At 44.3% G+C, this 72089-nt stretch overlaps 2 protein-coding genes across 2 annotated transcripts; one reads left to right on the top strand and one right to left on the bottom strand.

Annotated features, from left to right (window-relative positions):
- Positions 1-23814: 23814 nt before the first annotated feature.
- fdxacb1 (ferredoxin-fold anticodon binding domain containing 1) lies at positions 23815-55895 on the bottom strand. Its single transcript, XM_084309968.1, has 8 exons — positions 55836-55895; positions 55243-55420; positions 51974-52130; positions 38799-39008; positions 37786-37944; positions 31599-31780; positions 24969-26193; positions 23815-24616 (listed from the first exon to the last, which is right to left on the bottom strand). The coding sequence occupies exons 2-8, from the start codon at positions 55418-55420 to the stop codon at positions 24382-24384; spliced, it is 2346 nt and encodes a 781-aa protein (XP_084166094.1). The 5' UTR covers positions 55836-55895; the 3' UTR covers positions 23815-24381.
- Positions 55896-56753: 858 nt separating this feature from the next.
- On the top strand, positions 56754-69863 carry ufc1 (ubiquitin-fold modifier conjugating enzyme 1). The gene is made up of 6 exons (XM_084309973.1): positions 56754-56878; positions 58004-58071; positions 59253-59316; positions 59676-59752; positions 60257-60347; positions 68866-69863. The coding sequence occupies exons 1-6, from the start codon at positions 56756-56758 to the stop codon at positions 68944-68946; spliced, it is 504 nt and encodes a 167-aa protein (XP_084166099.1). The 5' UTR covers positions 56754-56755; the 3' UTR covers positions 68947-69863.
- The last annotated feature ends 2226 nt before the right edge of the window (positions 69864-72089 follow it).

The following is a 72089-nucleotide window of genomic DNA, read 5'->3' as shown; positions in this document are numbered from 1 at the left end:
GTGTGTGCTATTGCACAGATGTGTGTCCCGTTTGCACAAGTGTTGTATATTCTTGATCAATATCTAAGGTGGTTTTACAGTACAATGAGGTTGCTATCTGGAAGGAGGAAAGGAGAGCGAGGGCAACATGGTCTTCTCCCCTGACTTAGTCAGATAGAGAAATAAACGTGCAGTCCAGGCAAAAGGAACTATATTTCAACTCAACTGATTTATTTGCCAAAGGGTCAAGGGTGGATAAGGCATCAGTTGCACACAGGAATTAATTCAGCATAATACATGATTGTACAGAAGGTTTGATGAGGTTAATCAAAATAGCCCATTCACAGTGGCTACATCAAGACAGTCTTGCACATTAATAGTATTCATGTTATGTATGAAATAGACCAATAGTACTCGTTGCCACCACATGATAAACCTGGTCTAAGATAGACATCTTACTATAAGTTATCACAAACAGTGATTATTCCATATACAGTTTACTCACGTAGCGGCAAAGTAGAACCATGGTCGGTGGGAGAGGACTGTTGAAGGCTGAGATGCATTGGGACAGGTGGTCGACGACAGCTAAGTAGTTCCACCACATTTGCATATGGAATTAATGGCTTCCCTTAAAAGTATGTTGACATATTGTGTAATGGGGTTTGCTTTGTGCTTTTGTTTCTTCAACAGCTCAGTCGAGGGGGGATTGCAGATCAACTCGGGAGGACACATGAATACATTACATTAGCACTGTAACGTAGGATTTCATCTTCCCTGTTTCTCTGCAGTCCAGCGGTGATCAGTTACCAAATTGTGGTGGGAGAATTCTTGTATGCATTCGCCCCCGTCTCTACAGAACCCCATGCGGGTGGGGCCAGGTTGTAATAACTGGACAGATGGGGTTTTGGGACAAATTTCCAGGCTAAAAGACTCATCTGACGACCAGGTTGTCATGGCAGGATGGATGACTGGACCTGGGGGCATGCCTGGCCTGGGGGGCGGAGCCGGCCTGAGGGCTGAGCTGAAAAATGTGGGGAAGAGTCTCTGAGGAATTATGATGTATGGATTGGACTGTGGGGGACAGGGAGATGACTGGTCGGATACTGATGGGCTTTGTTTTGTGCACATGTGATTTGGTAGGACGCACAAACAAAGGGCGGATAGATTATGACACAATGCAGGGATGAGTAGAAGCATACACATAGATAGGTTACGGTCAGAGTGAGGATAGGAAGTGGAAGACATTTTTCATTGAAAATCTGCTTTCCTCTGCCGGACTGGGCTGTGGAAATCAAGGTGGTAAGGTTTTATGACCGTTATGTGTGTCATAATAAGGGGGGAGGATGGATGGGAGAGCCAGTCGATGAATTATGCAGAAATGTGGTTGAACTAATTGGTGAAGAAAGAATTAACAGGAGAAGAAAATATGAATGAAAAATGAATATGGTGATACTAATGTATGTTTCCTCCCAAACCAGATCATGTAAAGGAGTGTGGGAACAGACTTTCATATAGATTAAGGAAATTGGGTTTTAAATGTGATTTATTATATTTTAATGTGTAATTTGTAGATTAAAAAAAAATTGTTTTATTGTTTTCAACAAACCCAAAAGTTGTTGTTTAAAAGGTGGGCCTCTGGCTAATGAGCCTTGAGGAGCAAAAACTCATTGATGATATGTACCAAAGAATAACGAAAAGAAAATTTGAAAAAAAGAAAAAAAAAATGAGAAATTTGAAAGAATTATGATTTTTGTTATTATGTTGTATGGTTAGTATGTATAGAAAATCAAGTCAAATGTACTGTTTATGACAATAGTAATTGCCAAAGTGAGGAATGTGGTGATATTTGACATTGAATTTCATAACTAATATGTGTGAATAATTAGAGAATCCATAATGTAAAAACAGGGCTTAGCCAAAAGTGATTATTGGTGTTAGATAAGACATTCCAAACAAACCCCCGCTCAGGGTAAACTGGATTAGAGAACAACAGTTGCCGGTCATAAAAGGCCGCAGGGGAAGTCACACCCCACAGGAAACAGTGGCTCACTCTAACTAGCAGAGGAACAGCCGGTCTAGCAGATAACTAGCAGACACATTCAAGGAACTATTAAGTCAGTATACTTTATATAGGAAATCTGGTATTACTTATTACATTAACCATATCAATGTAGAAGGTAACTTACAAAGAAGAATACCATTTAGAATGTCACCCGAGTATGAAAGTAATAGTGTTATTACACTCTTGTTATAAATCCTGGTATATTTATCACAGTTATATTATCTGGTGAATAAAGGTTGGTGTGGTCTCCTATATGATGTCTGGTATCAGCCTAGAGGCAATGACTGTACTGGGATGATATGAGAGGTCTATAGGTCATTACACAAACCATATAGATTGGAAAATCAAAATGGTACATGAAGAAATGTTGATGCATTCAGAGGAGACACAGGCAGACCCCCTCTCTGTCCAAACATGAGAAGCCACAGCCCAAAGGAGGGGGCCATTGACACCAACCCCCACACGAGGACAAGGACCTGTTGGGGCCAGCCCCAACAAGAAGACACCGACGGGGGCCACCGGCGACCCCCCCCCCCTGTTCACTGAAGGAAGACACCGACGGGGGCCATCGACACCAACCAGCCCACACGACAAGGACATATTGGGGCAGGCAGCCTAACAAGGAGACCGCGTGTGTTTAGAAACTTGTGATTGGTTGAACTAGTTAAAAATAGGGAAGTCATTTAACCTATAAGTATTGGAACAATAATGATGGTGGGTATGACGACCAACCACCTCAAACTGAACCTAAGCAAAACAGAATTGCTCCACCTGCCGGCCAAATCCTCCCCCCTGACCGACCTCTCCATCACAGTCGAGAATGCAGCTGTGACCGCGTCCCCGACCGCCAAGAACCTTGGTGTTGTCCTCGACGACCAGTTGAACTTCTCTGCTCACATCGCAGCGACAACCAGAACCTGCAGATTCCTCCTGAGCAACGTCAGAAGGATACGCCCATTCCTGACAAAAGAAGCCACCCAACTCCTCGTCCAATCAACAGTCATCTCCCGCCTCGACTACTGCAACGCACTGCTAGCTGGCCTCCCGGCCACTGCCACCAAGCCTCTTCAACTCATTCAAAACGCAGCGGCCCGCCTGATCTCAAACCTACCGAAATCGGCCCATGTCACCCCACTTCTTAGGGACCTGCACTGGCTCCCCATTGCTGCATGTATCCGCTTCAAGGCCCTCGACCTAGCATACCGTGCGGCAAAGGGAACCGCTCCCGCCTACCTCCGGTCAATGGTCTCTAACTACACACCCTCAAGACCCCTACGCTCTGCATCTTCTGGCCGCCTCAGATCTACTCCTATCCAAGCTCCTGGAGGGTCATCAAAGAGAAGCCGCCTATTCTCAGTCCTTGCCCCACAATGGTGGAATGAACTACCCATCCCAGTTAGGACAGCCGAATCCCGTCCAATCTTTCGCCGTCGACTAAAGACTCACTTCTTCAACCATTATCTGAAATGATAAAAAAAAAAAAAAAAAAAAAAATCTAACCCTGACTAACCTGTCATGCACTTGTCCTAATAAACTAACCTACACTGTAACACGCAACACTTTGATGAACATTGTTACTCAGCTGATAGAGTTATACCCTTCTTGCTGTCTTGTCGCACAGAACTTGTAAGTCGCTTTGGATAAAAGCGTCAGCTAAATGACTAAATGTAAAATGTAAATGTAGGCCAGCTCATGACCCGCCACGACCGTTCCCCAGGGGGTCTGAGTCTGCGCCTCCATCGCCCACCGACCATGGTTCTACTTTGCCGCTACGTGAGTAAACTGTATATGGAATAATCACTGTTTGTGATAACTTATAGTAAGATGTCTATCTTAGACCAGGTTTATCATGTGGTGGCAACGAGTACTATTGGTCTATTTCATACATAACATGAATACTATTAATGTACAAGACTGTCTTGATGTAGCCACTGTGAATGGGCTATTTTGATTAACCTCATCAAACCTTCTGTACAATCATGTATTATGCTGAATTAATTCCTGTGTGCAACTGATGCCTTATCCACCCTTGACCCTTTGGCAAATAAATCAGTTGAGTTGAAATATAGTTCCTTTTGCCTGGACTGCACGTTTATTTCTCTATCTGACTAAGTCAGGGGAGAAGACCATGTTGCCCTCGCTCTCCTTTCCTCCTTCCAGATAGCAACCTCATTGTACTGTAAAACCACCTTAGATATTGATCAAGAATATACGACACACGCACATACACACACGCACATAGTAAGCCATCACTGGGAACGCTCAGAGGAAAGGGGGGCTGAGAATATCTGTCTATCTGTGTGTGTCTCGCTCTCCAGAACCTATTTCATTCAAAAGGAAGACATTGATGGACAGTAGCTATACGTATAAATTATAGCCCAGTTGACATTACACACACTTCTGCAGTCCCTCCCACCGTCCCTCTCTCTCTCTCTCTCTCTCTCTCTCTCTCTCTCTCTCTCTCTCTCTCTCTAGTTCTCTGCCTGTCAAACCCTGTTTGAGGAAGTGTCGGGTTACACTATGCCTACGTCCCCGACACACACGCAGTCAAGTTTGTGTATGTGTGTGTCCCCTGACGAGGGAGAGAGATGGCGCACACACATTACACACACTTCTGCAGTCCCTCCCGCCGTCCCTCTCTCTCTCTCCCTCTCGCTCGTTCTCTGCCTGTGAAAACCCGTTTGAGGAAGTGTCGTGTTACACTGTACTACAATCATAGAGGGGGCGTTACTGCAGAACAATGCTATGTCGACGTCACAGAAACCGTCAAATCAGAACAGTTTAGTTGAGTGAGGGAAGATCTCGTGAACTCGAGACTAGACTGATGAATCAATATGGTAATTAGAGACACAGACCCATTGATACTAACGATAGGTTATGTATATAACCTAGTTATATGAGTACTGGCTGAGCGTCCTGCTCTTCGCCATCGAGATATACCTCATCTCCAGTACCTAGTGTACTCCATCAACGAATAAAAAAACAATACACCCAGCACCTGCCAGGCCCCGCCCTAGTGCTACGTACTATATAGCACTAGGCGTGGTCACCACTCGCTCTTCCTCGGAAAAAAACGTTTCCCAAGAAAAGTTTCCCCAAGGGACCTCAGGGCAAGCTAAGAGCAGGACGCTCAGCCAGTACTCATATAACTAGGTTATATACATAACCTATCGTTATATTAGTCGTACTGGCGAATCGCGTCCTGCTCTTCACCATCGAGATATGGGGACAGAGCAGACGCGAGGACCGACAAATGCACCCCCTGAGGACCCGAAAGCCCACATCAGGGGGGAGGGGAGTCCCGTCACCCCATCCTTCCTAATGAAGAGGGGGCGGCAGTCAACTCCACCCGAGTGCGAACAAGAGGGAACTAGAACCTCTTGAACGCACAGCACAGGCGTAACCACATGTGACACAACACATTGTGGCCCACACCCACACACTCCTGCTACCCCACCAAAGGACGGGAAGCAGGAGAGGTCCCAGACCTCAGAACCGCCTGGGAGACAGAACCCCCGGTCATGTCCATGAGGTAAAACCTTACGAAGGGACCCGGCGAGGACCATGAAGCCGCAGCACAGATGTCCTCCACCGAGGCCCCACCTAGTAGAGTGGCAGAGGCCGCCACCCCACGAGTGGAGTGCGCCCTGATGCCCCCAGGGGGAGCCAGCCCGGCCAACGTGTAGCAAAGGGCAATGCCCTCGCACAACCAATGGGACAGGCGCTGTTTCGACAGTGCCTTACCAGCACGAGAGCCACCGTAACAGACAAAGAGCTGATCGGTAGCCCTGAAGCCCTGAGTACGGCTGAGGTAAATCCCCAAAGCCCGGACCGGACATGACAGGTGAAGGCCCGCCTCCAACTCACTAGCGTGAGGAGGCGGATGAAACGCCTGAACCATAATATCCCTGGAGCGGAAAGAACTCATGATATTTTTTGGCACGAAGGCTGGATTAGGCCGCAGAGTGGCACCGCTATCGGAACGAATAGACAGACACTCGGGCCGCACCGAGAGAGCACAAAGCTCACCCACGCGTTTAGCGGAGGTGATGGCCAGCAAGAACGCAGTCTTGAACGACAGCTGTTCCAACGGCGCTTGCTCAAGAGGCTCAAACGGGGCCAAGGACAACCGACCGAGGACCAATTGAAGATCCCAGCTCGGAGCCAAAGAGCGTTTCACCGGCTTAAGGCGTCGAACGCCAAGCAGGAAACGCTTCACAAGAGGGTGGCCTTACACCACTCTTGGAAAATACGCCACCTACCCGCGTATCCCGCGATAGTGGAGGGAGCATGCGCGTTCCGGATGGTACCAACCACAGAAGGATCCATCCTCTCCAGACTCACCCTCTCACCAGCCAAACCATCAGCAGCTGGCCCAGCACAGGGAACTAACACAGAGACCCGTGCACTTGAGAGAGGGCCCGCGATGACCAAGGAACAGGCCATGACGGGATACCAAGAGCTGGATCAGGACCGGGAACCACACAGCTGCGCCTCGGTCCGGCGCAATCAGGATCAAGGACCTGCGCTCCTCAACGTACCCGCCCCAACAACTGACCTAACAGATGTATGGGGGAAAGAATCCCAGGCGGCGCGGCATCGGTCCCAGACCTGCCTGACTATGTCCGGACGTAATCCCCACCCGTCAGGGTGAGGACCGCCCCGCGACATTACACCTGTACCCACATTCACCCTGCCGGGGATGTGGAGAGCCCTCAGGCCGCGCAGATGGAGAACGCCCATAGCCAGCCGCCCGGTGCAGACGGGGGGAGCGTACTCCTCCCTGTCTGTCGATATACGACGCTGACGTCGTATTGTCCGTCCTGATCAAACACCGTTTGAGGACCAGAAGGACCGCTTTCAATACCAACACATTGAACGTAGCGCAGACCAGGCAGCATGGCTTCCAGCTGCCCCCTACTGCGTTGGCCCGACGCGTCTCCAGCGAGGGAGGCGTCGGTGAAAAACGTGACGTGTGACAGCCTACTGCCCATGGGGGGGCGAGGTCCCCCAGTACTGACACGGGAACCTTAGCCGCTTCCACTTGCCTCTCACGGGTCTATTTCCATACTGGAAAAGAACCACCTCCGTAACCTCTTCCTGGGGTGAAGAGGAGGCCAAGAGGGACCACGGAATGAGCAGATACCGAGCAGGCGTATCATACCGAGCAGGCGTATCACAGACAGCGCCGTAACCGTCCTAGGACGGAACCTACCGAGCGTGTCGCAACACGCTCTGAGAAGGATGCCCATAGCACTCCACCCGTTGACTGGGAAGAGGAGTACTCTACTTCCAGTCTACAGCAACCCCAGGCTGGTAGGAAACCTGCCTGGTATGAGACCTGACGATCCACCTTGACCGCCAAGGACCAGAACGTCGTCAGGGCAGAATACACTTCGTAACCCCTGACGACGCAGAGGCCCCAGTGCGGAGCCAGAGAAAAGCCGAACGGCAGCCCCTGGTACTCATACGCTAACCCTGCAAAGGAAGCGTAGGTAAGCCCTAGGATGGAAGATCGGGGATGCGAACACGCATCCTACAGGTCTATGGAGGAGAACCAGACCCCCACCTGACAGTGTTCAACAGGTAGGAGACGATCCAAAAAATGCTGAACCCTCCCATGGGACAGGTCCAGCATGGGTCTGACACCCCCCCTCCCGATTTCTCAGGCACCAGAGAACACCGGGAGGAAAACGCCATGACGATGGCTTGCTTCGTCCACAGAGATTGGATCTCGTTGACCAGAGCTGTCACTGCTGGTGACCCTGACAATAGGGTCTGTACCAAACCCGAAAACGGGTGGGGTTGTGTAAATACAAGTCCCCGCCTCAGCATTCTCTCCATCCACCTCGACATATGGTACTGCTGTAGCCATATGTGATGACACTCCCAACGCACCCACCGCCATGTGGCGCAGGTCCGCTAGGAACTGTAGATAGGCGGCCCGGTCCCACCCGCTGTGCGTAGCCAACCCTGGACCCGTGCGAGCAGAGCGTTCCGTGTCGGGACATCTGACCCTGACACTACCCACGAGGCAATCGCACCCAAGGGGGGACCCCGACAGAAAGGGCCGGTTTGATACGGGGGAAGCTGACATCAGTCTAGGTGACAAAAGCTCCCCCACTGAACACCCCTCCAGAACATGCTGAGGAGTTGTTCTGCAGCCGGACATGCAAGGTGTGAGGCCCCCATGGGTTCCTACACACCGTAGCCCTGCAGTGATATTACTACCACCCAAATCACGCGCGCCTGCGAGACCACTGCCAATCTTTCAGGAGTGGGAGGCACCAACATGATACCCGGCCTGGCAAAGGCGAGGTCGGGGAAGCCCGCACTGTGTGCCTCAAAAAGGTTTCGAGCCCCCCTGCTGACAACACTTGTAGTTGACAGACGTAACACCAGGCTCAACCAAACACAGCTTATGGTGTGGGAGCCGCTTGACAGCACAACATTCTCACGGACAGACCCAGGCTCAGCCATCAACTGGGTGTCAGCCCCTGTCCCCATGAGAAGCGAAACGTGGGGCCGCATGCGCTTCAACGAAGGCTCGCGGCTTGCAGCCAAAGGAAACAAATCAGAGCCCCTTTTCCGCTGATGTTGGGGGAGGGAGTGATCGGAGAGCGGGCTGCTCGCGGCAGGACGGCGACGGCTTGTATATTCCAAGCCGAGCTCATCCAACATGGCCGATCCCTCGGCCGCCAAGGCTGTCGGCCTTGTGGACACCTGTCGATTCAACGCCCAGGATACCTCTGGCGGGGGAAAACATGGCCGCCTGTCGAGGGCCTCGCCATAGCCGCTGACGAGGCCGTGCTCTCCTCTGGCTGCGAGGCGTGAGGCGGTGTGGGGCCTAGGACAAATACCGCCCGCGCTCCAGCGGAAGACCAAGATCCTCTGCGGAGAGGGGAGCCCTGAGCGGTTATAGCTTGCGGCTAGGTCAAAGCTAATAACATCAACAACCTTGCGCGATGTGTCGACGTCGGCTGGCCCTCAAGGCCCCGCCACCAGACACCATTTTTTATAGAAAAAACAGCAATTCGAACACAGTTACTAATCGCTGCCAATTTCATACCGTGGCGGTACAGGCTTTAGCAGGCCACCAGCCACTCGCCGGGCCGACCCACCTCATGGCGTCGGCCGGGCGGGGCACTGTTTCAACATGTCAAAAGCAAAGGACTGATGCTAACACGGAGCACCAGTGGTGGTTGAAACCAGCAACCTCCACTGTGGTGTGCACCATGAAGGGGTTAATGAATAAATGAACTAACACCACGAATATACTGTAGAATGGGCTAGCCCATGCACACAACGTTAAGGGGATGCAGACCAGAGAGAACCAGTCCCGCATTCATTCATAATATTCACAAACAGCACACCAGCCCTAGACCTCAGCCCATTTACCCATGAAAAGGTAAACAAAGCCCCCCCGCAATACTCCCCCAGTAGACACCGATTGACCGTCAGCATGAATGGTTGAGAGGAGGGAAGACTGTAGTGTAGACAGACATTCCCGCAGCAGGGAGACAAAACAGAAACAGTAGCCCAACATAGCATAGCGTTAGCCGCGCGCTCCAGGATAACGGGGAAAACAACGTTTACCCAGATATCCCGCCGCTTGCGCCAATACACAACTCGGTTGTCTCCCGGGGCAACTCGAGTACATCACAAACGCCAGCATTGTCATGCCTAGTGACATCCCACAGCGGGGAACAGTAGAACAGTGACCCAGCATTATAGCATTTAGTATTAGCAGCGCGCTCCAGGACAGCCTGGGAAACGTCCACCTCAGAGGGACGTTTACCCAAACATCCTGCCCCTGGCGCCGATATACAACTCGTTGTCTACAAAACAACAAGCAGCATTTACTAACACAAGCGATAATGCCTAGTGGCGCAAGTCCTACCTTCTGTGAGGTAGCTCGATAGCTACACCTCACACGCCGTCCCTCTGTCTGCTGTCAATAAGACGAGGAGACTACAGACTCGACGCTGAGATGCATCGAAATGCATCCCGCTGCAGAGTCGCAGAACCCATACGAGCGCCGTCAGAACATGCCGCGAAGATTCCAGGGGTAGGCAAATCTTCGGTAAGCACTCAACCTAATTTCTCTAAACTTTTCATGACAACTAGTTGCATAGGGTGCACGCATCCGCTATGATGGAAACGAAAATAGAGGAAGGGCGAGTGGTGACCACGCCTAGTGCTATATAGTACGTAGCACTAGGGCGGGGCCTGGCAGGTGCTGGGTGTATTGTTTTTTATTCGTTGATGGAGTACACTAGGTACTGGAGATGAGGTATATCTCGATGGTGAAGAGCAGGATGCGATTCGCCAGTACGACTAATATAACCTGTATTACTACAAAACCATGCTAAACACAGAAAAAAGGCATTTATAATGCATGTCCCCTTTAAATCAACTTTCCAGCCCCCTGTCAAATGATGTCAACTGTCAAACCTGAATTAACATTCAGTATTCAATATGGTCTGATATTAACCCTTTATTCGCCAATGACGTGTTCCCACGTCATTCTCCGCCATGCGTAATCTGCCAATGACGCCGTAAGGCGTCTTTGAGATCAATATTTCAAAAATCTGTGATGGCAATCATATTTTACCCACGGAGTCTTGAGATCCCCTGTTGATCTCCTCTCAACTCTCCAACAGTTCAAGAGCGCCATCTGGTGGCCGATCGGCGCATCGCCCAAACAGGAAGTGACGCGCCGGAAGTGGTGCTCGCCCATATTTCGTCCGGGCACTCGCTATCGTTAGCGGGACTCCATCTTGATACACTGGACATCGATCGGTTGCAAATAACTCGATAAACAACATGATTTGGACGTATATATTATTATACAACCTGGAAATGGATCGCATATATCAACATCCCATAATAGAGAACTTTCTGCTCGACGCTGATCGCCCAACGCTACGAGGAAGCTGAGGTGAGTTTCAGCGTGTTTGATTATTATTAAACGTATAATCTGCTCTGATATATATATTGCCCATACTACATAAATGATTTAACGTCGGCCACGGACTTATAACCCCCCCCCCCCCCCCCCTCGGTCACCAGCAGATGATGAGGCATGACGCTTAGGACCTTGCACAATTGAAAGTTTTAATGACGTCAATCGGTATCAAACTACATTTGATGATGTAATATATGTATTTAGGGCTATAAATCACGTTCTGCAGAATGCTGCAGAAAACAATAAAAACATATTTATACTTTAGACCGTATTTTAGTATGAATATGTGAATGAAAAAGTAGAACGTTGCTACATCCTAAACGATAGATACTTGATGTTGAATGGGCCATAGTAATGTCAATTTAGCAATAAAAATTTAAAAGTTATAGCCCTGCAAAGAAGGGGAACATCCCCATAGATTTACAGCGCTGGCAGATAGGGGATTAAGATCAGAATAATCCCTGGCAGATAAAGGGTTAACATTCAGTATTCAATATTGTCTGATTCAATATTAACATTCAGTATTCAAGTAGAACAGCTAGCTAGCTGTTGTGGACACTCACCTTTCCACAGCAAGGTAGGCAAGGCACCTTGGTTGAGAAATGGAGGTTTCAGTCTATGTTGTTTAGTCTATCTGTTTGTTCAGTACTGTTAATAGAATGTTCTATTATGACATCATACTGTGACATCACAAATGTTCTAGAATGTTATATTATGATGACATCATACTGTGACATCACAACGGAACATGTTTGAGTTCCATTTTTTAAATTATTATATATCCTCAAACTAAATCCTCAATTTGAATAAAGTGATTCAAACTTCGTCAGGGTTTTTCGAACGAACGTTCGAACCTTCGTTTTTAATAAAAAAAAATTAAATAAAAAAAATAATTCTCTTTTTTTATTTTTTTATATCCTCAAACTAAATCCTCAATTTGAATAAAGTGATTAATCTGATTAAATTAGTATTTTTTCTTTTATTATTTTGTTAGTGATGTAATCAAAAATAACACTTGGAACAAAAAAAAAACGATAATATACGATTGGTAAACACTCTGATTAACCCTTTGATCGCCATGCTTAAATTCATAATTTACCATCCTCCGCCAGCCCTATTTAATATGGAGAAGTTCCCCTTCTTTGCAGGGCTATAACTTTTTAAATTGTATTGCTAAATTGACATTACTATGGCCCATTCAACGTCCTATATCTATTGTTCAGGGTGTAGCAACGTTATACTTTTCCATTCACATATTCATACTAAAATACGGTCTAAAGTATAAGTATGTTTTTATCGTTTTCTGCAGCTTTCTCCAGAACGTGATTTATAGCCCCAAATGCATTATATTGATGATCAAATACAGTTTGATAGCAATCTGCGCAAGATAAAAAATTTCAAATGGACGTGCTTCTAGAAGTGACTACTGATCATCTGATGTTGACCGGATGGGGGGGGGGGGGTCGTTTATAATTCTGTGGCCAACGTTATATGATTCATCTAGTGTGGGTGATATGATCATTAGAGCAGTTAGTATCGAACACGTTGAATCTTACCGTAGCTTCCTCGTAGCGTTGGGCGATGAGCGTGGAACAGAAATGTTCCTATTATGGGATGTAGAAATATGCGATCCATTTCCAGGTTGTATAATAGTATATACGTCCAAATCATGTTGTTTATCGAGTTATTTGCAACCGATCGATGTCCAGTGTATCAAGATGGAGTCCCGCTAACGATAGCGAGTGCCCGGACGAAATATGGGAGAGCACCACTTCCGGCGCATCACTTCCTGTTTGGGCGATCCGCCACCAGATGGCGCTCTTGAACCGTTGGAGAGTTGAGAGGGGATCAACAGGAGATCTCAGGTCTCCGGGGTAGAAATATGATTTCGATCACAGATTTTTGAAATATTGATATCAAAGACGTGGTACGGCGTCTTTGGCAGAATGAGCATGGCGGGGAAAGACGTCCTACGGCGTTTTTGGCGATTAAAGGGTTAACCAAAACACTTAAAAGAAAACTGGATGAATTATTATAATTATGTGGTTGGCACTTCTTTATCGTTGCTATTGTAGATAACGTACGGTTATGTATATAACCATAGTTATATGAGTATAGTGACGCTCAGCGTCATAGTGCAAATACTCCACCTCAGTACTTGTGCACTGAATAAAAACTCACAATGTACCTTTACATACCAACATCTGTCTGACCACACCCCCATCCGCTACCTACATAAGCAGGGGTGTGGCCATGCCCTCATCTCCTTCCCAATCTTTCACCACAAGGCAAGATCAAGGGGCCGCAGGGGAGTCCTGACGCTGAGCGTCACTATACTCATATAACTATGGTTATATACATAACCGTACGTTATATTATCGTATAGCTCTGCTCAGCGTCATAGTGCAACACAGGAGCTGAGCAGAGCTGAGCTCGACATATGTACCCCACTGAGGCCCCCCACAACCATCAGAACCGGGGAGGACCCGAGCCCCCCCGACCCTCCCTATTAGAGGACGGGAGGGAGACGGATCCGACTGCGCGAAGAGGAGCTTGAGCAACTCAACGCACAGGGTGAGCAGACCGTGGGGCGTACCCACGACTACACAAACGCACAACCCGCATGCCACTAAGGAACGAACGGAAAAAGGAACAAGCCCCCGTTACCACCCCTAAAATCACGGGGTCAAGAGCAAAGCCCAATCCCGTGGCAAGGCCGTAGCAGCGGAGCGCAAAGGAGGACCCAGACCCAGAAGGGACAGGACCCCCCCGTAAAAAGGGGGCCTGGAGAGGCCAATGACGCCACAGCATCGAGACCTCACCAGGCAGTCACTAGTGACACCGCCCCCCACATCGCCAGCGTATTCGGACAGGGCCCATCCAAGAGCAGGCCCTTCCCCTTAATAGCACGCCGCCTGGCTCACTGACCCTGGTATACTCAGGCAGTCACCCATCCAAGCACAACCCAGGCCTGAACCTATACCGCCTCCGAAATCGAACGAGATCGGGCGTGTTCAGGGTGGCATGGCTGTAAACTCGAAGCACTCAAGAGGCTACACCTACAGCGGGAGCAGGCAGCGCACCGGGGAGACGACCTCCAGAAGAGTTCGATCCCTCAATCCAGGCAGCAGGCACTTGACCTGAGCCTGGAGCACTGCAGACTAGACAGGCGCCAAAGGGGTCAGCTGAAACAGCACCCCGGCGGAAGGGGCGTATGCTGGCATTGTTGTGCACCATGTCACAGCCTCCACAAAAAAAACCCGACTCTCTAGAGGGGTCGAGGCAGAGAAGGCTGACACGATTGGCAGACGTCATGAAACGTGCGGGGGCACACTCAATCGGTTAACCCGGGAGTTGACTCCGCTCCAACACACCAGGGAACCAACCACCCCCTTGGTTCAAACATGAGGTGGTTGTTCCTATAACCCCTCAAGAAAAAACTCCAAAACACACTTGCGGTTATACACTGGCTATACCGCAGTACAAGTGTTTCAGTTTTCAAAAAGGGGTTATCCCAGGCCTACGGGTTGACGAAAACAATTTCGGACCGGGACGTACACAGGGATGCCAGAGGAGTTCCATAAGAACCACGTCAACAGCCCCCTCCCAGCCATGCTGAAGCAAGAGAAGAGAGGGGCGAAAAGAATGGAGAAGGACCTGGCCCCCTTAGCGTAGCTCAAGGTACAACCCAACATGGACCAAGCAACAGTGAGGGGTAATACGTAGTAACACAACCACGAACATCTCCATAACGTCAAACCCTGTGATACCTGGGCCGACCTGGCATTTCCCCCCCCCGAAAAGTCCCTCAGGGTACCAGAACAGCAGATCTGCGTCCCTGGCGGACAACGGGTTAACTGACCTGGACCGGCGTGACCAGAATCAGTCCCGTGCCCTAATCACGCCGACATCCCCCAACACTAGTGGGGGATGTCGATCCAAAACATTATAGAGGGCGCCACCCAGACGATCCCTTTCGTACCGCGCTCGGTGGCCCACCCCAAGGGCGTGAGACCCCTCTACCTATGCTTTGATCTATTCCGTTAACATCCCCCAGATATGAACGAGAATCCGTCGAGACAAACCTAGTAAACTGGCGCTCGGAAGAGACAAACTCCATCCCAGTTGCCCCATAAAAACGCCGTTTTAATGATGAGCAACCAAGGCGCGCAAGCCTCATGCGTGATTCCTATCAGAAGCACCCAGGGCCAGCACTATGTACACGTCGAGACCCAAAACACATCAATGGATAGTCTAACAAGACACCAGATACCGTTCCTCCAAGCCGCCTGGGAGAACGACAAGAAGCCACTTTTTAAATTTAAAATTTTCTACAGAAAAAAGAATACGGACATGGGTCCCATGCGACGGGGAGGGGAGCGACGTACCCCTATGACGGGGAGAAACCCATGACTCAACAGACCTTTAAGGCGAGGAGTCAGGGAAACCCTAAACAATACCCCGTCCACCTATCCAAAAAGGAGAGGATGGGGAACCCCCAGAGAAACTTCCCACGTGAGCAATAGATTGAAAAGACATATTGCAACATTGAGCTATGTAACAATTGGATTAGGACTCTCCGAGGAGGAGGCTCTGAAACTCTGAGGAGGTTCCCTCACTGAGAGGGAGACTCTAACTCACGAGGAGGCTCTGAACTCCCAGAGAAGACTCTGAAACACCCTGAGGAGGAGGCTCTGACCCAATACACACACTACAAGTAAGCAGAGCAGAAGAACAAACGTCTCTACTGCGTTGCATCACCCACCAAGCTCAATACACATACAACAGAGCAGAACTTCTTTTTAAGTTCTACTCACCTTGACAATCTGAGGAGGAGGCTCTGAAACTCTGAGGAGGCTCCCTCACTGGGAGGGAGGGTCTGAACTCACAGGAGGCTCTGAAACTCCCTGAGGAGGAGGCTCTGAACTCCCTGAGGAGGAGGCTCTGAAACTCCCTGTAACAGAGGTCCATAACATGGAGCCTGAATAACCCACGGAAGTCTTACCAATAGAAACGCACCCAGTGACGTACTCTATGGCGGGGGAATTTCCGTGGTCCACCGCCCAATATGGCGTGGGACCAGGAAACTCCCTCCCCCCCTCCCCCTACCCTGTAACGTGCTGATCCAGCAACGTGACAGGAAGCCCCGAAGGACAGGGGGTTTTAACCCCTGACCAATCAGAAAAAGGGGAGGAAGGTTTACAGTTCACCCCTTTATGACCCCTCACCCCTGATACAATGTAATGACAAAGTAGAGCCATGACACCAGTCATAGCATGCTACATGAAGCGTTTAACAGCTTCACATACTCATGTGCGAAACCTGCCATCTGATTTTTACAAAGAAAAACACAGACCCAGAGAGGGCCCTTTTAAGAGCCCCGGTACCAGACTTACACATCTGACTTCTGTAGGCCAACACCTAACCCAGTTGTAGATCTTAACGACACACACAACCCTTCATCACAACAAAAAAGGCAAAAGTACACTCTCACTACCGTAAGAGGAACGCCGTTTTTCATAACGAGAGAAGACACAAGTCCTTGATTATGTATTGGCCACAGGCCTTGCTAAGCCCACATGATAGTGACCAAAACAATCTTTTCCCTAGGAAAAAATCGTTTTCTCAAGCAGGAGCACAACCCCAGCAGAAGCTGAGGGATTACACCATATCCCCACAAACATAGTGACACAATATATTGTAAACAAAACATGTTTGAGAGGAGGGGGGAAAGCCCCAGGGAAACCGGGGGGAAATCACCCCTCCCCACCTTACCCTTGATACGACCAGGTTGAACATGTTAATATGTGAACACGCTACCTGTTTATTGTCATCACAGGCTGAGAGAAGGTCTTACCCCTCGATCACATGTCACTAAGCATAGCTTTGCAGGGTAAATAACCCAACTAGTTGTGAGCTCAACCACGTTACAAACGTTACATGAACACACAAGTTCCCATCACAACTAAACCAGTTCATTTTTACTCGCGTAAAAAACAACGCCGATTTTCTAGGTAGAGAGAACCTATACCAGCGACAAGACAATTCACACACAACACATGTCGTATCCCCAATGTAGTGCAGCAACATACGTTTTGGAAAACATCGTTATTACAAAACATTTAGAAGGGAAGGAAGGAAGAGGCATTAAGCGTCCAGAAGGACTCTTACCCACACCATGAGCACAGGCTGAGAGGACTGCAACCACTGGTCTCTCCATGTTGACGAAAGTCCTCGCTGCCGGGGCAACACGGTGTAGGGCCGACTAACATCCTCTGTCAAAGATGACGTCGTAGTCAGAGTGTTATGGCCTGTTATCCTCACGGCTAATGTTCAACGGTGTAGCATAAGCTAACAGCCAATTCAGGCCGGCTGGTAGCAACAAGCTAACGCTCCTGGCCTAGTGAACATAACAAGCTAGCGCCGCAGCTAACAGGCTAACAGTTAGCTCACCCAGCTAGCACGCAAGCTAAGCAGCTATCACCGAAACTGCACATGATACACAATAAGCCAACACCTCAGACAGCCGCCGTCTGACTCACCTCCTCATCCTAAGAGAGAACAGTAAAAAGAAATCAACAGTTTCCAAAACGGTGCAGATATACAGCGGTGTCGGTACAAATCCTTTATAGGCTGCAGCCGACTTGAGCGTGGTGTTTCCAATAAAGAAGCACCAAACACACTTTTCCTTGTGAGGGTTATTTTCAACTTGACTCATAATATTAAAAAAACGGTGGAGGTCAGAATGATCATCATCTTCCAGACACCCCAATGACGAAGACATTATCGCCGTATTTTCTCGAAAATAGTGAGAGAAAACAAAGATATAATGTCAACGTATCTCCTTGCTCTTCTGTTCTCCTTTCTTCAGTCTAACAACCTAGCTCAAGTGTTTGGTATACAGGCACTTTCTTGTGGTGAAAGTGAAGGAGATGAGGGCATGGCCACACCCCTGCTTATGTAGGTAGCGGATGGGGGTGTGGTCAGACAGATGTTGGTATGTAAAGGTACATTGTGAGTTTTTATTCAGTGCGCAAGTACTGAGGTGGAGTATTTGCACTATGACGCTGAGCAGAGCTATACGATAATATAACTGTGGCAATTCTATAGTTAATACATGTAAACATTTTTATCCATTGATAACCCAAAAAAAACATTATCTACTTGAGGAGAGAATGTGTATATCTGTGTTTTAACTTTGTGTACACACTTACCGCCCATAATGGGAGTAGGTATGCGTTACTCATAAATTGTTTCTGCTTGGGGAGAAGTCTTGGTTTTGGGGAGAGTAATACTTAGGGTTTCCAACCTGCTCTACTTCTAGAAACAAAACAGTGAGGGGCTACAGGCGTGTAGTTCACCAGTTTGATAAGAATCTATTATTTGGGAAACAGAAAATACTCTGTTACACTATAACCACTTGTAGGGCTGGGCGATATGGCCAAAAATTATATCGCGATAACGATAACAATATCATATCACGCAATATCCATAATTATCAATATTGTTATAAGTATTAAAAAAATATATATATCCAGATGTATGTTTATTTTGCAGCCATTCTTTGTCGTTGCTGCCATCTTTAGTGTTGCAGCCCCTCACTCCAGTTCTCAGGCTGCAGCTGGTTTGAAAGCGAAAGTAAACAGGCTTCTCTGCTGGCTGTGGCACCAGTGGAGTTGAACAGTTCTGGCTCTGCTAGTTTCTTTTCTATCTTTTGGTGCTTTTTTGGTGGACAAACCACCACACATGTGCACCGTGACTAGGGATGGGTACCTTTCACATTTGAACCGATACGGTACCGGTACCTGTGAATCGATACCGGTACCTTTTTTCGGTACTTTAGTCTAAAAAAATTTAATTTACCTACCTCGGTCGTAAAAAATAAATCCAAACTTCAAATAACTACAATTTCTACCGTTTTCGGCTTGCCATCCTATGTAAGCATATATTGTGCGTGTGAACGTTGACATGAAAGGAAAAAAGGTAAAAAAAAATAATTAAATAGAAAAATCTCTGTATCTCACTTGAATCGATACTCGGTAGTACCGACGTGTTTCGGTTCGGTACCTCAAAAGTACCGAATTCGGTAGCCATCCCTAACCGTGACTCGTGACTGGAGACTAGCTCTGCTAGCACACATAGCCTACTGTGTACAGACGGTTTCAAACTGTATGTTACATTAGAAAGCAAACAAAATAAATGGACAAGAGAAAAATAAATCTCAATTTGGTCAGTATTGTCATTTGGACAAGCAAAGCCATTACTTCAAGTTGCAGGCAAGAAAGACAAGTCTGTCCACTGTCTCTGGGTTAAAAAAATAAAAATTCAATATTGATTATTAAAATATATTGCGATAATTATCGTTATATCGCCCAGCCCTAACCACTTGAATGTGTAAACACCATGTCTTATGCCTCACCATAGTGTGAACAATATGTATATATATATATCATCTTATATATCTTTACATATTATTTTCAAAGGAATTTTCTTTGGTCTCATGAGTGTTTTACAAAGGTGTGTGAGAGAGAGAGAGAGAGAGAGAGAGAGATAGAGAGAGAGAGACAGAGAGAGAGAGAGACAGACAAACAGACACGATATTATAGACAGACAAATGATCAACCATATATCCTTTGCTATTTTAAGCTTGTTCTGGAAGAAATTACTGTGAGTGTCAACCTTTAGTATCAAATCAAATCAAATCAAATCAAATTTATTTATAAGGCCCGACAACACACGTCAATGTCCCCATGGGCCGTACACATCCTCCCCAAACAAGTCAAGAAGAAACATCACATCAAATCAAGAACAAAACAAGAACACCACAAGGTCCAAATTTGTTTTATAAATTGTATCTGCATTAAGGAGTAGAACGTTTTGCGACATCCACTTTTTGACGGCAAGCAGGCAAGCCTCAAGATTTTGTAATTGGGAGGAATCATTTGGCTTAATAGGTATATATAATTGGGTGTAGTCAGCGTAAAAAAATTTAAGTTTATGCCAAATTTGCGTATGATATTGCCGAGGGGTAGCATGTAAATCGAAAATAGTAAAGGGCCCAGGACAGAGCCTTGTGGGACCCCACATTGCACTGGGAGGGTCTCAGATGTTAAATCATTATAGACCACACAGTGTGTTCTATCAGTTAAATAAGATTTAAACCAAGCAAGTGCGTGACCCCGAATGCCAACATGATTCTCAAGCCGACCTAGAAGAATCGAATGATCGATAATATCAAAGGCTGCACTGAGATCAAGCAATAAGAGCACAGAAGTTAGGTTTGAGTCAAGAGAGAGCAGCAAGTCATTTGTGACTTTGGTAACCGCCGTTTCGGTGGAGTGTAAGGCTCTAAAGCCAGATTGAAAAGATTCATTAAGATTATTGTTTGATAGATGGTCAGTAAATTGCGTTGCGACAATCCGTTCTAATATTTTGGATAGGAACGGAAGATTGGAGATGGTTTTGTAATTTTTTAAGATTAGAGGGTCGAGGTTGGGTTTTTTAAGTAGTGGTTTAATGACGGCTGTAAAGTCCTGTCTTTAGTTATCCTAAATAAATCGTATACAATTGATATCTTAATTATAATGTAGGAGCCAATTTAGGAATGTCATGTGACTACTTATGTCAGCTGGGTAGAAGGCAGCGGCAGTTTTGTGAATGGAACCAGGGTAGTTAGTAGCGTTATAGTTTTTTGACCGTGCGAACAGCGATTTAACATGTTATGTTTTTCTTTTATTTATTAAATTGTAAACGGTACACTGTGGTCCTGTCGTGTGCGTTCAGACTCCCGTTATTGACCTACTCTGCTTCAATGGTGTTCGAAACTCAAGGACCTTCGGATATTACACCTACATTTGTCAAAAAACTTGTTAACACTGCAACACTAAAAAGCTTGTTAACACTGCACCGGACTTGGAACTGGATGGATCCGAACGAGAGATAACAGCATGAAGTAGGAAAACAGCCAATCCCTTGACTCTACGACAAGGTAATGAGAAACCTTCATGTTGTATATTGCCTGCCTGAAACGTGGAAGGACCCATAAGGAAGGAACAGAGTGATGAGATCAACCAGCCTCACTGCTCAGTGAACAGGATCACAGTGACAGAAATTGAAAAGATGTTGGTCCAACAGTACAACACAGACTTTCCAGAACGTAACTACGACGACAAGGAAGAGATGTCTCAAGAAGACAAGCAGTTCATGCAGTCGGTGAAGAAAACGACAACTTTCGAGAACGGCCATTACAGCATCGGATTGCCGCTCAAGAATGACAAGCTGCCAATGCCCAACAACCGTTGTATGGCAAAACAGCGCATGGCTAGTTTGCACCGGAAATTCAAGAAGGACCCCGGGTTCTACGAAGACTACAACAACTTCATGTACAATGTCATAGAAAAAGGCTATGCCGTCGGAGTTCCGGCTGACCAGCTGAACCGCGCAGACGCCAGGGTGTCCTACATACCACACCACGGGGTGTACCACCCCAAGAAGAAAAAGATAAGAGTCGTCTTCGACTGCGCAGCCTCTTTTCAAGAACAGTCTCTGAACAGTAGGCTACTACAAGGACCCGACATGACCAACACGCTAGTTGGCGTCCTCTTAAGATTCCGTGACGAGCCAGTAGCGATGATGGCCGACATCGAGTCAATGTTTTATCAGGTGAAGGTACATGACGCAGACCGCCAACGCTTCTTTTGGTGGCCCAACGGCAACTTTAATGAGCCCATGGAAGAATTCAGGATGACAGTGCACCTCTTTGGTATGTATGCACAAGCACAGTATAATATGCATGTAATAAATAGTTTGTTAATAAACTCTGTTACTTGAACAATTTTCACTGTGCTCCTAAATTTGTATTTAGATTTTATTTATTTAAATTTTATTTAGGAGCACATGTGCTCCTTAGGAAAAAGGTTAGCGTAGAGCCCTATATATGGAGACATTAACATTACGTTATCAAACATAGGGACAAAGACTGTAAAAAAAAAGTGTCGACAATGGTTTACAATCTTTGTTAATTTTCATCAAAAAAATGCGGTGCCCCCGAAATACAAAAAAAAGCCCCCGAAAATCAATTAAGGGTGGGGGGGGGGGGGGAGAAAAAGCCCTGATTTTTTTTTTTTATTATTATTTCTAACCCTGAATGAGGCTATGCATATGTGTGGTATAATTTGTTCTTAACTGCATTTGGCAGGTGATCGGCTATTCATTTCAAACCCTGGTTTCAATTATTTATTGCCCTTTTGGTAATAGCCATCTAAAACTCTTCAGTCCAATTTTACCTCATGTTCATTGCTCAACATTTCCAAAAGACAGATGATTACATCCTCTAAATCAGGGGTGGGCAATTATTTTTCCCGGGGGGCCGAATGAGCAACTGAAAATATGTTGGGGGGCCGGGCCAAAATTCCAAACTCAATTATGCATAATATACATTTTATTTCTATATAAAAAGCAGTAAATGGCATTGTTTTGACCCCTGGTAAGAGTGTATGTTATTATTTGGCAATTAAAAGGTGAGGTTAGCTTTAAAAAATATCATTTATTCAAATAGAATTTATTTCCAAAATGATAAACAAAATGTGAAACATTAATAACAAAGGGCATTTTGAGTTTCATATACTATTGAAACAAGGATTTTCTTAGCTTTCTAAAGACATCACATCATCTTATAGCAAAAATAAACAAGACATGTCACTGAACTGTGTAAAGAAAAGTGTCCCAGTTTTGTAGCCTTTTTTACTTTACATGCCTATATTAAACATTTAATGTTTTCAGAACTGTGCAAAAAAAAGAAAAAAAAATATCAAGTGTCCCATTTCACTTGTTATATTTCCACGTTTTAGTGTTCTTCAGTTCTTTTTTTTTCATTCAGTGTGAGAAATCCAGTCTCTGTTGAGCTTTAACAAGTCCATCAAAGTCAGGTTGCATGTCTGAGGTGGAGATGCGAAGCACAGCTGCCAGATGTTCATCAGTGAGAGAGGGTCTGTACCTGGACTTGGTAAACGTCATGACTGAGAATGTCTGTTCACATATGTAGGTGGATCCAAAGAGAACCAACATCTTCTGAGCATGTCTCCTAAGCGTATACTGTGCGTGTGAACGTTGACATAAAAAAAAAAAAGTAAAAAAAGAAAAGAAAAAAAAAATATTAAAAAAAATATTTTTTTTTATCTTTTTTATTATCATGTAATCTTTCGCGGGCCGGTCAGAATCATCCCGCGGGCCGGGCCGTACAATGCCCAGGTCTGCTCTAAATGATAAGCACAGTAACTTCAATAACATTCAATTGAAGTTGAATTCTCAAGTTGAATTGAGAAGGCTCAGGTCATTTGATGTGTGCAGTGACATGCTGATTCTACCAATCAGTGGTGGCAAGCATTGTCTTTTATGCTGCAGTCTGCTGGGGAGGCAACATGTCAGCCAAGAACACCGGGCGGTTGGACAGGCTGGTAAAGAAGGCTGGTTCAGTCCTTGGCAGGAGTGTGGACTCACTGGGGGTTGTGGTGGAGAGGCACACACGGAGTAAGCTGCAGGCCATCATGAACAATGACAGCCACCCTCTCCACCACATCCTGGAAGGACAGAGGAGCAGTCGCAGTGGACGGCTTATTGCTGCGCTCGCAGACTGAGCGGGTCAGGCTGTCCTTTGTCCCCACAGCCATCAGACTGTTCAACACCATATAACCCCCGCCCCCCCCCCCTCTCTCTATCTCTCTCTCTCATGACCTGGGCGGCAGCCCCCCCCCCCCCTTTCGAGACAATGTGCAATTCATTTTAAACTTGTATACTGTAATTTTATTTATTGATTTTATTTGACTTAACACTGTGCAATAGTGCTCACCATTTATTTATTTATTCATTGGAACTTTTTAAACTTCAGCGCTGATCTTCATTGTTTGTTTGTTGTATTGGTTGTCCTTTCATCGCTTGTATTGTCTGTCAACTGACTGAGCTACTGGATACCTGAATTTCCCCAAGGGGATTAATAAAGTATCTATCTATCTAGTACGTTTTTACTTTCACGTCAAAAACAATATTTTCAGTAGTGTAGGCATTATATTTTTCAAATGGTGAATATTACATTTTGTAATGACACTCTTAATTTGGCCAGCTTCAGCTCATCAGTGCTCATTAGAAAGTGCACCTCTCCATGTATGGATGTTCCCCCGTAGATGCAGTCCTGTGGGCTGAAGTCTCTTCTGAACTGATGTCGGCTTAGTCACAAGTTCACTGTTCACAACACAACGGCAACGCAGTCTTGTGTATTAGCGGAGGCCTTCTTTGGTAAAGCTCCAATTCTATTCTCAAATTTGAAGGAAACCCCCTTCGTGAATTGATTTAATTGAAAGTGAATTGAGCAACACTGCTACCTGACGGTGACTCTCAGTCGAGCAGACAGCAGATCCTGCAGATGTGTGTGCAGTCGGAGGGCTTGTGTGTGTGACAGTGCGTGTGTGTGTGAGTGGTAGGCAAGCCTGTAACAATAACTTGTTGCACCGAAGTCCGGCTGAGAGAATTTATCAACAAGTGTCACTTGTTCCACGGTCCCATGGCTGGCCTCTCTGACAACGGAGTAAAATCTTGTCTCGTCCCAGCCGGTGCTAGAAGCATAAAGAATAAACAAGATTGGAAGATGTGTGAATATAATGATAAGCTGCTGCTAAAACATAAATCTGTAAAATTGTAATAGCATTGTAATAATTATTTTCTATCTATATAGATTTTCAGGTAGTAGTAGTAATAGCAGTAGTAGTAGTAGTAGTAGTAGCAGCAGTGTGTAGTAGTAGTAGTAGTAGTAGTAGTAGTAGTAGTAGTAGTAGTAGTAGTAGTAGTAGTAGTAGTAGTAGTAGTAGTAGTAGTAGTAGTAGTAGTAGTAGTAGTAGTAGTAGTAGTAGTAGTAGTAGTAGTAGTAGTAGTAGTAGTAGTAATAGTAGTAGTAGTAGAAATAATTGCCTTGTCCAGAAACTGATGTCGAAGCTGAACTTCTGTGGGTACAGCGAAAATGGTTGGAATAGTTTCCCTGGCGATGGAAGGGGCAGGAACAGGAACTCCTTCAAGAAGCGTGAGTCACGTGACCACAGCAACCGCCAATCCGGGAGTGAATAAATCAGCACAGCAAGAAGGTCCAAATTTAGCGACACTGTAACGCTAACCTCACTAATACTGCAGTCAAAGTTTCCTGTCCACACTTTTCCGACCAGTCCCATTGGCTCTGCGCTGAGACACAAGCACCCCTGCTCCCAAGCCAAGCAAACCCCATAGGGCGCAAGTAGGGCCCCCAGGCTCCGCGCGAGCACTGGGATTGGTTCACAGGCTGAGGGAAATGTCCCTGTAAGGAGGAGCTGGTGGAACACTGGCAGGGACCAAGGGGCAATGGGGACATTTCGGAACACAAGGCCACTGGCAGCACATAGCAGTTTCTCACACGTATCCACAGTCTTATTTCCTCTGTGATTCCCCTCTCTAACCCCATCACTGATGGCATTTCCTTCAGCTTCGCTGATATCTCGATTCCACTCCGTCTCTGCACGACCCTCTACAACAATAAGACAGCTATCGCTCTTTTCCTCACTCTCTGTTTCATCTCCCGGGACACCAGGCGGCTCTTCTCGCCACCCCTTCTGTGCTCGTTGAGATAGAAGCTCTTGCATTTGAGGACACAGTGATGGACGCAGCAGAAAAACACCCGTTTCCCCTTCGGAATCCAAATCTTCAACCACAACAATGTCACAGTCGTCCCTTCGGACCCCGTGACCCCCAGGAACAGCAAGCAATGGTTGTTCCGGTTGTCCTTTGTCCGATTGTTGAGTTAGCAGCAGCTCTTTCATTTGAGGAACCAATGATGGAAAAGGACAACTTTCCTGCTTAGAATCCACATGAAGACAGTGACAAGTGCTCAAGTTCTCCAATCCTTGGTGCTTACTAGCGCGCCCTGCATCGGAGGTCAGCCTATCCAAAAGAGTTTCTGATGAGTTGGAAGGTTGGTGGTTATCCAGAAAAACAAGTCCTCTTTCCCCTTTGGAGTTGATATCAAGACAGCAATTTGTCCTCAAGTTCTCTGCTCCTTGATATTGATTGGACCCTCCTTTGTCCGAATAAGCTTCTGATGTTTTAGTCTGTTTGTGGTCACTCAAGAGGGCAGACTGGTCTTCTATTTCCTCCCTCTCTGGTCGTGGCTCTGTTGAGGTAAGACATAGATCTTCAACGTAGAGAAAGGATACAAGGAGGAGTCAAGCAGCATCATAATAGAAGCTTTTGAATGTAAAAAAAAAAAAAAAACATTTACTGATTAAAAAATTCTAACACTACTAGTAAGCAAATTGGCTAGCTTTTCGTTATGTATTTTTGTGAAAGGTTCATTTACTCCAACCACAATTTCAGTCTTATGTGGATGAAACACAGGTAATGACTAATTCTAACAGAATTAGCCTACTAGTACCAGTGTTGTAGTACTCAAGTCCGGGATTTGGACTTGAGCACTGATGACTCGGACTCGAGCATTGACTGCATTCGGACTCGGAATTGTTAATAAAAAAAATAATAAAAATAATTATATTCCCTAATCATTTGGCATAAGACATTGATGGCTAGTGCATTTGTTTGGCTAGTGTGTCACAAAGTTAATAAACTCTCTTTGAAATGGTGACCGCTGTGTCATTAACCCATTCTCCGCCATGCGTAATCTGCCAATGACGCCGTAAGGCGTCTTTGAGATCAATATTTCATATTTTCGTCATGGTATTCACATTTCACCCACGGAGTCTTGGCTGGTGCTGTAGGACTCCGCTCAACTCTGCAACGCTTCAATACCGCCACCTCGTGGCCGATCGACGAGTTGCCAAACCGGAAGTGGCCGGAAGTGCTTGGTACGTCCCCTATTTTCGTCCGGCCACTCGGTGATCGTCCCGGGGCTCAATACAGACACCGTGGATATGGATCTTTGCCATAACTCAATAATCAACATTATTTGGACGTGTATTAGTAATATAAAACCCGGCAATGGATCGCATCGATCAACATCCCATAATAGCGATCTTTTTGCTCCACTCTCATCACCCAACGCTACGAGGAGACTGGGGTGAGTTTCAGCGTTTTCCTTTACCATTTTCGATACAAACTGCTCTGATCAATATATCACCCATACTACATGAATCATTTAACGTCGGTCACGGAATTATAAACGACCCCCCCCCCCCCCCCCCCCCCCTCCGTTCATCCGCGCATGATGAGTGATAGCGTCTAGGACCATGTACAGTTGAAATTTTTAATCTGGCGTCGATCAGTATCAAACTGCATTTGATGATCTAATATATGCATTTATGGCTATATCTCACGTTCTATGAAATACTGCAGAAAACGATAAAAACATTTATACTCTAGACCGAATTTTTGTATGAATGTGTGAATGAAAAAGTAAAACGTTCCTACATCCTGAACGATAGATAATTATAATTGATGTTGAATGGGCCATAGTAATGTAAATTTAGCAATACAATTTTAAAAGTTATAGCCCTGCAAAGAAGGTGAACATCTCCATAGACAAATAGAGCTGGCAGAGAATGGGTTAATGTTTAATGTAGACCTTTTTGTATTTGTATGTCAGCTCTTTGACTGCCAGAGTGGAGTGGACTTAACCTTGATGACTTGGACTCGACTCAGACTCGACTCTGGCGCTTCTTAGGTGACTCGGACTTGGACTTGAACACTGGGGACTCGAGACTTGACTCAGACTCAAGATTTAGTGACTCAACTACAACACTGACTAGTACTGCTACAACAATTAGAATTATTACTAGTCCAACTAGGTCTACTAGAATCACCGCTGGCACTAATACTACTGCTGCAAATGTTGCTGCTGCTGCTGCTGCTACTACTACTACTACTACTGCTGCTGCTACCTGTTCTACAGCGATGGCAACATCAGCTGCTACAACTACTACTATGCTGCTGCTACCTGTTCTACAGTGATGACACTGTTTCCCACAGGATTTTCAGAGACTATGGGGGGTGAACCTCCGACCCTCTAGGGGGGTCCGGGGCATGCCCCCCCGTAACTTTTATTTTTTTGTACATTTTAAAGTTAAATACATCAATCTGGTGCACTTTGAGAGCAAAATAAAGAGGCTAGATCTATGATGAACGTTGTGCTCAAAACACAAAATCGACTAGACTAGTGCTTCCCAATCCTCTCCTCGAAGCACCCCAGCCGTTCAATGTACCGTAATTTTCGGACTATAAGGCGGACCTGAATATAAGCCGCAGCAGCTAAATTGAATGATGTGTACATATATAAGCCGCACTGGACTATACGCCGCAGGTGTTTTAATGTTTAATTACCATATGTAAGGGTTCGTGCACAGAGTGGATTGTCGGGAAAGAGATGGCTGTTTGAGGAAGCTCCCATTTATTAACATTTTTGTTTAAACAGTAATGGTAGCTAGGTACTAACGTTAGCTCGCAGAACGATAGCCACGTTAGTTAGCCAGCGCCAGCTAGGTACTAACCAGGGGTGCAGTCGTAATATGGGCGGAGGCCAAACGGTATCCTATTATTATGCAAAGTCTAGGCACTTATCACCTAGACTTTGCATAATAATAGGATGCGCGCACTTCGAAGCCCAAACGCCGTTTGACCGCGGTTGCCCAGCACTGCACCACTGGTACTAACGCTAGCTCACAGAACGATAGCCACGTTAGTTAGCCAGCGCCAGCCAGGTATTAACGCTAGCTCACAGAACGATAGCCAGTTAGCCAGCACCAGCCTAGTACTAACGTTAGCTCACAGAACAATAGCCAGTTAGCCAGCACCAGCCTAGTACTAACGTTAGCTCACAGAATGATAGCCAGTTAGCCAGCACCAGCCTAGTACTAACGTTAGCTCACAGAACGATAGCCAGTTAGCCAGCACCAGCCTAGTACTAACGTTAGCTCACAGAACGATAGCCAGTTAGCCAGCACCAGCCAGGTACTAACGTTAGCTCACAGAATGATAGCCAGTTAGCCAGCGCCAGCCTAGTACTAACGTTAGCTCACAGAAGGATAGCCAGTTAGCCAGCACCAGCCTAGTACTAACGTTAGCTCACAAAACGATAGCCAGTTAGCCAGCACCTGCCTAGTACTAACGTTAGCTCACAGAACGATAGCCAGCACCAGCCTAGTACTAACGTTAGCTCACAGAACGATAGCCAGTTAGCCAGCACCTGCCTAGTACTAACGTTAGCTCACAGAACGATAGCCAGTTAGCCAGCGCCAGCCCAGGGCTGTACAGTGCGACGAGATGGTCGCGAATTGGCCCTTTAATTGGCCGTTGCGATTGGTAAATATTATCTGGGGGCGGGCTTGCGAGTAGTGCTTTCAAGCCTTGCATTCGCATTTCACTCCTAAATTATCCAAGGCGTGTGATGACGCCACTCACGCGAGCTGAGCAGTGAGCACTCAGCAGGTATGATCAGCGGGAACAATCGACTGAGCACTCACTCTGATAGACTGGCTGGCTGTCTGATTTAGCTATGAAGAAAAGTAAAGTTAGTATTGCTTCATATTTTCGACGCGTTCGACCTCCTATAGTGAGCCGAACTGAACTGAACTCAGACACACGGAGAGAGCTGCGGCGTCTGCTCCTCCTCCCTCCCGCACCCGTGGCTGTTGTAAACACTAGTCTCTAGTGGGACACTGGGACCTCGGTGAGCCTGCCAGCCGGCTAGCTACTGATATCAACAAATCCTCCAGCAAGTCTAGTAGTGCATGATAGCTCGCGTTAGCTTACTGTTCAAAACGAAACGTCCCGTTAAACTAAATAGTTCAGATAGCTCCTGATATCAATGTCTTATAATTTATAACACTGAGTCGATGCGTATTCGAGCTGAGGGCACGCTGAATATAGTCAATAGGGTCCAGCTGCAGCGCCGGAGAATCCTGGCCGTAGCTGGAGGCTACAGTATAGGGTCCAGCTGCAGCTCCGGAGAATCCTGGCCGTAGCTGGAGGCTACTCGAGTACACACAGACAGTGGAGCTGGTTGCATATAGCGAGCATTTTGACTTGTTGCGTGGTGGCGATGTCTCGCAGATAATACAACTACAAGTATGATTATATAATATATATATATTATTAAAAAAATATATAATTTTTTTTTCTTTTTTTTAAATCAAAAACAATCGATATAAATAATGGTAAAATTGTTATTTAAAAATGTGCCCCTAAAAAATATTTTTTGCCCCTAAATTTCTCATTTAGGGGCAAGTGTGCCCCTAGTGAAAAAGCTTAGCGTACAGCCCTGCAGCCTAGTACTAACGTTAGCTCACAGAACGATAGCCAGCACCAGCCTAGTACTAACGTTAGCTCACAGAACGATAGCCAGTTAGCCAGCACCAGCCTAGTACTAACGTTAGCTCACAGAACGATAGCCAGTTAGCCAGCACCTGCTAAATCGAATGCCAAACTTATGATATCAGGAGCTATCAGTAGCTAGATAACATTAGACAACGCCTCATGCATTAATAAACTAAAGTGAATAGATCGTTGACTGGGTCATTTTGTTTAATGCTTCAGTTTATGTTGAAAGAGGAGCTCTGAGCTGCTTATACACTAGACTCTTGCCGTAATGGTTTGTTGACTCTGGGTCTGTGAGGGGGAGGAGGGGCAAGGCGTGCACTGCTGCAGCAGATTTAGGAGTCTGATCTGACGGTCACAGAGCTGAGGGAGCGAGCCCAGTTAGCTGTAAAAATCCATAGATTAGCCGCACCGTTATATAAGCCGCAGGGTCGAGAAATGGGGGGAAAAGCCGCGGCTTATAGTCCGAAAATTACGGTATTTGTTAAATTCCACCACCAGCACACCTGATTCAACTTAACTAGCCCTTTATTAGTTGAATCAAGGTGTGCTGGTGGTGGAATTTAACAAATACATGGAACGGCTGGGGTGTCTCGAGGAGAGGTTTGGGAACCACTGGACTAGAGCATACATTTGAGCCATCAAAGAAATGAAGCAAAAGTGGTTACCTGTGTTGAACCTGTGTTTATTTTTTAGGAAAAAAAAGATATAGTGGATTACTATTACAACTACTACCACTGCCAATACTACTGATACATCCCTATTGGCAAACTTTATATCTAAAAAAAACTTTTTTTTATAAAAAATGTTTTGGGTTCATTATACAACTGTGGCGGGACTAATTAGCCGCCACAGTCTAGGTAATTAATGGGAAACCCTGGCGGTACCTCCGGCTTGGTCAGTCGTCCCTACTAACACAATTGGCAGTGTTTTAGCGGGTGGGAAGCCGGTAGGGTATGTGTCCTGGACGCGTAAAGATTTTGCCCAACCCACTTTCAGTTCCGCGTTCGGGATCCGCAATCCGATTGGCCACTGACGTTTCTCTCAGCACCAATCGCGTTACGCCTAGTTCTCAGTGCGGTAAGTTTTCAGTCACTTTCAACTGGGTTAGGGTTAGGGTTGGGTTAGGGTTAGAGGCAGAACTAGGCGTAACGCGATTGGCGCTGAGAGAAACGTCAGTGGCCAATCAGAAAAATACAGAAAAAGTCCCCTAAAAAAAATTCATCACCAACAATATTTTCCTCCTTCAATTACCTTGTATCCGGTAACAGCACTCATCGTCAATGTGAAAGTGGCAGGCATGTAATTGCTTTGTGGTGAGGAGAAGTGGGAGTGGCTTGGTCATCACAGAGACAAACCATTCGTCTGCCAAGCCTGTCAGGAGGAAGTCCTGGACCAACTGGACTGGATGGGCAGAGCTTGGAGAGAGGAAGTCCCTGATAAGAGAAGGGGCAGGAGGCACAGAATGGATATGAGAGTTACTGTTTTTTCATACACGTTCATGTCATTAAACTGACTTTGTCAACCAGCCACAGTGGCTTGTATATTCAGAATGTCCAGGGAAAATCCACCTTAAAACAGCATTTACATTGTGCTATTCCAATGATCATGGGCAGTTAAGTCAATATCTACATGTATACGCAGACAACCTTCTCCCTAAGCCGGATATCTGAGCTGTTCCACTATTCACTATCTATGGACAGGGTATCTGCAGGTTTAGCCCAGTCATATTTAATGCTTTTTAAGACTTTTTAATGCCACTCAGAATTAAATTTAATACCAATTTCACAATAACAAAATGACAAAAATCATGCAATGACACCAATTAGTTTAAGTTTAGGGACACATTGGTCCAAAGATGTTTATTAAAACATAACTTGGAAACTTAAAAATCTTGAACTTAAAGGAGTAACTGGATTGGATGAATTTCAACAAAGGGGTGACCAAACATAAATAGCAAATATAACAAAATATACCAGGGGCCAAGCAGCAAGTGCAACAGCCACTGTCAGAACACATAACTATTACCACCCTCCCCAGGGTATCAAAAAAGTCAACCAACAAACAAGATTCTTGTGCTGGATCTCCTCTCTGGTAAACAAGAATAGTAATACCCTGAAGACTCTAACAGGAGCACTCATTCAAGGGTACTACGACTATGCTTGCACCTCATGGTACCAAAGCACCTCAAAGGCCCTAAAAACAAGATTACAAACATCACAAAACAAACTGGTCAGACTACTGCTTAACCTCACTCCTAAAACCCACTTTACCCCTGCCCACATTCAAAACCGCTCTTAAAGAGCACCTACGGGAGGCTGCAATTAGAAACTGGGCACCGTAAATGTCCAAACCCTTCCCACCCCCCCTCCTAATGTACAGTCTCCTCCCCATCATATGTATATATTTTCTGTTAGGATCTCTGGGTAACAGTACTGTATATTTGCATATCGTATGTCACAATTGTAACACTACAGTACTATATAGTATACCTGTATGTCATGTATGTCCCTATGCCATAAATGTCATGATGTCATGTATGTTGAGTATGTCATAAATGTCATGTCACTATAATTGAAAATGGGGGACCCTGATGTAAACAAGACACACGTCTTTCTCTGGTCTGCATCCCCTTAACAATTGTGTGTATTGAGCCGTACTGTATTGTACCCATTCTGCAATCTGTTAAATAAAGTTTTCATTCATTCATCCAGTTGTTTTGTTTTTGTGGTTTTGGTTGAATGAATACTTTGTTTAACAGATTGCAGAATGGGTACAATACAGTACGGCTCAATACACACAATTGTTAAGGGGATGCAGACCAGAGAAAGACGTTTGTCTTGTTTACATCAGGGTCCCCCATTTTCAATTCATAGTGACATTTATGACATACTCAACATACATGACATTTATGGCATAGGGACATACAGGTATATAGTACTGTACCGTTACATTTGTGACATATACGATATGCAAATATACAGTACTGTTACCCATAGATCCTAACATACATGGGAGGATACTGTACGTCATTAGGAGGGGGTGGGTGGGAGGAAAAAATACATAGTTGGTGAAGATCTCATCGAACATAAACACAAATGTGTCCTTGTTTACATCCGTGAATAGATTATTTTCAAGTTAAGATCTCAGCTTCAAGCTTTGGCGTGGAGCCGAATGTTATCCGGACTTCTGTTGGTGCAGATGTTATAGTCCTACCTGAGATGGCGCAGCTGGTGTGGAGGCAGGGGCCGAAAATAAATGCGAAATAGTAGTGTGCAGGTGGTTTTTGCAGAACGCTCAGCATGTGCGACGCGACTGCTCTTCTTTTTTTTTTGCAGCAGGGCTTGTAATGGTCTTTGACTGGGACCAACCATCGCGCAAACAGTGGATTGTCGAGCCAGTTCTCGTTAAATTGGCACTTAGTTTCCCATATTAACGAGTGCAAATGCTAAACTAAACTAAACGTAACGTTAGCGTTATCGCTTCGCCTTGCTAACGTTAGCTAGACTCCGTTGCTGAAATGGTTCCCCGGCCAACACATTACACAAGGAGTTGTGTTGGTTCCGCCCCATTCCGGTCTGCGTGATTCTACAATGAAAAGTCAAACTTTATCTCCCGTTATAGTTTTCCCCCAGATTTCATAATAAAACATAAGATGACATGGGATTTTATCTTTCCTTTCTATGGCATTTTTAAGACCTCTGAAAATGGATTTAAGACATTTTAAGACAAACTAAGGCCTTAATAATTGATAAACAAATTTAAGACCTTTTAAGACTTTTTAAGGATCCGCGGACACCCTGATGGAGCAGCTCCAGGATTTGTTGCTTGATGACATCATCACTAGCGTCTTGTCTCTCTGGTGTTCAGGTTATGGAAAGGGTCATATATCCCATGCTGTACAGTATTATAGAAATAACACAAGTTATATTTTAGGGTGGATTTTCCCTTTAACTCTAAATAACCATCAAACTAAATGAATCAATGTGTGCAAAACTGTTTAGAGAGTTTAGAGATATGCATGCTAAATATTATTTTTCGATGAAGGGCCACTTTAAGATAGAAGGTTAATGGCTGGGTGGGTATAAAGCGAAACAGTTCTCAGAATGTTTCATATTGCAGGTGTGTACCGAGGCCTCAGGGTTGTACCTTAATATGTAGTCAGTCAGTTATGCTGGGACGTAGTGGTCTACCTTAACACTTTCAGTGCCAGCAGGGGGCGCACGATTTAGTGCTTGAATGCCCACCATCCACTTCAATGTTAGCGTTAATAACGCCTAATCTATGTTTTAAATTATGGCTATGTGTCTAATCTGCCCGTCGCTTATCAATGACTCGTTTTCCAGTCAACATTGTCGAAGCAGATTGTTTTTTTAATCGGTTCATTTTCATTTTGCATTTTGAAAAGCCCTCGTTTTCAAGGAAAATATAAATATTTTATGATAATCGCCCTTTACTGGAATATTCTAGAAAACAAAAAAAACATTGTAATTTTTCGGCCTATTTATGAATCGTTTTCAAATAAACGCTAGATTATCGATAGTATATGTGTACGTATGCACGCTATATAGGCGATCTGAAAAATCGATTCTCTGATTTCCTCAAAGCGATCGCCCACACACACATAGGGTGAACGCTGAGATCTCAGCGAATACAACTCTGATTATCCCAAGACTTGTAAAATAGATTCCTTACCTCAGATCAGATGTTCTCCAAAAAGATCATTCCAATTCCTGATCGCCATTCCAAAAATCGATTTTATTGATCCAACGCTACATACTGTACATAATGTATTCCACGCTGTTCTGAGGGTCCACAATGAATCCGATCGGCTCGGGTTACATGCCTGAGAAGTAAAATGTGGATTCCGGATTTTTCTTTTCTCATCCATTTTCATTGAGTCCATTCCAAAAGGGTGCATTACCACGGGGGAGACGATAGGGGGCGGTTTTTTCACATCTGAGCTCCTACAGGGGCTGCATACCAACGGGAGACTAGGTTGATAAAATATGAATTCAGATCGCTAATAAAAAAATTAAACGCTAATAAACGTTGTGGGCATTCAGGCATTGGGCTGATAAAACGTGATATCACGTCGTGGGCATTCAAATTGTTAATTTATACAATGGCATGCAAATTTCTTGATTCTGATTGGCTGAAACACTTCTTTCAGACGTTGTTATTTCTCATAACACACTCCACGTGATCCCAGAACCCGCCCACAATCGAATTACTTTGTTTCCGAATCACTCCGCCGTTCGTGTTTTTAGGAATGAAACCAAGATGGCGGACAATAATCTTTATGAATGGATGTATTGATAGCGTCATAACGACTCATTCAAAAACGATAAAGTCACATGGAATGTGTTAGTTGCTTACACAATGTTGGATTATGTAATTGGTTGGTCATGACTCATTGTGAAACAAAATATAAATTGCGGGAAGTGTGTTGTTAGATGTCATTCGTTGTAGAACCTCCCTCTCCTTCAAAAGGACACTGTAATTTCACTGTTAATAAAATTTTCAATCAATCAATCAATCAATCAAATAGCAACCGCTAATGTCACTGTTAGATGGTATGCTTTGTAGCAACCTATGTATAGATGTAGCACTGTATATCTGTATGTCATATATTATGTTATGATGCATTGAAAATGGGGGACCCTGATGTAAACAAGACGAAAGTCTTTCTCTGGTCTGCATCCCCTTAACACTTTCTTCGCCAGGCTTATGTACATCATTATACCATCCTCTATTTGTCTATGGAGAAGTTCCCCTTCTTTGCAGGGCTATAACTTTTTAAATTGTATTGCTAAATTGACATTACTATGGCCCATTCAACATCAAGTATCTATTGTTCAGGGTGTAGCAACGTTATACTTTTTCATTCACATATTCATACTAAAATACGGTCTAAAGTATAAATGTGTTTTTATCGTTTTCTGAAGCTTTCTGCAGAACGTGATTTATAGCCCTAAATGCATTATATTGATGATTGTATAGTTTGATAGCGATCGGCGCGAGATAAAAAATTTCAAATGGACGTGCTTCTAGAAGTTACTACTTATCATCTGATGTTGACCGGATGGGGGGGGGTCGTTTATAATTCGGTGGCCAACGTTAGATGATTCATCTAGTGTGGGTGATATGATCATTAGAGCAGTTTGTATCGAACACGGTAAAAAAAAACGCTGAAACTCACCCCAGTCTCCTCGGGCCGTTGGGCGATCAGCGTGGAGCAGAAATATTCCTATTATGGGATGTTGAAATATGCGATCCATCTCCAGGTTGTATAATAGTATACAGTATACGTCCAAATCATGTTGTTTATCGAGTTATTGGTAACGGATTGCTATCCATTGTCTCTAGCTTGAGTCCCGGGACCTATAGCGAGTGATCGGACCGAATTTGGATGAGCACCAGTTTCCGTTTCCGGTTTCCGGTTTGGGCGATTTTCACCTGGCACCAGATGGCGCTCTTGAACCGTTGGAGAGTTGAGAGGGGATCAACAGTAGATCTCAAGTCTCCGCGGGAGAAATATGATTGCGATCACAGATTTTTGAAATATTGATCTCAATGACGTGTTACGGCGTCATTGGCAGAATTAGCATGGCGGGGAATGACGAGTTTAGGCGTCCTTGGCAGAGAAAGTGTTAACAATTATGTGTATTGAGCTGTACTGTATTGTACCCATTCTGCAATCTGTTAATACAATTTTCAATCAATCAATCAAATAACAACCGGTAACTTCACTGTGTTCGATGGCATGCTTTGAAGCACCGCACCTCCCAGCTGCTTCTAGACACGGAGGCAACTTCTTTAAATTTTTTTGACCTACTTTTTCTGCGGATGGTTTTGTGAATAAATCTCCATTATGCTTCAATTACTGTGTGTTTATTGTATAGCAATAAGGTTGGATGAATTCGGCCATTGTATAAAAGCATTACATCACGCGGCAGAGTGTGTTATAGAAATTAGATCACGCATATGGGGGTCTAACGACCCTCGGCTGCGCCTCGGGCCTAACAACCACCCCTAGGCGTGATCTAATTTCTATAACACACTCTGTCGCGTGATGTAATGCTTAAATGTAGTCAGTAGTCAGTCAGCTCAGCTGGGACATAGTTGTGTACCTTAATGTGTAGTGAGTCAGCTCAGCTGGGACGTAGTTGTGTACCTTAATGTGTAGTGAGTCAGCTCAGCTGGGACGTAGTTGTGTACCTTAATGTGTAGTGAGTCAGCTCAGCTGGGACGTAGTTGTGTACCTTAATGTGTAGTGAGTCAGCTCAGCTGGGACGTAGTTGTGTACCTTAATGTGTAGTGAGTCAGCTCAGCTGGGAGGTAGTTGTGTACCTTAATGTGTAGTGAGTCAGCTCAGCTGGGACGTAGTGGTGTACCTTAATGTGTAGTCAGTCAGCTCAGCTGGGCCGTAGTGGTGTACCTTAATATGTAGTCACTCAGTTCTGCTGGGACGTTGTAGTGGACTCTCTGTCCGGAAACAGTCTCCTCTATCTGTACTTTCTCAGTGCTGATGTAGGGAAGGCTGCGTGTAAACACGTGTAGCAAAGCTTTCTCCACATGGAAACCCTTGTCTTGACTCCTAATAAAGAGATATTCATATTTGTTTGTTTGTTTTTTACATGTGATCTTCAGATGGTTCTTTGGCCCGAGTCTCATCAGCAACACTTAGCCACGTGTTAGATAGTTTGTGATCGAAAATCAACTTAAATCAACAATATAAAAAATGTGTAACATGTGGTGGCCGCTATAACATTTAACCACTGTCAATTCTGTGGTGTTTACCACAGAACCCAGTTTCACCTGGTTCTTAGACTAACCTCAGGCCAAATAACCATCTCAGGATCACTTTTAAAAACAAGGAATTTCAGACGTTAAGGTTTATTTTATTATATCCTGTTGTATCCTTTATTGTAGAAAAATGTTTTTGGATTCAAGCAAGGTCACTGCATAAAACAAAATATAAAAACAATTTCACAGTTCATAAAGACATAATAGATCTGTTTAAAAACTTTGATTATTTGTTTCATGCTACTTAGCATCCACACATATAGGATATTTTTGAAAACGTAGTATTTTCTCTCCGTTTCAGCCTTGAAAACGCCTTCCTTCTTTTAATTGTTTGCCTGTGTACGCGTGGACGGTTGAAACAGGGCTTTTTAGAAGATGCAAACATCATGGCCTAATGGCCGGATATTTTTTAAAACATAGTATTTTCTCTGCGTTTTGGACCACTCATCCACATGACAACGGCAGAAAGTTTAGGTCATGCCATCAGGTCATTTCATGTGAGTGTTTTTGCATTGTCGTGTGGACGGAGAGATTTTTAGAATCTTTTTGAAAATTTAGGGGTGAAAAATATGTTTTAATAAATATCCATGTACGTGTGGACGTGGCCTTAGGTTACAGATATCATAGGTGGGATTTGTTTCTTACCTATACCCCGTACACTTATATCTCTCAAGCATCTCTGTTTCAAACAGCTCAACTCGTCTCAGAATCAGGCCCGCCTCCGTTGCCATGGCAACCACTTGCCAACTGTTATGCCACTCTCTCATTGGCTGGTCAGTCGGGGTCCCACCCTGCCCATTGCATAAGGCGACGTGGACTTCACCGTCCAACTCCTTGGACAAAACCTGGACACAGCTGAAGAGAGTGTCAATTCTAGGATACTTTATATGTCACAGTAGTAATAGTAGTAACAGTAGAAAAAGTAGCAGTAGTCCACAGTAGCAGTAGTTAAGTTTAAATTTATTTGGATCCCCATTAGCTGTTACAAATGGCAACAGCTACTCTTCCTGGGGTCCACACAAAACAATAAATACAAATAAACTTCATAATTAAAAATAAAACCAACAATAACAAACATACGAAACAATATACATAACAATCAAACATAATCCCCCCCCCCACACCCATCCAACCCACCTCATTAATAATTAGCATTATACCAAAATATTACACACACGGCGGGCAGACCTCTCAGTGGGAGGCGCCAAACGTAAAAAATGAGCGCCAATGGCGGGTGGCGGGCTCTAGTTTCGCCCCCTGCTTGTGTAGCAGGTATATATAGGTTATATACTAATATGTATTCCACAAAGAATCCCTCCCTAACGTTTTATTTTAATTTGTTTATTATTATTTTTATTCTCAAAGTATTTTATTTTGAAATCGTCACTTCCTGCCGAAGTGACGTATTTACTTTGTCGCGTGCCTTTCCTGTTCAGTCTGGCCTGAACGAGGAATAGGTAAGAGCTGTTCCGTGCCTCTAAAACATATCTTTGGTTTAGAAGAACGTATTGATGGTTTACTATTGTAAATAAGTTGCCGGGCAAATGAACCGGGGTGTATGTAATGGTATCTAAGCAATAATGAACAGTTGTGCACTTTTTGTAAAGGAATTTAACTATGGTGACTATCTTTTGTATGACACATGTGATTGAACTAGTAGTTATGGTCAGAGTTGTGTAGGCCTCAACCTCCCGTTGTGGCATATTTCCCCATTGCAGTCTGCTAGCTGTTTTGGCGCCATCCTGTGGACAAAAGATAATGGTGTTTATCTATTTTGCTCCCAGGTAAATTAATGAATCCTATTGTTTATTTTGTATTATCTTATTGTATTGTTTCATTATAAATGTGTTATTTCAATGTTTGATTAAAAATGGTGAGCAGTCTGACCTAAATGAGGAAGAGTCTGCTAGCTGTTTTGGCGCCATCCTGTGGACAAAAGATAATGGTGTTTATCTGTTTTTGCTCCCAGGAGAAATAAAACAATGAATGGCCACAACTGTCTCATCACTTCCCATGCACGACGACGATAAAGAGGGTGGCCTTAGACCAGTTACAGTGGTGCCGTGACCCGGATAACACAAGTACCAACGCCAGATTGGTCACCGGGAGGTCGTCGAACAGAACTACAGAAGAACAGAAGAAAGATGCTGTGATCACTAAAAAAAAATTTTGCAATGAGGGTCAAGGCCAGCTTGATCATCGGAGGTCGGAGGAAGAGGAGGAAGAAGAAGAAAATAAAGTTCCCTTGGGAGGTTTGTGTCGAAGTGACTGTGTCACAGTTGAGAGGACATCGTGTTCTTTCTAAGAAGAGAAAAGAGGACATTGTGTTTTTTTTTTTTTTTTTTTTTCCCCTCCATTTTCCTCCGATTTTCTCCCATCCCAATGTTAGTCGTATGCCAATTCCCAGTCCCTTCCTGATCGCTGCGCACTTACCCCCCACAGTCAGATCATCTGGGAGAGTGGAGGCTACCACGTGCTTCCTCCGACACACGTCCAGCCAATCACCGCTTCTTTTCACCTGGCAGCGCGGATTCTCATTGAGAGGGCGTAGCGTGTGGGAGGACCACACTATCCCCCTCACGTCCAATCCACGCTTAGCAGGCGCCCCGACCGAACTGTAGGAGTCGCTGTTTACAACGACCCGGACCCACCCCGCCAGCTTCTCCCACCCTCTGATACAGCCAATTGTATCAGTGCAGACGGCCAGCCAAGCTGGTGACAACCCCGGAGCTGTGAGCTGGATTCGAACAGGCGAATCGAGCTCACAGCTCCGGGGCTGGTGACGAACGCAATCTCCGCTCGGCCACCTAACCGCCTTACATTGTGTTCTTTCTAAAAAAAGGAGGACACCGTGTTCTTTCTAAAAAAGGAGGACATCGTGTTCTTTCTAGAAAAGAGGACATCGTGTTCTTTTTGAAAAAAGAGGACAGTTGAGTTGTTGAAAAGGACTGGTGGTCAGTTTTTGTTTTTCTGTTTTGTTAAAGGTGCTGAAGCATTTGGAGAATTTTTTTTGTGATTAATGGAATATGTATAATTTTTTTCCCTTCTTTCCTGATAGCTCGTTTTGTAGTGAGAGAAGGAAGATGGATCCCTATGTCGTAGAGGGGAGTTCATAATTTTTTTTTGATATTGGTTTATATACATGTACATAGTATAATTGGGAATATGGTTATATGGCAGTGAGCAGAGCCTGGAATTTTATTGTCATGTCACTGGAACTCTCTGCTTTGGTGCAGAGCTGGTGCCCTACAGACAGTATACAGAGTCGGGAACTCTCTGTCATGTCACAGGGATTCTGTGCTTTGTGCAGAGGCCAATTATTTTTTTTGATTTCTCACGCTCCTTGATTTCCACGTCCTGTGTTTGTATCTTAAGTGTTTAGGTTGGAGGGCAGGTTGCCGTAGTTGCTGCAGTTAGCTCACACCGTGTGGTCAAGGGGCAGTATACTATAGTGACTGCGGTTAGCCTTTGCAGGGCAGTGTACTGTAGCGGCTGCAGTTAGCTCACACCGTAGAAACCGACGTTGTCTAGGTCAATGGGCAGTATACTGTAGTTGCTGTAGTCAGTGCATATTTGTTTAGTCTGTGTACACTTTAGTCTTGCAATGTGTCACTGTAAGTAGTGTTACTGCATGTGCTCACAGGTAGGATATGGGACTTGAGTAGGCCGGGTAGGTTTGGTGTATAAGGCACCAAGCGTTTCTAGGAGGAACAGGGGCCTGATCAACCTTTTGTTTTCTCTGAACCTGTTTGACAGGTAGCTTCTAGCTGATTCTGAAGATACGTTTCTTCATGTAAACCCGTGCCGGTTCTGACGTGTGTTGGAGGTCCCTGTTAGTGTGTCATGTCCTGTAGGTTCGGGATTTTAGCGGAATTCAGGGGGGGAGTATGTAGCAGGTATATATAGGTTATATACTAATATGTATTCCACAAAGAATCCCTCCCTAACGTTTTATTTTAATTTGTTTATTATTATTTTTATTCTCAAAGTCTTTTATTTTGAAATCGTCACTTCCTGCCGAAGTGACATATTTACTTTGTCGCGTGCCTTTCCTGTTCAGTCTGGCCTGAACGAGGAATAGGTAAGAGCTGTTCCGTGCCTCTAAAACATATCTTTGGTTTAGAAGAACGTATTGATGGTTTACTATTGTAACAGGGTATCTGCAGGTTTAGCCCAGTCAGATTTAAGGCTTTTTAAGACTTTTTAATGCCACTCAGAATTAAATTTAATACCAATTTCACGATAACAAAATGGCAAAAATCATGGGTACTCTCAGTACACTCATTCAAGGGTACTACGACTATGCCTGCACCTCATGGTACCAAAGCACCTCAAAGGCACTAAAAACAAGATTACAAACATCACAAAACAAACTGGTCAGACTACTGCTTAACCTCACTCCTAAAACCCACTTTACCCCTGCCCACATTCAAAACCGCTCTTAAAGAGCACCTACGGGAGGCTGCAATTCGAAACTGGCCACCGTAAATGTCCAACCCCCTCCTCCTAATGTACAGTCTCATCCCCATCATATATATATAATATTTTCTGTTATGATCTCTGGGTAACAGTACTGTATATTATTTGCATATCGTATGTCACAAATGTAACAGTACTACAGTATATACCTGTATGTCATGATGTCATGTATGTTTTTACTGTATTTATTTCTGTATATTTTATTTCATTTTTATTCTATTTTACTCTACTCTTATCCTAGGCAACTTGATTGATGTGTTATTATTCTAATTTGTGACCTGTCCTGTCTAAATGTTTAAATGTTGAGCGATTTGCAGTGTCAAATTTCCCACGGGATAATAAAAGTATTTCTATTCTATCTATTCTATGTTGTGTATGTCAATATGAATTGAAAATGGGGGACCAAAGCACCTCAAAGGCACTAAAAAACAAATTACAAACATCTCAAAACAAGCTAGTCAGACTACTACTTGACCTGACTCCTAGAACCCACCTCACCCCTGCCCACTTTGACAACCTAGGATGGCTTAGAGTAGACGACAGAGTACAGCAACTTGCAATGGGCCTGGTCTACAAGATACACTACGCGACCAAGGTACCCATGTACATGTCAAAATACTTCCCAAAGGTCAGTGAATACCACGATCACAACACCAGAGGGAGCTCCACAAATCATGTAAAACCCAGATTCGGCTCAAACAAGGGACTAAACACGTTTCGCAATTATGCCACATCAATGTGGAACGCCCTACCTAAAGCTGTAAAGGAATGTGAATCACTACCCACTTTCAAAAACACTCTCAAAAAACACCTACGTGAGACTGCAATTCGAAACTGGCCCCTACAAATGTCCTAACCTAGTTGTACAGTAAATGACCAAGTAAGGCTGTGTCAATATTCCAATGTACAGTGTAAAATGTGTGTGTGTCCCCTACCCAACCCCCCCCCCCCCCCCCCCCCCAACCTCCAATGTACAGCCCTCACCCAACCCACCCCACCCAACCAACCTCCTCCAATGTACAGTTTCTACGCCAAATGTATATACACTCCTTTTCTGGACACTTTTGTATCACAAACAGTACTGTATTTGCAAATCTGATATGTCATAAATGTATAGATGTAGCAGTACTGTCTATCTGTATGTCATGTATGTCATATATGTTATGATGAATTGAAAATGGGGGACCCTGATGTAAACAAGACGAAAGTCTCTCTGGTCTGCATCCCCTTAACAATTGTATGTATTGAGCTGTACTGTACTGTACCCATTCTGCAATCTGTTAATAAACTTTTCAATCAATCAATCAAACCCTGATGTAAACAAGACAAACGTCTTTCTCTGGTCTGCATCCCCTTATTATTGTGTGTATTGAGCTGTACTGTATTGTACACATTCTGCAATCTGTTAAATAAAGTTTTCATTCATCCAGTTGTTTTGTTTTTGTGGTTTGGTTGAATGAATACTTTATTTAACAGATTTCAGAATGGGTACAATACAGTACAGCTCAATACACACAATAATAAGGGGATGCAGACCTGGGCCCTGTTTCTTGTACGTGGTTCAACTAAGTCGATCAAGATGTCATTATCCAGCTTCAGTTAACCCGATGTTTGAAGCCGGGATTTTCCTGTTCCAAGAAGGTGGATTCAGTCTCGTTAACTCAAGCCAGACTTGATTCTCAGGATCAGTGCGCGCGCCCGCCTCAGCTGAGAAGACAGCAGGTGTCGATCGCAGAAATCCTGATTCTCTAGCGGCATTGATTGATTAATTGATTTAAAACTTTATTAACATATTGCAGTACGGCTCAATCGCCTCGCCGACAAGTTAAATGCGTTATCTATAGGCTAATTTTAAGTCCCTCATTACCTCAATCAATCAGATTATATTTCTTTAAACTTGCCTGCTGGATTGAATAATCAAATGAGATCTTGCTAGCGAAAATAATTAGTTAACTGTTATACAGAATTACGATATGGCTCTCTTACCCATTGATTGATGTATAGTCAATCTTTAACTTATCTCCAATGTGGTCTAACGGGTTGTTCTTTTGACTTTCACACAGACGACCGGGGTTCAAGACCCTAGTCGTCTCCTTCTTTTTGCAATATAGGAATAATTCAATTTGGTGCACGTTGAGAGCTATATAAAGAATGACATCCTCAATGCATGTAGATTTATAATATTTTAACTTAAAACCAGGCTACTTTGGCGTATAATCATTAATATTATATTCAAAAAAATCATATTGGAAAGACCGGGTTTTGAACCCCGGTCGCTGGGTTGGCAGGCTTGAGCACTACCGCTGGACCACTGTGCCAGATGGGATAAATTCATTGTTTATACATTAATGAACGAGAGACCCGTGTTTAGAATATCCTTTGTTATGAATGAAGTTTATCTCTTTATCCTCATTCATTAATGTGACGTCAACGGCTCATTCAATTTCTCAAATCCGTCAAACAGCGCATCTCATCAGACATCTTAATCCCAGTTACAATTGAAATAACCACATAATGTGTACATCGCACGAGCGAGCGCCACCGTCGCCACGGTATATATAACGTGCATTATTTAGGACAAAGTGAATTTAGTATCAGCATTTTGGGTCTATTTTACATTTCAAAAGCCCCCTCTGGAAGAATGGAGCACAAGAACGTAATTCAGAATGGTATAATGCAGATCGTAGACTGTGGGAATAGTTTCAGGAAACGGGCCGTCACTTCTTTGCGGGGGCGTGGCGATGGTTCAGGCTAAGTTGAACTTGAACTCTGCTTTCGACCAGGCTCAAACTTTTGGATCTGTTGTCATGGTGATTTGGAAAATCCACGTACATGGAACCGGAAAGTCCGGCTAACTCAGTTATCCAGTTAAAGTTATCCGGCTAACTCAGTTATCCAGGTACAAGAAACAGGGCCCAGAGAAAGACGTTTGTCTTGTTTACATCAGGGTCCCCCATTTTCAATTCATAGTGACATTTATGACATGCACAACATACATGACATTTATGGCATAGGGATATACATGACATACAGGTATATATTACCGTTACATTTGTGACATACATGATATGCAAATATACAGTACTGTTACGCATAGATCCTAACAGAGTCAGGGAACATCGCTTGAAACAGCTCTCCTAGTCCCTCATTTCCATTGTAGGACTGATGCTTTGCGACCGTATTTAGAACCCACAGTACCTCAGCTTCAAGGGTTGGCGTGGAGCCGAACGTTACCCGGACAGGTGCAGATGTAATTGGTGGTAGACCTACCTGTCCCTGAGCAGTTGATGTGGACGGCGTCGAAAATAAATTTGATATTGAAGTTGTCTGCAGGCGGGTTTTTGCAGAGGTAGCGCTGTGCATGTGTGACTCGACTGCTTTTATTCCCATCGTTCCCAGTTTAAAATCCTTTTTGCAGAGTTTGCAGCGGGCCTCGTACTTTCACTGGGACCAACCACGGTGCAAACAGAGGGTTTTCGAGCCAGTTCTCATTAAATGTGCACGTTCCCATGTTAAATTAACGAGTGCAAATAAATACAAATCAATTAAACTAAACTAAACGTCAGCGTTATCGCTACGGCTTGAATAACGTGTTACCTATGCTCCGGTGTTCTGAAATAGCTCCCGACGGCGACACACATTAAGGACCATAAATTGGTTCCGCCCCACTGCGTACCGTTTGCGTGAAAGAAAAAAAAAAGCCTGACTTTATCTCCCGTTAATAATAGTTTCCCCCCAGATTTCACAATGAAACATAAGATGACATGGCATGTTTTTAAGACCTCCGAAAGTCGGATTTAAGACATTTTAAGACAAATTAAGGCCTTAATAGTTGATAGTTGAATTTAAGACTTTTTAAGACTTTTTAAGGTCCCGCGGACACCCTGTGTAAATAAGTTGCCGGGCAAATGAACCGGGGTGTATGTAATGGTATCTAAGCAATAATGAACAGTTGTGCACTTTTTGTAAAGGAATTTAACTATGGTGACTATCTTTTGTATGACACATGTGATTGAACTAGTAGTTATGGTCAGAGTTGTGTAGGCCTCAACTTCACGTTGTGGCATATTTCCCCATTGCAGTCTGCTAGCTGTTTTGGCGCCATCCTGTGGACAAAAGATAATGGTGTTTATCTATTTTGCTCCCAGGTAAATTAATGAATCCTATTGTTTATTTTGTATTATCTTATTGTATTGTTTCATTATAAATGTGTTATTTCAATGTTTGATTAAAAATGGTGAGCAGTCTGACCTAAATGAGGAAGAGTCTGCTAGCTGTTTTGGCGCCATCCTGTGGACAAAAGATAATGGTGTTTATCTGTTTTTGCTCCCAGGAGAAATAAAACAATGAATGGCCACAACTGTCTCATCACTTCCCATGCACGACGACGATAAAGAGGGTGGCCTTAGACCAGTTACACTTGCAGTCATGCTAAAAACAGACTCTTGTTATAAACAACACCAGGGTTCCCACGCTTGCCTTGAAAACATTTTCCATGCTACCTCCTGATTTTCCAGGTACCATATTAAGTGATGATCTATAGGCCCCTGAAGCTTTCCATCCCCATCCGTGCCCCCCTCCCCTCACACACACAACCCCCTAGGACACCTGACTACTTACTTGATTTAAAAGATGTGCCAGTCAAGTCTACATTGTAAATGCTTAGAGATTATGACTTATTGATAATATCAATGCATGAAATAATGCAACAAGCTGTAGATCAGTGGTCCCCAAACTACGGCCCGCGGGCCTGATTCGGCCCGCCTCCACATTTGGCCCGGCCCCCTAGAGCCCCGGAGCTTTAAAAAAATAAATTAAAATAAAGATTTTTTTTTTTTTTTTTGGTTTTTAGTATTTTTAAACGTCCAAGTAGTAGTTTTCATTTGATCCTATTTTTCATTCACCGATTTGTGGACTTCTTTTTTAGTGTCCTGAAAGGCCTTATAAATAAAATGCATTATTATTATTATTATTATCATCCAGGAGGGAAAGACACTTTGGATAGTAGGGACTGCATCTCTGCCTGTCCTGGCCAGGAAACACTTTGCAACTGTGATCTCCTCTGGCAGTAGTAGGATATTGTAATGTGTGGCGAGGGGTTGCAGCAATTCCACTGAGAGAAACTGGTCTGAGGCTGGATAACATGCATGCCTGTATGCCTCTCATAAGTTGTTCTCCAACTCATGAGAACCTGCTCTCAAGCTCTTGCAGCATTCTGCCGAGGACTGGATAGAACAGTCTCTGTCTCAGCTGATCTCCTGAGCTGAGGTCTGAGCTTGTGCCACAAGATGACTCAACTACATACTCGTCCATCCTTTTCTGCTTCCTCCTTTGGCTGGTAGTATGTTCCTCAATCCCAAGGCCATTACATATGGCCTTTGTCCTGTCATACATGTCCACTGCCATCTCTGAGGTGCGATAACCTTTGAGTGTATCCTGCACTGTGCTTTTAAATAGCACAGAGCTAGAGCTAGGTGGTCTGTAGGTACTGTATATTTATTTCATAAATAGTGTTATTATTTATTTCCTGCCTCTTTTTTTTCCTGTGAAGATCCCGGAAAGGGTTATTAATATTTGGTTATGTGTGGCTTTCTGGAAAACAATAAATGTTTTAGGCACCCCTGCGATCGTCACACTTTTTCTGTTACAAACTGACCCCGGCCCCCACCAGAGAAGGGAAAAGTTATGTGGCCCTCACAGGAAAAAGTTTGGGGATCCCTGCTGTAGATGAACAACAATTTATTGAACTGGAACTTTGAGACACATGAGCACTGGGATTGATATATGTTCTCTCTTCCACTCCTCTCCTATCTCATCCTGTCCTCTTCTCTCCACACCTCCCCTCTTGTGTCTGCTCCTGTCTTCTCTTCCTACTCTTCTCAACTCCTCTCCACTCTTCTCCCTTTTCCTCCCGTCATCCTCTACTCTCTTATCCTCCTCTTCTTCTCCTCTTTCATCTTCGCCCCTCTTCTCTTCCTCCTCCCTCTTTCCTTCTGTGCCTTCCTGGCTCCTCCCCCTCTCCACTCCTCTTCCTCCTCTCTACAGTCTGAAGATCTGAATGGTCATGATCAATGATTTTTCAAAAATGTCTCACCCCAAATGTTCCTATTATTAGTATCATTTATTTAACGAAAAAAGAAAAAAATATCACAAAATAGTTCAAAGTAGAACAAGACTAGACTGGTCATGTCAACTAGTATAGAAGTAATGTCACAGCCTAATGTGAAAATGTATTGGTAGTTAGCTAGCAATGCAAGCTAGCCAACACTAGCTAGTTAGTTAGCAAGCTCAATGTTGGCTAGCAAGATTGTACTGCATGTGCTTGCTAACCATCAACACTTTCTTCGCCAGGCTTATGTACATCATTATACCCCTCTCTGCCAGCTCTATTTGTCTATGGAGAAGTTCCCCTTCTTTGCAGGGCTATAACTTTTTAAATTGTATTGCTAAATTGACATTACTATGGCCCATTCAACGTCAATTATCTATCGTTCAGGACGTAGGAACGTTATACTTTTTCATTCACATATGCATACTAAAATACGGTCTAAAGTATAAATATGTTTTTATCGTTTTCTGCAGCTTTCTCCAGAACGTGATTTATAGCCCTAAATGCATTATATTGATGATCAAATACAGTTTGATAGCGATCTGCGCGAGATAAAAAATTTCAAATGGACGTGCTTCTAGAAGTTACTACTTATCATCTGATGTTGACCGGGGGGGGGGGGGGAGGGGGGGGTCGTTTATAATTCCGTGGCCAACGTTAGATGATTCATCTAGTGTGGGTGATATGATCATTAGAGCAGTTTATATCGAACACGTTAAAAAAAACGCTGAAACTCACCGTAGCGTCCTCGTAGCGTTGGGCGATGAGCAAAAATATTCCTATTATGGGATGTTGAAATATGCTATCCATCTCCAGGTTGTTTAACACTTTGGTTGCCTAAGGTTAAATTAATGATATACCATAGATTGCCAGCGCTATTTGTCTATGGAGAAAGTCCCCTTCTTTGCAGGGCTATAACTTTTTAAATTCTATTGCTACATTGCCATTATTAGGGCCCATTCAAAGTCCTATATGTATTGTTCATTGTGTAGCAACGTTAAACTTTTTCATTCACATATTCATAGTAAAGTATGGTCTAATGTATAAGTATGTTTTCATCTCTTTCTGCAGCTTTCTCCAGAACGTGATATATAGCCCCAAATGCATTATATTGATGATGAAATACAGTTTGATGGCAATCAGCGCGATATAAAAAATTCCAACTAGACGTACTTCTAGAAGTTACTACACGTCATCTGATGTTGACCGGATGGGCGAGGGGGCGTTTATAATTCCGTGGGCAGCGTTATACCAATCATCTAATGTGGGTCAAATGTTGATAATATCAGTTATTATCGAAGACGGTAACGTTACACGCTGAAACTCACCCCAGTCTCCGCGCGCCGTTGGGCGATCATCGTCGAGTAGAAATTTTATCATTATGGGATATATTATTACCCGGTCCATCTCCAGCTTGTATAATGGTATATACGTCCAAATCATGTTGTTTATCGAGTTATTGGCAATCGATCGCTATGTAGAGTGACGAGCTAGTCACGGGACATGTACCGAGTGGCCGGAAGCAATACGGACGTCTAGCAAAACCTCTAGTGCGCTTCCTGTTAAGCGCTTGCGCCGATCGGCCACCAGATGGCGCTCCTGAACCGCCAGAGAGCTCAGTGGGTCCTGCTGGTGAATCTCAGGCCAGCGGAGGGACATTATGAATCCGATCGCAGATTTTTGAAATATTGATATAAAGACGACGTACAGCGTCCCCCTGCAACTTTAGCATGGCCAGCAAAGACGTCTAAAGACGCCCCCTGGCAGTCAAAGTGTTAATAGTATATACGTCCAAATCATGTTGTTTATCGAGTTATTGGTAACGGATTGCTATCCATTGTGTCTAGCTCGAGTCCCGGGACTATTAGCGAGTGATCGGACCGAATTTGGATGAGCACCAGCTTCCGTTTCCGGTTTCCGGTTTGGGCGATCCACCGATCGGCCACCAGATGGCGCTCTTGAACCGTTGGAGAGTTGAGATGGGATCAACAGTAGATCTCAAGTCTCCGGGGGAGAAATACGATTGCGATCACAGATTTTTGAAATATTGATCTCAATGACGTGTTACGGCGTCATTGGCAGAATTAGCATGGCGGGGAATGACGAGTTTAGGCGTCCTTGGCAGAGAAAGTGTTAATGAATCCAAATTCAAAACAAACTCCCTTAAATGTGGTGAATAACACGGTTTTAGGAAAAGTCAATGAGTGAAATAGTACATATGGGGATCAAACATAGTTCTAGTATTTAAAAGCAAGGAAAAAATTACCTCAACAATTCTAGTGTAAGCTGCTAGCTAGCAAGATTGCACTGCTTACTAACTAACGTTGATACACCCAGGTTTACCACACAGTTAAAACACAGCTACTTGCATAAGAAGTTTCACTGTAGATGTCAAGGCTCCTGTGTTGGCTGGGAAATGCATGTATTTGACCGTTCTATTGAGATCGCAAGTAACGGTTCTCGGTTATTATTCCAGAAGTCCACCAATCCGAAACTATACTTTTAAAGTCCATATCACCAGGTTGCCTGCATCAATTCCAACATCCAATATACCAGATATGATGCCAAGAGCATGCTCTACAACATGGGATCATCCGGGACAACTGTTTCAATTTCCATGTAAGTGTTCACTTTTGCTCAATTTCCATGACTTTTCCATATCTGGAAAATGAAAAAATAAATTCCACGTTTTCCAGGTACCGTGGGAACCCTGAACACTGGAGCAGATATTTGTCATATTTTCTCTTACCTTTTATTAAGTTTGGGGAAATAATTATACTAGAGCCTACTAGAGTGGAAACCTCTCTGCTGGTGTAGCAGTCAGAGTTTGTAGCTGAGTAGTACCGGTATGTTTTGAGAACATTCCCAATTCTTCTTGACCTCTTGTGTCTGCATTAAGATAAGCTGAGACATACTATTGTGTCTGCAACTCTGCATTGAGATAAACTGAGACTTACTCTTGTGTTTGCATGGAGATACGCTGAGATGTACTATTGTGTCTGCATTGAGATAAACTGAGACTTACTATTGTGTCTGCATTGAGATAAACTGAGACTTACTCTTGTGTTTGCATGGAGATACGCTGAGATGTACTATTGTGTCTGCATTGAGATAAACTGAGACTTACTATTGTGTCTGCATTGAGATAAACTGAGACTTACTCTTGTGTCTGCATTGAGATAAGGTGAGACTCACTCTTGTGTCTGCATTGAGATAAGCTGAGACTTTGTACCTGAGAAAGAAGTTCTTCAGAAGTTCACGGTTCTTCTTGACGCCACTCTTGCGTCCGCAGTGAGGAAAGTTGAAGATGACACGGTCAAAATCTAAGCCTTGCAGACACGGGCATTCTTCAAGCCTTGTACAATCCACCTCGAAGAACACCAAGCCACCTTATAAATATACAACACACACAAAGTAGAAAATGGTAGGTATGTATTATTATAATTAATAATGGCATACATTATATTAGCAGCAGTAGCAATAATAGTAGTAGTAGCGGCGGCATCAACAACAGTAGCAGTAAAAGTAGTGGCAGTAGCAGGTATTAGTACTCTATTAATAGTAGATAATAGTTTTCTAGTAGTAGAAGCTGCAATAGCAGTAATAGTAATTGTAGATGTAGTAGTAGTAATAGCAGCAGCAGCGGTGGTAGTAGTAGTTGTAGTAGTAATAGTAGCCCCAGCAGTAGTAGTAGTAGGCCTATATTAGCAGTAGTAAGATAAGATAAGATTATCCTTTAGTAATCCCCTTGGGGAAATGTGTTTGAAATCTTGTCAAAGCAGCATGGGGGGGGGGGGGGGTACAGAGCTTCACAGTCCTATACAGTCCAGTATCTATATACAGGGGCGTATCTCCCGCGGGGGACATTGGAATGTGTCCCCCGCATTTTTTCAGAATGCAGTTATGTCCCCCCCCCCTTCTGACTACCTGTCCTATTATTATGCAAAGAGGAGTAGATGGGGGTCGCATTCTTGCCCTTGCCTAGAGCTAAACCAGCAGCAGTGACGACACCAGCAGTGTGCGTGTGTGTGTGTGCAGTGGTGCGTTCCTGAAGTCAACTGGGATTGCACTCGCTATTTGCATATCAATAGCGCCGGTCGTCAGGTGTGTTAAATACGACCGGCGCTATTGATATGCAAATAGCGAGTACTTATCTGGGCAGTGAACAGTGATGTACCTGAACGCGTTCAATGAACGATCGTTCATGAACGCGTTCGTATTTTGGGCGAACGTGAACTGAACGTACTGATTATCCGCTAAATGAGCGTAATTGAGAACGCGTTCATTCTCAGCGCTGTGTACCGGAGTTCAAAAGTGCGTTCATTCTCAGCACTGTTATAACGGCGTTCAAAGATGTGCCAGATTTCATATGTATTTCAGCCGAAAACCCAGTTAAAATACACCGTAAACAGGCTTTAAAATTATGTGGAAAACCAACCGATCTGGCAACGCGCCTGTCAACCCCTGCTACGTCATCAGACTCATCACAACAACAGCTGAATCTGCGTCTGCAAGCAGAAGCTGAGCAGCACTCGCTCAGAGAACTCTACCTCTTGACGTCGGTGCTTGGGGATTTAAAATAGTTTAACGTTAAAGTCAGTACTGACTCAGACGGAAACAATCTAACGTTTGTCTGTAAACTTTGTCCACCCGGTTTGAAGAAGCAAGTCCCCACATTGACGCGACCGCGACGACGTCGACAGCAACATTGAGAATATGCAAACGTCCTGTTTTAGTTTTCATAATAAAGACAATTCAAGCAAAGTTGTTCCTCATGTTTTTTAAAATATACTGTAGAGATGAAAGTTGCAGTGTGGACTGAATGCGCGGTGGCAAAGCGTTATGGAAATGCCAGTATTCTGATTGCTGTCTGTGTGGTTCAATATTTTTTTTAAATAATAGTTTGCAGCAACGTATTGAAAAAAGAACTAACAAAATGGGCCGTTCAATATCTCCTTTAAATATGTTCGAAATGTCAAACAGACCTGGGTACCTACAGGCTACAGTCTATCACTACTTTTGGGAATCTAAGTGTTTATCCAGGTTCTGGGGCCAAGTGATTGATTGATTGAACACTTTATTAACATATTGCAGAATGGGTACAGTATAGTACAGCTCAGTCATGAATTGAAAATGGGGGACCCTGATGTAAACAAGACGAAAGTCTTTCTCTGGTCTGCATCCCCTTAACAATTGTATGTATTGAGCTGTACTGTATCAGGGTCCCCCATTTTCAATTAATCAGGACATACATGACATACAGATAGACCAGGGGTGGGCAATTATTTTTCCCGGGGGGCCGAATGAGCAACTGAAAATATGTTGGGGGGCCGGGCCAAAATTCCAAACTCAATTATGCATAATATACATTTTATTTCTATATAAAAAGCAGTAAATGGCATTGTTTTGACCCCTGGTAAGAGTGTATGTTATTATTTGGCAATTAAAAGGTGAGGTTAGCTTTCAAAAATATCATTTATTCAAATAGAATTTATTTCCAAAATGATAAACAAAATGTGAAACATTAATAACAAAGGGCATTTTGAGTTTCATATACTATTGAAACAAGGATTTTCTTAGCTTTCTAAAGACATCACATCATCTTATAGCAAAAATAAACAAGACATGTCACTGAACTGTGTAAAGAAAAGTGTCCCAGTTTTGTAGCCTTTTTTACTTTACATGCCTATATTAAACATTTAATGTTTTCAGAACTGTGCAAAAAAAAGAAAAAAAAATATCAAGTGTCCCATTTCACTTGTTATATTTCCACGTTTTAGTGTTCTTCAGTTCTTTTTTTTTCATTCAGTGTGAGAAATCCAGTCTCTGTTGAGCTTTAACAAGTCCATCAAAGTCAGGTTGCATGTCTGAGGTGGAGATGCGAAGCACAGCTGCCAGATGTTCATCAGTGAGAGAGGGTCTGTACCTGGACTTGGTAAACGTCATGACTGAGAATGTCTGTTCACATATGTAGGTGGATCCAAAGAGAACCAACATCTTCTGAGCATGTCTCCTAAGCGTATACTGTGCGTGTGAACGTTGACATAAAAAAAAAAAAAGTAAAAAAAGAAAAGAAAAAAAAAATATTAAAAAAGAATTTATTTTTTATTTTTTTTATTATCATGTAATCTTTCGCGGGCCGGTCAGAATCATCCCGCGGGCCGGATCCGGCCCGCGGGCCGTACAATGCCCAGGTCTGAGATAGACAGTACTGCTACATCTATACATTTATGACATACCAGATTTGCAAATACAGTACTGTTTGTGATACAAAAAAGATACAAAAAATGCGGTATTGCACCCCTGGTATTTAAAAAAAATCTAGGTAACCCCCCCCCCCCCAGCGACGTCCCTCGCCACGCCCACAAATCTGTCCCCCGCACACCTGGAGAGAGAGTTACGCCACTGTCTATATATACACTATAGATACAATATAAAATATAAATACAATCATGGTTATTCTATAATAGTAGTAACAGTAATATCCTCCACACAGTATACCTGAATCTCTGATAATCTTGATGTTGTTGGCTGCACCTTCGTGTTGTATGGCCTCCTCCTGGCTTTGGAGGCAAGTCGCTGTGATGTTGGCACTCTCTGAACACGAAGACTGACACAAAGTGGACGAAAACGAGAAATTTCCCTCTCCAACCAGGAGAACCGTTTGGGGAGTTGACATCTGGATAATTTACAATTTTATGAACTTTAGAGCATTCCATTTTTAAATTGCAACCAATACACACCAAATTAGAAATGTAAGTTATTTATTTATGGAATATTACTCAGAGACAAACATAGTAGCATTTCAACAAAGAGGTAAGAGGGCAAGATTAGGCATTTATGGCAGGGGTTCATTGCCTTGTTCAAAGAAACTTAGAACGGAATGGACAGTGGTGACCTTCCAACTAAATATTAATTACGCGATGCAGCCCTCTAATAAAAGTGTTACAACGACGTCATACCAGACACCAGTCAAGATTTACTAGCATTTGGCTGTTGGTTGGAGTTAATTTCCCACACTGGCTTGCACGATAGTTGCAGTAACGTCAATATACAATTGTAATTCTGACCAAAATAGCAAAATACGAACTTACCTGGATTGCTTATAAACCACGTTTCACCCTGTAAATATGATCCCTTGTTGTTGTTCCGATGGGAAACAGAAACTCAGACAAAACCGTTCCGTGTCAAGCGAGAGAAAATAGACTTCCAGTCAAACGAGTTTTCTTCAAAATAAAAGCCCAGAAATGTACACTTGTTTGAAAATATGTTAAACATGTCAAAATCATATCAAATTAATAATCATATAAAATAATGTACATTGAAAATGTTATACATATTCCATATGAATTATATATTCCATATTTTATCCTGTTTTTACATTTGTCATTTGCTAGTCTGACATAACCAGACCGCAAGTCTCTCACTATAGTGTGGAGAAAGATATGGCTATGCGAGAATGCGTTGTTGATTGGTCATTGTCACAACTGAAAAGAAAAACTAAATTGACATAGGGGAGTGTGTTTCTTCAACAACCATGCAATGGGCACTGGCTTTGGCAAATCATAATCTACAGAGTGAGCAAACATTGGGGAGTGGTTGGTACTCAAGAACACTTCAACCCAGATGGTCACATTGGGGATTCACAAAAAACGTCTCATGTACAGCGTTATGCACTGTGTCCAATGGGCAGTTAAAAGGTGGAGCGTGAGGTCCAATGAGGTCAAATTTGGGTTATGGTACATTGGTTAGGGGTGTGTTACCAGAGTGATGGGATGAGAATGAGATACCATGTTTTAGAGAGTCCCAGTCACATGTTGGACTGAACCTGCAATTTTACGGCTTCAAAGAGACAAATCCCATCATATTATACTTATACCCCATAAATGTGATAATGTTCAGGAAAAAAACCTACTACCAGGTCTGTCATCGTGAGACTATTCTAAAAACATGACCTTTATTTTGGAAGATACGGGCTACTTCAGAACGGAAGTCTTATTTTCGCAGCGGAAACATGGCTGATGTCGCAACGCGTAAAGCTGTGTCAGAAATCCCTCTTTTAAAGACAAACTCCGGGCCCAGAGACAAGGAGTTGTGGGTTCAACGACTACGAGAGGAGTACCTGGCATTAATAAAGGTGAACATAGAGGCGCCGAGACCTAACCGAGCCGGTGTGGTGTTATTTAGCTATTCTTACCGGCCGGGGCAAAAGCAAACGAGGGGTCTGTCAATAACGTTGCACACGGGGAGCCAGTTAAACTCTGACGTGTACAGCACGTGACACTTCGTGGTGTGTTTAGGACAGCTAACATTAAATGGACAGAAATGTTATTAATCAAACGTTTCCAGGTTGTTTTATTTAAATGTTTGGTTTTCAGACTCTCGAAATAACATTTTCAAAACAAAATGTTTCTAAACTGATTATCTTGTTGAACTGTTGATAGTCTATTCAGCATGCATTAGGCCTACGTTGTTTTAATGTAAGCCTACAAGATGTGAACAGAACTGTACAGGAAAATGTATTCAAGTTAACATTCATTTTAAAATACATTTACCAATGTTGGATAGGTATACTGATGACATTGACTTAAATGTTTTTTCAGCTTTTTAGTTTGAGAGATAAGTAATTATTAATCCATTCATAAAGTATAGCACATGTACACTTTACTGTTAAATCATTGTGAGGCACTTTTGAAATCAAACAGCACTGATCTGTAAATTGAACATCATAACAGATATTTTGACATATCACATAGATGGGTAAACACAGCTGTAGTGTGTACCTAATAATCTTAATATTGGTGTCAAATTCATGTCATGATGATGAATTGAAAATGGGGGACCCTGATGTAAACGAGACGAAAGTCTCTGGTCTGCAACCCCTTAACAATTGTGTGTATTGAGCCGTACTGTATTGTACCCATTCTGCAATCTGTTAATAGTTTTCAATCAATCAACACCTAAAGGACCCGCTACTTATAGAGTTATGTTTACTCGTCTATCTAAATCAAAATGTCTAATGTTTAGAGTCAAATTACGTCTTTAATAGAAATGTATTGCCTTAAATCTGTATGCTCTAGTGCTCTACTTTGGACCAAGTCTCTATGAAGTGTGTTCTCTATTCAAGGCTACACTACTCTTGAGAGCACCAGATGGGCCTACAGTTCCCTTTTGTGTGGGTTGGTTGGAGCGTGTTGAAACCTCTCCCTTAAAGTCAAAATGTCTGCTGTGAAAATGGCCTTTTTGTACTTGTTTTCAACAGTATGTGGAGAACAACAAGACAGCTGATAATGACTGGTTCCGCCTTGAGTCCAATAAAGAGGGCACTAGGTATGTTAACTCTTTCAGTGCCAGCAGGGGGCACACGAATTACTGCTTGAATGCCCACCATCCACTTCAATGTTAGCGCTAAAAATGCCTAATCTATATTTTAAATTATGGCTATGTGTCTAATCTGCCCGTCGCTTATCAATGACTCGTTTTCCAGTCAACATTGTCGAAGCGGATTGTTTTTTTATGGGTTCATTCTCATTTTATAGCATCTTGAAAAGCCCTCGTTTTCAAGGAAAATAAAAAGATTCCATAATAAACGGAATATTCTAGAATACACAAACGTTCTCATTTTTCGGCCTATTTATGAATCGTTTTCAAATAAACACTAGATTATCGATAGTATATGTGTACGTATATGCACGCTATATAGGTGATCTGATCTGATATATTTCCTGATCGCTCGCACAGCCAAACAGCCAGATCACACATAGGGGAAAAGCTTATATCTCCGTATAAACAGGTCTGATTATCCTAAGACTGGTAAAATAGATTCCTTACCTGAGATCAGATGTTATCCAAAAAGATTATTCCAATTCCTGATCGCCATTCCAAAAATCGATCGCTTTTATTGATCCAACGCTACATACTGTAAACACATATTCCACGCTGTTCCGATGGTCCACAATGACTGGGATCATCTCCGGTTACATGCGTGAGAAGTAAAATGTGGAATCCGGATTTTTCTTTTCTCATCCATTTTCATTGAGTCCATTCCAAAAGGGTGCATTACCATCTGGGAGACGATAGGGGGCGGTTTTTTCACATCTGAGCTCCTACGGGTTGATGAAATATGAATTCAGATCGCTAATAAAAAAAATAAAACGCTAATAATCGTGGTGGGCATTCAGGCGTCGGGCTGATAACACGTTATCACATTTTGGGCATTCAAAGAGTTAATTGAACCCTATCTGGGCTGCTCCACTAAACACATTAGTGCAGCTAGCTAACTCAACGACTTGTCCAATGGCTCTGAAAATATATTTATATCAATGCATTCATAATTTTTTTTACACCCATATGTAAAATATACATATATACAATATATATATATCAGCAACTATTGTTATGGACTGACATGATAAAGTATATCGTCATTAAAAAAAATTGGCCCAGCCCTGCCTAGACAAACATTTTGACCGTTGGCTTAATGTCCACAATCTTTCTTTCTCGTTTCACAGGTGGTTTGGCAAGTGCTGGTACATCCACGACCTCCTGAAGTATGAGTTCGACATTGAATTTGATGTGAGTCCACCATATCCCCACATCTAGCCTATGTCCAAAAGATTATATTGCATAGCCAGGAACAAGGTGAAAGAGTCTGGTGAGGTTATTTGAGTGACAGAGGGGGTTTGGTACGTTTTTAGCAGACGGGTAATATAGCAGACGGGTACTGTTCTGGTCTGAGCACTCGTTTTTAATAAGAGCATTCATGTAGAAGTTCTGTTGTTTTGGTGCTCTGCCCTCTGCTCAGCAAGTGAAACATCCTCAAACCACTGAGATTTAGAGCATGTGTCTTGTCTGTCTCTCTGTCCTCTCTATATGTAATGTATATGTATATCAAGGCTCATCACTCATGGTTCTCATGATTTTTGATTTGTTAGATTCCTGTGACATATCCGACCACTGCGCCTGAGGTCGCCATTCCAGAACTGGATGGGAAAACAGCTAAAATGTACCGGTAAGAAAACTACTACTGTGTTACTTACTAGTAGCTAGTTACCACTACTACTATTACCACACTAGTGCCCATTTTAAGAAGCCTATCTGGCTCATCATAAACTAAGAGCCATTTTCAGTCCATCCAAAAACACTTGTCAGTGTTTTGCTTTTTGATCATTTGAAGCAGAAATGTCCAGCATTTGTTATCAATGTCAGTGGAGGTCTATGGGATCCTAAACCATATATCTTAAAATCATATTTAAGTCTTTCTCTAATGTTAACTATGTTGTGAAACAAGTTGGGAAGCTGTTCATAGGGTGCTTACATGTGACATGCTTCCATACCCCCATTGTATTCACAGTAGTAATAGCTTATACAACTAAATTAAATGTCTGGATGATATGTTGAAAATAACCTTTTAATGTTTTTATTCTCAATTGACTTGCAATAGTCTTGGTGACAAATGTTAAATGTGTAACTAAAGACTTAATGATAAATGTGCCTTGTTTCTTTATTTTCAAAGGGGAGGAAAGATTTGTCTAACGGACCATTTCAAGCCACTGTGGGCCAGGAATGTGCCAAAGTTTGGGCTTGCTCACTTGATAGCTTTAGGGGTAAGTAAGTATGTTACAAAGGGTCAGATTAAACCGAATATATGTATTTATTGATTGATATATATTGCATAATATTTGTATATCGTTTGATATCCCTTGTGTATTCTTTGTACATATACACGGAATATCCCTTTAACCTACTACAGACCATAATATTTCGTTCTCTTATTGGATGGCGTGCCACCAGTGCCAGGGTCTTACCCCCAGAGTCGAGTTCAAAGCTACCGTCAAGACATGTCTGTACATGCCCGGTTCTGCCCAGGACTACGAGACAGAAATGAGGTCGGCACTAGATTGTTCGCCGTGCATATAAATATGGCGCAGGTGAATACAGAAGTAGTTCGAGTTCGAGTTGGAGTTACCCAATAAGTTGAAGCCTCACCCACGATACTCCGTGCGGTGAAGTATGGCCTGTTTGGCCCCAAATAGAGCATTGAGACCGCGTGCGAATTAATAACTGAATTGTCAGAGTTTGGCGCTATACCGTCGAGTGCGACATATTTCTATTAAGTCAGTAATAGTCTATTTGTGTATAGTGTATCGTGCGGCTAAAGTTCTACAGTGACCAGCATCACCAACGCTTCCTTGTACCAGCTAGAGTGCTTATCCAGGCTGGGCTGCTTTCATGGCGCTTTCACCCGAGGAGACCTAGACGAGAACCGTGTGGACATGTACACTGGATTAATCTACCCGACGACTACATAGCCCTTTGCGGCTGGATTATATTTGTTTTGGTCCTGTGATTTATGGAGCGGAGAATCGCCGACGCCTACACGTGTGGGATTTACCCTGTGAGGAGCCACGTCGAGTCTGCGCCTCAGAGAGCCTGAGGCCGGCTAGCTTTCTTCACTGTGGAGCTACAGTCTACGGAGAACAGCTGTATTCGTCTGTGGATCAAGAGACTATTGCACCGTCTCCTGTACTTGGAGTCTCCTTAGTCATCGTTGACCAGACTCTCTACTACCGACAGATCCTCTACCCCTGCTGGCTTACAACCGGGGGGACCCTTCCAGTATCTCCCGCTATATATTACTAGTGTACCATAGATATAATTCCCTAAGATTCAGGTTGTATAATTACCTCCTGCGTAACCAGAGAATGGACATTCATTATTGATTTGCCTACGCACATTCCTTTGCCTTATAAGCGCATCCAAAGTAAAATAGAGAAGTATATTATGTACCTTTTGCTGCAATAAATACTTAATTACCACTTTGTGTAGAACCGATTCATTGTGGGGAAGTGTTCTCATCATATACTCGTGTACGGTATGGCCAGTATAATGTACATAAGACGGTAGTGGTTTAATGATACCATACTTGATTAATACAGTCAGGGAATTGTACCCCTCAGTTACAATTGGTCCTTCGAGCCGGAGAGAATTAGCGTAATATTAATATAATATTAATATTGACATGGCCTATGATGAACACTCCACAAAACGGTTCTCCTAAAGTAGATCGCCCGCAGCGTAGACGGCAGACACCTCAGTACTTAGAGGATTACGTTGCCAATATACTACCTAGCTTTCTACAGACGGTAAACGCGGAAAAAGTAGATAGTAAAATTATGTCCGACCCTATCGACCAGGCTACCCCGCCAATAGAGGCCCTAGTGAGTTCTAACGTAACTGACCAAGCTCACGGTAGGGACCAGGAGGGACCCGACATGACTTTACCCCCCGCCAAGACCGAAGAAGTAGTCCCCGGAGAGCTCCAGGATAAAGACAGCTCTCCAGGGATGGAACTCTACCCGCTACAAGAAGAGGAGAGCACCCCGGAGATGGATCTCCAGGACTCGCCACAGGAGAACAGATCTCCAACGAGTACTGCCAGGAGCGGATCACCTCAACCAGCGTCTTCCCCCAGCGAGGCGGACAAGATGCTGGCACAGGCATTCCTCGCCAGCCTAGCAGCCTCAACAGAATGCGATCGACTCCAAGCGCAACAGACGAGCGAGCGCGAACAAGCTGCAGACGAACGAGAGCGCCTTCACGCGCAACTCCAAGCGCAAGCCCTCCGTGAACGCGAACATTCTGCAACCGAGCGAGAGCGCTTCCAGGCGCAACAAAGGAGTGAAGACGACCGCATAAAACTGGAGACCAGACGCCTCCAGACGGAAGAGAACATTGAGAGAAGCCGCGCCGATGCGCAGCACGCCGCAGCCAATGCGCAGCGCGACGCCGCCAATGCCCAGCGCGAAGCAGCGCGCGACGCCGCCCATGCCCAGCGCGAGACAGAGCGCGACCGGCTGCAGGCGCAGCTGATGGACAAATTGATCACCATGGCGACACCCCCTCTCTCCGCACGGAGCTCCCGGAGATCGTCACGACAAGGGTCTAGGACGCATTCCCCTACCCGACCAAGCGACCCGGGACCCCGCCAACAGGAGGATCCTGTCCACGTCTCCGAGCCCCCTCCCCGGCCGGTCCATACAAGACCCAGCAACCGGGAAGAACCGGACCACGCCGAGAGACTGAACAGAAGACTCCAGGTCCTAGCAGAGGAAGAGGAGGAGGAAGAGGAGGAATGTCAAGCCGACCAGCAGCAACGTACTCTGGACCAGGAGGCCCAGTACAGCCCCGACCAGCAGCAACGTACTCTGGACCAGGAGGTCCAGTACAGCCCAGAAGTCAGCCCCGAGGCACTACGCTACAAACCCCCGACTCAACTCACGGGTGAGTTTGACGCACCGCCAGCCCCGAGGAACAGCACCTGGGTACCCGACCTTCGGTACCCACCAAGTACCAGCCCAAGACGACACGCACAGGGAGACTCGCCCAGGAGGCCTCTCCCCCAACGCTCACCGATGTGCCAGTCATCCATGGCATCGTACCTTGGCACACCGACGTTCCCGGACTTCACACACGAGAACAGAGCACAGTACACAGAGCTACGAATGTGCCTAGAGACTATGCTGTCCGACGTACCAGATGAACCGTACAAGTATGCTATCCTACTCAAGCACCTGAAGGTGCCCAGAGCGCACAATATAGCGCTGGCATATTCCAGCTCTACTACCCCATACACCGCGGCTCTAGTAGCCCTCGACCAATGTTATGGACGCATATGGGACTACGTGATACAGGAGATAAGAGACATTGACCGTCTCCCCCCAGCCAGAGACAACAGAGCATTAGATGACCTCGCTATCAAGGTACAGTCCCTGGTAGGGATGCTGGGGTCCCAAAAGGAAAAGGGGATCTATGAACTGTACGCTAACTCTAATGTAGAGAGGATACTAGAGAAGCTCCCTCCCGCCCGACAAGAGCGTTTTCGGCGGCAGAGAGACTACCGCGACCCCAACGGTCCAGAGGCATCCCTCCTAGACCTATCTGAGTTCCTCGCCAGGGAGGTCAGTAGCCTACGACTCGACACGTTCGTATGGAGTGGACCAAGCCCAAGACTCGGACCTCGGGGATCAACAGATAACCGCCGGTTGGTGACCGTTATGCACCAAGCCGAATCAGTACCGCAGCACAAGAACCACAACACCCCCTCGACGAAAGAGGACCAGTGGAAGATTGAGTGCCAGTACTGTGAGGGAGAACATCGGCTGTACCAATGCGACACTTTCGGGAAGCTGACCACGGACGAGGTGAGTCAGTGGATCAAGGACCACCGCCGCTGCTTCCGCTGCGCGCGCAGCCACCTAGCAGCTGAGTGCCGCTTGAAGAAGAAGTGCAGCAGGTGCGGTGGCACCCACTTGGAGGTCCTGCATGACATCAACAGGCGTCAGCCAGGACAACAGAGTGGGCCCGTTGCGGTAATGTACCATGCCGAGGCGGTGGCACCAGCACCAAAGTTCCACCAGACCGCTCCCTGGTGTCCCGACTGCTACAGCAGACACTGGGAGTCACGGTGCGACTCGCACCATATAGATTCTGTGTCACCACAGACAGGTGACAACCCCCCCGAGACAGGAGTGCTCCACATAGACCCCAAGCAGAGCGGGACCCCCCGAGTGCTGCTCAAAGTGGTCAGAGTGCTCCTGAGCTACGAGGACAAGGTCCTGGACACTTACGCCGTCCTGGACGATGGGTCTGAAAAAACTCTCCTCCTCGCTTCCGCAGCAGCCCAGTTGGGCCTGCGGGGTGTCAAAGATACCATGACCATACGCACCATCAGAAGGGACCAGAAGACCATAAAAGGTGAAAAGGTCTCCTTCAAGATAGCAGCGGTGGACCAGCCCGAGAAGCAGTATAGTATAACCAACGTCTTCACCAGCCACGACATAGGCCTGTCTCAGTACACCTACCCCATCCCACAGCTGATGGCTAAGTATGTGCACCTACGTCAACTACCTATACCGCTTATCGACGGCGCCACACCGACCCTGCTCATCGGCTCCGACCACGCGGACCTCATTCTCCCAATTGAGGCGGCCCACATCGGACCCAAAGGATGCCCAGTCGCGGTTCAGACCCGACTGGGATGGACGCTCCAGGGCCCCCTCTACGGACTTGACAGTCAACCCACGTCTACACGCTACCTACACACAAAGGCGAGCGACACCGGCCACTCCCTCGTACAGCAGAGGCTATTGACATTAAGCGAGAGGCCCGTGAGAGAACCGTGGGCACCAGAGGGAGTTCGGAACTCCACCCCCCTCAGCTGCGCTTCAGACGTAGCTGACCTCGAACCTAGCACCCCAAGCGACTCCTTGATGGGGCGGCCGGGACCGGCCCCTCCTCAGACGGGGTACATAGCAAACAAGAGAAACAGACGGAGGAGGAGGAGGCACAGCCAAGCACAGATCAAAGCAGTCTCAGGCCCGCTTCCTCCTAAGCCCCCCTTCATCCCGTCCAGTCGTCATGACCATAGACCAGTCACTACCCCGAGCTGCGTGGCCGGCCGGCCGCGTAAGCAAAGTGACCACTGGTTCCGACGGAAAGGTCAGAGTGGCAGAAGTGCTCGTCCAAGGGCGGACCTACAACCGACCCGTGGCGAGGCTGATAGAGTCGCCAAGGCTCCCCGACTCGCTTAATGACGACCATGACCCACTGACTTTGTGAACTGCCTACCCTCACAACGGACATTGAGTAGTGGACAGTGCGGTTAATCTGTCTCTGCTTAGCTAATTAGGTGGGACTAATTAGGAGGCAGCTGTTACAAAGGGTCAGATTAAATCGAATATATGTATTTATTGATTGATATATATTGCATAATATTTGTATATCGTTTGATATCCCTTGTGTATTCTTTGTACATATACACGGAATATCCCTTTAACCTACTACAGACCATAATATTTCGTTCTCTTATTGGATGGCGTGCCACCAGCGCCAGGGTCTTACCCCCAGAGTCGAGTTCAAAGCTACCGTCAAGACATGTCTGTACATGCCCGGTTCTGCCCAGGACTACGAGACAGAAATGAGGTCGGCACTAGATTGTTCGCCGTGCATATAAATATGGCGCAGGTGAATACAGAAGTAGTTCGAGTTCGAGTTGGAGTTACCCAATAAGTTGAAGCCTCACCCACGATACTCCGTGCGGTGAAGTATGGCCTGTTTGGCCCCAAATAGAGCATTGAGACCGTGTGCGAATTAATAACTGAATTGTCAGAGTTTGGCGCTATACCGTCGAGTGCGACATATTTCTATTAAGTCAGTAATAGTCTATTTGTGTATAGTGTATAGTGTATCGTGCGGCTAAAGTTCTACAGTGACCAGCATCACCAACGCTTCCTCGTACCAGCTAGAGTGCTTATCCAGGCTGGGCTGCTTTCATGGCGCTTTTACCCGAGAGACCTAGACGAGAACCGTGTGGACATGTACACTGGATTAATCTACCCGACGACTACATAGCCCTTTGCGGCTGGATTATATTTGTTTTGGTCCTGTGATTTATGGAGCAAAGAATCGCCGACGCCTACACGTGTGGGATTTACCCTGTGAGGAGCCACGTCGAGTCTGCGCCTCAGAGAGCCTGAGGCCGGCTAGCTTTCTTCACTGTGGAGCTACAGTCTACGGAGAACAGCTGTATTCGTCTGTGGATCAAGAGACTATTGCACCGTCTCCTGTACTTGGAGTCTCCTTAGTCATCGTTGACCAGACTCTCTACTACCGACAGATCCTCTACCCCTGCTGGCTTACAACCGGGGGGACCCTTCCAGTATCTCCCGCTATATATTACTAGTGTACCATAGATATAATTCCCTAAGATTCAGGTTGTATAATTACCTCCTGCGTAACCAGAGAATGGACATTCATTATTGATTTGCCTACGCACATTCCTTTGCCTTATAAGCGCATCCAAAGTAAAATAGAGAAGTATATTATGTACCTTTTGCTGCAATAAATACTTAATTACCACTTTGTGTAGAACCGATTCATTGTGGGGAAGTGTTCTCATCATATACTTGTGTACGGTATGGCCAGTATAATGTACATAAGACGGTAGTGGTTTAATGATACCATACTTGATTAATACAGTCAGGGAATTGTACCCCTCAGTTACAAAGTATGTACAGTCAAAGGAATTGCCAGCACTCACGGAAATGTCCTTTTTTAGGTTTATTTGATTGAAGTATGTTCAGTGCCCTGTAGAATTCCTGGTACTCCATGGTACAGCAATGTATTCTGATTAAGATTTAACTTTTTAAAGTTCATACGAGTCTTTGGGAAACCTTAAGTGATCATTTGTGTGATATACATTTGCTGTCTTTCCTGCTAACAAAGCAGAGACCAACGCCCTCAATACATTCTAATGGGATTTAAAGTGTATACAGTGGACTCTCCATCAGAACACCCAAACACAGTATTTAAAGTGTGTACAGTGGACTCTCCACCAGAACACCCAAACACAGTATTTAAAGTGTGTACAGTGGACTCTCCATCAGAACACCCAAACACAGTATTTAAAGTGTGTACAGTGGACTCTCCACCAGAACACCCAAACACAGTATTTAAAGTGTGTACAGTGGACTCTCCACCAGAACACCCAAACACAGTATTTAAAGTGTGTACAGTGGACTCTCCACCAGAACACCCAAACACAGTATTTAAAGTGTATACAGTGGACTCTCCACCAGAACACCCAAACACAGTATTTAAAGTGTGTACAGTGGACTCTCCACCAGAACACCCAAACACAGTATTTAAAGTGTATACAGTGGACTCTCCACCAGAACACCCAAACACAGTATTTAAAGTGTGTACAGTGGACTCTCCACCAGAACACCCAAACACAGTATTTAAAGTGTATACAGTGGACTCTCCACCAGAACACCCAAACACAGTATTTAAAGTGTATACAGTGGACTCTCCACCAGAACACCCAAACACAGTATTTAAAGTGTATACAGTGGACTCTCCACCAGAACACCCAAACACAGTATTTAAAGTGTGTACAGTGGACTCTCCACCAGAACACCCAAACACAGTATTTAAAGTGTGTACAGTGGACTCTCCACCAGAACACCCAAACACAGTATTTAAAGTGTATACAGTGGACTCTCCACCAGAACACCCAAACACAGTATTTAAAGTGTATACAGTGGACTCTCCACCAGAACACCCAAACACAGTATTTAAAGTGTATACAGTGGACTCTCCACCAGAACACCCAAACACAGTATTTAAAGTGTGTACAGTGGACTCTCCACCAGAACACCCAAACACAGTATTTAAAGTGTGTACAGTGGACTCTCCACCAGAACACCCAAACACAGTATTTAAAGTGTATACAGTGGACTCTCCACCAGAACACCCAAACACAGTATTTAAAGTGTATACAGTGGACTCTCCATCAGAACACCCAAACACAGTATGGGATACGTAGTTGTCTTCTGAGTGTTAACTTCAACTACAGTCCCTGAGGTTTCAGAGAACATAACAATTTCTTTTCTTTTTTCCTTTTTTTTGTATCTCTCTTTCTCCGATTTTTCTGTTTTCTCCCCGTCCCAATTTAATCGTTGTGCCAATTCCCCCCCCCCCCCTCCTGGTTGTTGTGCGCATGTTCTCCTACTGGTCGGTACAAGGGAACCCTGAAGTATCCGCACGCTTCCTCCGAAAACGTGCAGCGACAGCCAGCGGCTCTCTTCTCACCTGGCAGCGAGGGCTCTCATTGGTGAAGTGTAACGCGTGGGAGGTCACGCTGCCTTCCTCAAGTCCTGCCTCCGCTGAGCAAGCGCCCAGACCTGACCTGTAGGCGTCGCTGTCCACAACGCCAGATTCCCACCCATGACTTGCCCTCCCCCTAACTCAGCCAAACGAGTTAGTATAGCGATCAGCCCAAGCCAAGGCAATGCTGACTCCGGGAGTCGAGACCGCAGCCTCTTGCATTGGTGACAAGCGCAATCTCCTCTACGCCACCTGACCGCCAGAACATAACAATTTCAATGACCTTTCCCTGTCTGGTTTCTCCATCGACTTCCACATAAAATTCAACATGATCCAAAATCAGTAATATCCCAAATCACTCAACCTTCCCTTTTTTCTATAAATAATTTTGTGCTACTTAATAACAGGGTTTGGGATACTTTGTAGTAATATGTATTCATATGTTATTTCTTGTAGCTGGGTCCATGGCTGGCAGTGGAAATTCCAGACTTGATTTCCAAAGGCATTATCGTACACAAGGAGCAGCAGAGCAGCTAAGAATGAAGGCACACATGGGGATCTACAAAGCTTGAACTTACCACCATCCACCAGCCTAATACTGGAATAGGCTACTTTACAAACCCTGTTCTAGTGGCTACCAGGGCCGCCTTCGACAACAGAAATTCTTAGTCGAGTGATGGTCATGGATTTTGTTGTTTACTCCATTTAATTGCAAGATCTATACATTTGCCTCATTATCGTCCTGGAAGAAGAGATCGTGTGTCTCAAAGGGACCTTCCTGGCTAAATAAATGATACATTAATAAAATAAAATAGAAAAAACGGATGCAGTTATGCAGAAGGACCTCTACAAATGTTGTGCTTATGAAAGACCAAAACATATTGGTAAATATTACCCTGATGCCAGAGATATGCTCATCATCTTCCAGAAATTACTTTGTTCAGGAAAATAAAACAAAAATAGACTAATAGACTAATGGACAAAGAGGGAGAAGCCCTCCCCTCGTTAATTCAAACTGTTGTTTTTCTTACAGTTGTCATATTATGGGGGGGGGGGGGGTAAAGCTCTTTTTTATTGTACATGTCGGAGTTCTAAGCACTCATTAACACCAAGGGGTGTAGCTAGTGCTGAGCTAACCCCTAGTACCCCTTGGTTTCAATGACAAAGGGCAGAAATGCTAACGAGTCATTTCATGTGATGGGTAAGAAGGACCTGATGGATCTAACAGGGAAAATGTAGTTTTCTCCCCTGGTGACCTGTACTTTGAGTATGACTAGTTGTCCTGTGTTTCCTTTCCAACCAGTCAATCATACAGCGGATCATCGCATTATTCAGAAATACTATTATCTGGAACAGATTAGTCCCTTTTTGAAAAAAAGATAAGCAATGATGTGGTTTATATTGATCAATGTAATTTGCCAATATCCATGTGTCAATAAATGTAATTTACTTTGGTCTGTCTGTGTGTAGCTCCTGTTCCCTGGCCAGAACGAGTGAATTTGTATGCATATTCCAATTAATTGGGACATTTGATAATGCTCTCTTGAGTGCATGGCACATAAAAAACCCATATCCCCAGCCAGGATAAGCTGATATCAATATGAGAAACTTAAATATGATGTGATTATATATATATATATAATTAGTTTTAATATGTCATTAGCCCGAATAGTGAGGCATGTGAACACCAATCCTGTTGACACCAAATTCCTGTAACCTTAAAACTAGGATATTGGCAAGGGTCTGGAATATTACATTTACATTGTCATTTAGCTGACCATCCAAAGCGACTTACAAGTTTTGTACGACAAGTCGGTAGGAAGGGTACAACTCTTATCAGCTGAGTAACGATGTTCAAAGTGTTCAGACTTGAGTGCTACAGTGTTGTGTTGGTGTATGTTAATATATTAGGAAGAGTGCATGACAGTAAGACGGTTAGTTTTTCTTTTTGTATTAGGTACATACATGTAAATGTGATGGAGTTGGATAAGTCTTGCACTCACTCATGTACTTTTTATTTAGCTTGATCGGCAGTCTTTGCAGCTGGAAGACCTATTTGTGACTGGGCTAGGCCCATCTGATTTTCTCTGGACCCACCTACACTCTCTGGCTATGCTTCCATAGATTTTATTAAGATTTCCCAGTCCCACTAATGAATCAATAAGCAGTCATCGGATTACCAGATGACTGCTCTACCTCCCGAGCCACTGTCGCCCCCTTAATTAAGGCAGTGACTGTCTCCCTGGCACTCAGTGTATTGTAGTGTTATGTTGGCGCTTTCCTTTTAAACCCTTCTTGTATGGCTCAGATGTCAATCTACAGGTGTGAAGCACAAGTTTAGTTTCCAAGATGGTGGACTTAATGGAAAAAGGCAGACTCGTCCCAAGGAGATCCTCTGGTCCTGATCTGGCACAGACCTCAAAGTTGCTTTTCATAAAAACTATCACAGAAACATGTTTTTTCCCCTCAGAATGCTGACATCACAGTTAAACTGTGGAAAAGTTGTCCCAAACTGGCCTTGGATGTTGTAAACGGATCATATTATCTGTTACATGTGGACCAAGTCTCAATGTTTTTCATTAATGCCAATCCCTCTCACTGTTGCCATGACCTGGTCGTGTCAGACAGATGGATTCCCTAGGCACCACACCATTTCAATGGGGTTTCACAGGTGTAGTGTTTAAACCATCCATACTAGCCTCAAAATAACACTTTTTGCGGCGAGCCGCGTGAATATTAAAGGCAACCAACTTGTGTTCAGCGGTTCTCTGATTGGTGAACGCAAGGCTGAACACAAGTTGGTTGCCTTTAATATTCACGCCGACGGGCCAGACCAACCAACCATAGGAAAAGTTGTTATTTTCATTCAGGTTTCCACATTCCAAAACCACCAAAAGTGGCATACTTTTTTTTATACAAATAAATTGTCAATTGTGATTGATTGATTGAAAAGTTTATTAACAGATTGCAGAATGGGTACAGTACAGTACAGCTCAATACATACAATTGTTAAGGGGATGCAGACCAGAGAAAGACTTTCGTCTTGTTTACATCAGGGTCCCCCATTTTCAATTCATCATAACATATGTGACATACATGACATACAGATACAGTACTGCTACATCTATACATTTATGACATATCAGATTTGCAAATACAGTACTGTTTGTGATACAAAAGTGTCCAGAAAAGGAGTGTATATACATTTGGCGTAGAAACTGTACATTGGAGGAGGTGGGGTGGGGTTGGGTGGGTCGGGTGAGGGCTGTACATTGGAGGTGGGGGGGGGGGGGGGGGTTGGGTAGGGGAGTCAAGCCAGACATGTATTTAATGTTAAATGACGTCACCAGAGTGTTGAATGATGAATGAATTAATGAAAACTTTATTTAACAGATTGCAGAATGGGTACAGTACAGCTCAATACACACAATTGTTAAGGGGATGCAGACCAGAGAAAGACGTTTGTCTTGTTTACATCAGGATCCCCCATTTTCAATTCATACAGTGAATAGTCTGTCTGCTCGCTGCCATTGGCGACGTTAACTAATGTCGGGCTAATGTCGGCCTAGTCAAGCATAACAATCTAGTTCACTATAAATAGACAGGTCTTAGTATAACGACGTTAACGTAACGTTAAAAGATATTATTAACGTTAACTAAGTTAGTCAAAGGGGAGCGAA

Source organism: Notolepis coatsorum (genome assembly GCF_963971535.1).
Source record: "Notolepis coatsorum genome assembly, chromosome: 3".
NCBI classification, from domain to species: Eukaryota; Metazoa; Chordata; class Actinopteri; order Aulopiformes; family Paralepididae; genus Notolepis; species Notolepis coatsorum.
This window is presented reverse-complemented; position numbering and strand designations above follow the sequence as displayed.

Excerpts from the sequence above, each read along its gene's own strand:
- fdxacb1 (XM_084309968.1), bottom strand. The coding sequence starts at position 55,420 with ATGTCAACTCCCCAAACGGTTCTCCTGGTTGGAGAGGGAAATTTCTCG. Across the intron at positions 39,009-51,973 it reads CTGAAGAACTTCTTTCTCAG|CTGTGTCCAGGTTTTGTCCA; the intron begins GTACAAAGTCTC and ends CACTCTCTTCAG. Across the intron at positions 24,617-24,968 it reads GACATCAGTTTCTGGACAAG|CACCGGCTGGGACGAGACAA; the intron begins GCAATTATTTCT and ends TTATGCTTCTAG.
- ufc1 (XM_084309973.1), top strand. The coding sequence starts at position 56,756 with ATGGCTGATGTCGCAACGCGTAAAGCTGTGTCAGAAATCCCTCTTTTA. Across the intron at positions 59,317-59,675 it reads AGTTCGACATTGAATTTGAT|ATTCCTGTGACATATCCGAC; the intron begins GTGAGTCCACCA and ends TTGATTTGTTAG. Across the intron at positions 60,348-68,865 it reads CTCACTTGATAGCTTTAGGG|CTGGGTCCATGGCTGGCAGT; the intron begins GTAAGTAAGTAT and ends TATTTCTTGTAG.